Source organism: Nelumbo nucifera, chromosome 8, assembly GCF_055504915.1.
Source record: "Nelumbo nucifera cultivar China Antique chromosome 8, China Antique-T2T, whole genome shotgun sequence".
Taxonomy (NCBI): domain Eukaryota; kingdom Viridiplantae; phylum Streptophyta; class Magnoliopsida; order Proteales; family Nelumbonaceae; genus Nelumbo; species Nelumbo nucifera.
In genome coordinates this window covers 10,706,961-10,760,642 of record NC_142656.1, presented here as the reverse complement: position 1 = coordinate 10,760,642, position 53,682 = coordinate 10,706,961, and the positions used below count along the sequence as shown (strand labels likewise).

General features: G+C 37.2%; 3 protein-coding genes across 6 annotated transcripts; 2 read left to right on the top strand and 1 right to left on the bottom strand.

The window, feature by feature from the left end:
• The first annotated feature begins 1,552 nt into the window (after window positions 1-1,552).
• LOC104592215 (kinesin-like protein KIN-13B) lies at window positions 1,553-8,716 on the top strand. 2 transcript variants are annotated; one of them, XM_010251443.3, is made up of 12 exons: window positions 1,553-2,306; window positions 2,419-2,655; window positions 3,366-3,560; window positions 3,831-3,938; window positions 5,373-5,450; window positions 5,550-5,631; window positions 6,044-6,203; window positions 6,290-6,592; window positions 7,073-7,291; window positions 7,380-7,860; window positions 7,946-8,011; window positions 8,095-8,716. In XM_010251443.3, exons 1-12 carry the CDS (start codon window positions 2,142-2,144, stop codon window positions 8,269-8,271), a joined length of 2,271 nt encoding a protein of 756 aa, XP_010249745.1. In that variant the 5' UTR covers window positions 1,553-2,141; the 3' UTR covers window positions 8,272-8,716. The 2 variants fall into 2 exon arrangements, with proteins under 2 accessions (XP_010249745.1, XP_088749849.1); XM_088893723.1 differs by having other exon boundaries at window positions 5,550-5,635; window positions 6,048-6,203.
• A 2,311-nt stretch (window positions 8,717-11,027) lies between these two features.
• LOC104592214 (MUS308 and mammalian DNA polymerase-like protein) lies at window positions 11,028-40,351 on the top strand. 3 transcript variants are annotated; one of them, XM_019196843.2, is made up of 27 exons: window positions 11,028-11,310; window positions 11,681-12,135; window positions 12,284-12,488; window positions 12,558-13,547; window positions 14,293-14,357; window positions 15,754-15,859; window positions 15,936-16,136; window positions 17,835-18,035; window positions 19,989-20,150; window positions 20,277-20,516; window positions 20,983-21,195; window positions 21,419-21,769; window positions 21,899-22,051; window positions 27,018-27,209; window positions 27,565-27,783; window positions 27,929-28,046; window positions 29,013-30,214; window positions 30,598-30,795; window positions 30,915-31,174; window positions 36,321-36,510; window positions 36,597-36,707; window positions 36,803-37,155; window positions 37,624-37,732; window positions 37,829-37,945; window positions 38,299-38,395; window positions 38,686-38,819; window positions 38,949-40,351. In XM_019196843.2, the coding sequence occupies exons 1-26, from the start codon at window positions 11,275-11,277 to the stop codon at window positions 38,784-38,786; spliced, it is 6,645 nt and encodes a 2,214-aa protein (XP_019052388.1). In that variant the 5' UTR covers window positions 11,028-11,274; the 3' UTR covers window positions 38,787-38,819; window positions 38,949-40,351. The 3 variants fall into 3 exon arrangements, with proteins under 3 accessions (XP_019052388.1, XP_010249744.1, XP_019052389.1); XM_010251442.3 differs by having other exon boundaries at window positions 37,805-37,945; XM_019196844.2 differs by lacking the exons at window positions 37,624-37,732; window positions 37,829-37,945; window positions 38,299-38,395; window positions 38,686-38,819; window positions 38,949-40,351 and having other exon boundaries at window positions 36,658-36,707; window positions 36,803-36,941.
• A 1,748-nt stretch (window positions 40,352-42,099) lies between these two features.
• RD22 (BURP domain-containing protein) lies at window positions 42,100-44,430 on the bottom strand. The gene is made up of 3 exons (XM_010251441.3): window positions 44,138-44,430; window positions 43,889-43,994; window positions 42,100-43,446 (listed from the first exon to the last, which is right to left on the bottom strand). Exons 1-3 carry the CDS (start codon window positions 44,174-44,176, stop codon window positions 42,377-42,379), a joined length of 1,215 nt encoding a protein of 404 aa, XP_010249743.1. The 5' UTR covers window positions 44,177-44,430; the 3' UTR covers window positions 42,100-42,376.
• Window positions 44,431-53,682: the final 9,252 nt, after the last annotated feature.

Below are 53,682 nucleotides of genomic sequence, written 5' to 3'. Positions count from 1 at the left end.
TTTCGTCATATTCGGACCAAAACCAAAGCAATTTATGGGATAAAAGTTTTCCTTTTACTACTGTAATTATCTTATCTGAAAAATGGAAAAAGAGAAAAGTCTTTGGCTACTGTCAATGATTTTTCTCTCTCTCTCTCTCTCAAGTATCAAGACAAAGTTTTCAGTTCTTCTCCTCTCTTTTACCTGTATGAATAAAATATTACTGTATTAAGTTAAACAAATAAAAATAAATTGTATAAAACTTGGAATTTTCTGTTATTGCAAAGACTTGCAATGACTTTGTGAAAAAGGCAGTTGTTGCAAGTGTTTGTGACAAAGAGATTGGGCTCTGTTGCAAGGGTTTTGGTGTTTGTGACAGAGGAAGAATATGATGAACAGTGTGTTTTATTTTCAATGATGATTTTGATATTTTCAAAAGTCATAAATGACACAAGTCATGCGATATACATAAGGGTCAATTAATGATAAGTACTAGATTGTCGCAAGATTGAGGGACTAAATTGTTACTAGAGCCAAAATATAGGTACTGATTAGAAACTTTCCCTATATATATATATTTTTTTTTTGGGAGATGCTTGCTCAGTTGCTCAGCTCTTCCATTATCCACCATTATGTACTTGTTTCGCTAATCGAGATCAGTCTTAACGTATTAATGCTAATTGCCAAACAGGACCCTCAATGGGCGAGCTGCTGTAGCCGTGCCGTGGGACGCGGCCTTCGGTCCCAGTTCCCACTACCCTTGTCCAACCTTCAGCCCTCTGCTTTTTGGGAAACCACATCCATTTATCTATTAGCTATTATCTATTCCTTCCTTTACTTTCATTTTCTCAAACCCTACGATTCAAACCCATCTTCCCGCTTCTTTGCTCTACAAAGTACAAACCATCAACCATCCGTTGCCCATCTTATTAATCTTAACCGTCCATTAATTTGACCACTCCCTGTGGTCCAACGTCTTTGCACGTCCTCATCAGAGACGTTTTCAACAGCCACACGATCTACGCAAGTTTCTTGCATCGGAGACGGATATCTTACAAGTGGGACCAGATTCCAATCCAGGTCGCATACCCGGAACACGTGGACGGTAGATCCTATTTGCGTATAGTTCATAGGACCCCGGATAAAATCCAGTAGTCCTGTAGACCATACATGGCTTTGTGATTCTGGTTTGTCTTACATATGAAATCACACCACGTCCGCAACATATCAAATTCAGAAACGCCCTCTCGCTCACGAAATTTGAATGATTTGTCTGACGTGAGTGGGAGCTGCGTTCAATCAGTACATGTATAGTCTATAGGCGACCATAGACTCGTAGCTTTTTATATACTGGACTGGAATCTCGTCCGTTGCGGCGCAGATCTACGGCACAGAAGGTTCCGATCCAAGCGTTTCTACAGATTTTGCATTTATTCCATCAGATATGAAAAGCGACAGAGAATGGGGTGAACGAGCCGGGCCCACCACGTGATTACAAACAAGGTAGGCACCATGGGAGATGGGACCCGGGTACTCGTCGTTTTTATATCTCCGGCGAGATCGACTTGTGCCCACACCGATCTAACAGTCTTTTGCAACGTTGCATTGGGAATATTTCCCCATGAAGTAAAGTAACCTTGAGCAGGCTATAGTGTTACACACGCGCCAGATTTTGTTCACACGTGTTTTTATCAACTCGTACACCTCTCCTCTCTCTCTCTCTCTCTCTCTCTCTCAAGTCATCTAAATACGACTTCAACTCAAAACTCAAGGGTTGCCCCGGTCTTCGTTTCAAAGTTTAAAATCCATTTCTTTTTCTCGCTTCTGCTGATTCGATCCAAAATTTATTTTACTGTTTTTTTCAAAACAACTCAACAACCTCCATTGCAGCTTCTATCAAAAGTTCATACCACAAAAAAAAATCCATTCTCTGAAAATCGGAGCTCCCTCCGCTCCCTCTCTCTCTTTCTCTCGCGTGTGTGTCATTTTTTTATCCTTATCTATCAGAGATTTGTTTTTAATAGTTTAAAATTTGAAATATTTGTTACTGTGCGGTTATCCGAGGCGTGGGCTTTTTGAAAAATTACGGGCTGGGATTGACTTACGATAGACGGAAGTTCTATTCGGAACCCTAATCGGATCGAAAAGGTGAGACCAGAGAGATGAATGCAGTTGGTAGGCAGATGCAGAGATCTGGTACTTCGACCGTTCATCACCAGCGTCAGTACTCGGACAATTTCTTAGATTCTTCGTCTAATGGAAGATGGCTTCAATCTGCTGGTCTTCAGCATCTTCAATCGTCTAACGCGACTTTACCTGGTTTACAGGTTTTTGATCTTTTTGTTCTCTTATTTCGACATGCATTGTGTCGAAAAATTGAAGTTTTGGGTGCCGATTGTTGGTTTTTTTATCCTTCCTTTGTTGTTGGACTGTGAACAGGACTATGGTTATTATGGCGGCGGCGGTGGAGGTGGAGGAGTTCAGGGGTCGAAGATGTATCGGAATTTGCAGAGGAGTGTTACTGGAGTGAACGAGCTCTTCTCGGAGCCTTCGACTCCTCCTGTTAACTCGCGGTCATCCAGCTTGAGGAAGAACGGCGAAGATCATGTGTCGCCAAGCGAGCTCAGCCCTGGGATCTTGGATCTGCATTCCTTCGATACTGAGCTACTTCCAGATGTGAGTCTCTTTTTTGCCTTATGAACTAAGTTTTCCGCGCGATTACGAGCAGTTTGGTGTTTGTACAATGTTATCTTGAATGCTGATTGGATAACGGGTTTTACTTCATATACCATCTGTAATTGGATGTCTTGTTTTACTTAATGCACTATTTCTGTATCCTGCTCTCTCTCTCTCTCTCTATCTCTCTCTCCCTCTCCCTCTCTCTCTCCGGTAAATTGAAACTGTAATTCAGTTTTTTCCCTTGATAATTTGTTCTTTCTGAAGTTCCACCTATCAGATTTCCTCTCTTGGTTTTCTTGTTTTTCATATCAAGGGAGTCTCAGCTTTAGTTATTTTGATACTCGTATTTTTTTTTGATAGGTAAAGTTACTTTGATACTTGTAGGTCTTGAATTTGTTGGATTTGATTGCCAAATGGCAGTGCAAATTATCAACTCTAATTTCCTTTTTTTCTGACTTATATTTGATTGATTCAATCACGTCATGTCATTGAAAGTTGATGGAGAGCACCTGTACTCAAACCTTAAGTTGTCGGGTAGGATCAAATTCTACCCAAAGAATGCATATCAGGTTTGGTTGAATGATCGATGTGCATTCAGGTTTATAATTCCTTCTTTAAATATGACATTCTTTTGTGGCCATTTGAGTTTTGCAAGTTCCACTGTAAAATTGGTGATATGCTGATTTTTTATTTAATACCACGGGCAGATGCCAGTTCCTGGCCTATATGATGGTTCTTCCCTTTACCATTCTGTTCGTGGAAGAAGCTTTGATGATTCCGAGCCTTATCTTTCCACCAACAAACAAACAACCAGAGCTCGTGGTTTGCCAGAGAACAATCTACTTAAAAGCTTTACAGCTGATAAGGAGAAGGCCTCTTCTGTTGCCAAGATCAAAGTTGTGGTATGTTCTTTGCTGCTCTGATGTTCTTATTTTAGTCTGTTCAAGGGCTTGGTGAGAAAAATGTTATAGAAAATTGAATTCCCTAAGCAAATAGGAGAGTCAGCTAGATGAACGTAGGAATCTTATGAACTTTCAACTAAATTCACATCATCAGGTGGCTACTTCTGCATCAGAATAATGGATCTATCATATTTATCTGTTTTGCATGAGTGAATTGGCTTTAGCTACAACTTTAGTGACATGTCAATGAAAGATACTATACAAATGCAGGTGCGCAAGAGGCCACTTAATAAAAAGGAAATGGCAAAGAAAGAGGAAGACATAATAACCATAGATTCGAGTTCCAACTCTCTTACAGTTCATGAGACTAAACTCAAGGTGAGTTCCTAGTTGGTGGGTTTGCTTATCAGTAATTGAGATTTCCATCTATGCTCAGCCTGGATGTTATCCTGTTGAAGACCCAGAAAATGCAACCTGGAAAAAAATTGAATTGATTGAAATTGGAATTGCAACCTTACCCAACTGTTTGTTGCATTGTCTGTTATTTGAGAGTCTGAAATGTTACCCCTGCCATGAGTGGGCGTACTAAATAATATTCTGAAATATGCATATTTGAAACATGTTTGTCTTATGTAGTTCACATTTTTTTAGTTGATATGTGCATGAATTCTCATGATGGGAAGGGATCTAATAAAAGTATTCTAGTTGTTTGTTTTGTTTTTACGCATTTTCTTGTTACACATTTTATATTTTATATTGTCTGGACAGTTCTTTCTTTACTCAATGCATGTATATCTTGTTTATTACTCTCTGTACCCATTAGTGTTTTTTTTTTTTTTTAATTATCTGCATTCTTGTCTAGTCCTGACATACTTCATAATCTTTGCACAATGGTGAATTGTTGAAAATAGTTAGCATCACTTCTCATTCTTTTAATTCCTACAACTTTCATCCTTTTTTAGCTGAAAAATATCTTTGTAGTTGATTTGGTGATAGTATACTTTAATGGAAAAAAATAGGTAGTTTGTAGGGAAGTAAAGATTTTAATTACTTAGGGCATTGGATGCTGATATGCTATTTACAGAGTCATGGGTTTCTTTTATTTCTTATCAAAAGTTACTCCTTGTACCATGTACTTCTCTTTTCTACATGCACCCACTTCACTTCTCTAAATTTCCATATGTTCTAGTTCTACTCTAGATTTGAAGTTTTTCATGCATATAAGATTTTCTTTTTATAGTGTTGAAACAATTGTATTATATTGTTTACTTTATGGAAATGCGTTTGATGTACTCCAACTTAATTCATTTTGATGTTGGCAACTCTAATATTGCATGTTCATTTACGTATTGTTTACCACCTGCATGATTTTACAGTAATGGTGACTGTCAGAGTACAAGTGCCAGAAATAATAAGTTGGTCTGATTGGCTTCTGTTTACATGTTTGCATTTAAAATGACTTAATTGCTTGCTGCAATGAACTTTTTAAATCTTCATCTTCAGAATGTTACTCTTGTTTGCTTGGTGTGCCTGCTTTTCCATGTGAATGAATGTGGCTTCAAAAGATTACTATTGGGTCTCACTGTCACCCTCTGAACATGTATTTGCATATGGGAAAGTGATCTCCCCCAATGCTTCAATACTGGCCTTCTTATGACCATTGGAAAAATTATGATTGGGCTTAATTTCTTTTGTTTTGCTTATTGTTTTTTGATAATTTTCATAGCTTATTTGTATCTCTCCTTCATAGTATCAAGATTCTTATTCAGATAAAAAAATCTCTTCCATATCCTAATTTATTATTTTCTGCAGGTTGATCTTACCGAGTATGTTGAGAAGCATGAATTTGTCTTTGATGCAGTGTTGAACGAACAGGTTTCAAATGATGAAGTGAGTGCAAGACAAAAACTGCAGGACATTGCCCATTATCTTGCTTGATACCTAAAAATTTGATCTTATGGTATTTTCTTTTCTGTTCTTTATCTGTAGGTATATCGCGAGACAGTGGAACCCATTGTTCCAATTATTTTCCAGCGAACAAAAGCAACTTGTTTTGCTTATGGGCAAACAGGCAAGTGCTTGAGTATCTCAAGTCTGGTTCATGTTTAATACTTTAGGAAACTTTCTTTTCAATAATTTTCAAACTGATGAGGCTCTCCTATTTTTTCCGTTTGGAATAGTGTATAGTTACAATCTATTGCTCCCATTCTGTGCAATATGTACATGTATGGCTTCTGTTCCCACTTTCTTGCTTATCTGCTTATGTTTACTCATGTTCATGTTCTCCTTTTCCCCTCAATTTGAAGATATTTATTTTGACTATTTGTTGAATTTTTTAGTTGTGGATTATGTAGAACTTGCCTATGAATTTCTTTGTTGAATTAAAATGAGATACAGATATTTTTCCAAAATTGAAGTTGTTATAAGCACAGCTGACATTTGTCATAGATAAGCTTGATTTCATTGTCTCTTTCCTCATTCAGGGAGTGGGAAAACTTATACTATGCAACCATTGCCACTTAAGGCATCCCAGGACATATTGAGATTAATGCACCATACATACCGGAACCAAGGTTTTCAGTTGTTTGTGAGTTTCTTTGAGATATATGGTGGGAAACTTTTTGATCTCCTTAATGACCGGAGGTTAGTTTTAAGTTTTCAGTAATTAGTTTGGAAAGTTTTCACACTCCGGAGGTTTATTTTCTTCACCTGATTCGTTGCTTTTGCAGAAAGCTTTGTATGAGAGAGGATGGTAAGCAGCAAGTGTGCATTGTGGGTTTGCAAGAATACCGAGTATCTAATGTGGAGACAATCAGGGAGTTTATCGAGAAAGGAAATGCTACTAGAAGTACAGGTACAACTGGTGCTAATGAGGAGTCTTCCCGCTCGCATGCCATACTGCAACTTGCTATCAAGAGGTCAGTCGATGGAAGTGAATCGAAGCCTGCCCGGGTGGTTGGCAAACTCTCCTTCATAGATCTTGCTGGAAGTGAGCGAGGTGCAGATACCACTGATAATGACAAGCAGACAAGGTATTTGATTTCTTTTTTGATGTCTTCTTTTTTCGGGGAGGGGGGGGGGTAGCCAGGTAGGCAAGATTTGATCCCAAGTGTCTTGCTGACAAGGCATACCAAATGCATGGTGGTGCATGTAATGCACATGTTGGGTGTAGGACTTTGTGTTTGGTAGGTCACAGATCTAGGTGGATGATAGAAGAAATCATACCCAATCTATTTTCTTAACCAAATATTCTAGGTTGAATCTCTTGAAAAAATTGTTGGTGGCTATTCTAAAATAATTGTGAGGTCTAGTGGGTTTATCCAAGTTAGTGGAATTTGCCAAATAACACAGTTGGAGGGTTGGAGCGCATCCCTTTGTGGGTCTTTCCCTCCTCCATGTACTACTTAATTTGCCCTGACGGTGGTAGAATGCTATTTTGTCCTTGAATTCCCTTGATAATTTTTTGGTAGGCTTGTCCCTAATTTGCTGGACCTGTATACTTCTTGGTGCAGAATGGAAGGTGCTGAGATAAATAAAAGTTTACTTGCATTGAAGGAATGCATTCGAGCACTTGACAATGACCAAGGGCATATTCCTTTCAGAGGGAGTAAACTGACGGAAGTTCTTCGAGATTCTTTTGTTGGCGACTCACGAACTGTTATGATATCTTGCATTTCACCAAACTCAGGATCATGTGAACATACCCTGAATACATTAAGATATGCTGACAGGTGACAATTGATAATCTAAGATATAGGAGTTTGCATGGTGTTACACCTTTTTTACTTCCTGCATGTCTAATAAATGTTTACTTACCAGGGTTAAGAGCCTTTCAAAAGGGAACAACTCCAAAAAGGATCCTTTGTCGTCAGCATTAAACCCAAGAGAGTCAACTGCATTGCCCTTATCTTCAGTTCTACCGACGGTTACAACTTTTGATAGTAATGTCTCTGATGTTCCCAATGAAACCAACAGATTTGGATGGTCAAAACAGTTTGAAAAGGAAACTTCTCCTCCTTTCAACATGGATAGAGTACCTAGTGGGAGGGAGGATTTTGATTTCCCAAACGATCAGAGAGGTGGTCGGGGTGGCACCCGTGCTGAAGATTTTGATTTGCCTGATGAATTCTATGAGCAGGAGAAGCCAGTGCGAAAGAAGAATGGAAAGATGGAGAAGTACCAGATCTCAACTGCCGAGGATAAGGTCAGGAATAGCGATAGTCTGATGAAATGGAAGGATATTCCAGGTGTTGATTCTAACAATTCACATTCCGATGATGATCTGAATGCTCTATTAGAGGTAAAAGCATCGATAATGTGATATATTATCTATTTATTTGGGTCTCATTTCTCTGACATGTTGAACATACGATTCATGATTTTAGGAAGAGGAAGATCTTGTTGGCGCTCACCGGAGACAGGTGGAAGAGACATTAGATATTGTTCGAGAGGTTAGCCAATATGCTTTATCATCCGATCCTATCTCTCTGAGATGATGATAATTGATGGTCTAATATTTATTTGTTTGTTATAGGAAATGAAGCTCTTGGTGGAAGCAGAACAACCGGGAAATCAGCTGGATGATTACATCTCCAGATTGAACACTATTCTTACTCAGAAGGCTGCAGGAATTTTGCAGTTGCAGACCCGCTTGGCTAATTTCCAGAGGCGTCTGAATGAATACAATGTGTTGGTGTCTTCTGGGATCTGATTTCATACGGGGTGATGATTGGAGTCACTTCTTATTAGGTTTGGCGTTTTGCATCATATTAGTGCAGAATATACACATTATATGGGGACTTGCCAGAATGCCCCGTTGGTGGGTTTGGTGATGCAGGTGCGCCACATCTGCAGTCGCGAGTAGCCATCTGTTGCTGTTGAAATATGGGGCTTCACTGCTCAGATGAGTTGCTTGTTGGTGATTTTCCTTGGACGATATGTGGTATCAGGTTTTATAGGTTGCAGTTTTATGGAGTGAGAGGATCTGGTTCTCTCTTTAATTCTTTTTCTTTTTTGTGAGTTGTTGGGAACTAGTATATGGATTTATGCTGATTGAAATCTTCTTTGTAAAGATCCTTGTCTGTATAATTGTTTGATAAAGCAAATATTATTAGCACTCTGATATTAAGCAAATTTCTTTCTGGTTTGAGTCGGTAGTTCATATTTCATACTTGTTGCTTGAAAGGTTCAGTCGGAAGAAACTAGACATCATCACGAGATACATACAAGTACTATTTATGAAGGCAAAGCTTGCCATGCAATGACTTAATGAAAGCTCAGAGCGCACTCCTAAAATTATCTCTGATTCTCTATTTAATTCATTGGTTTTCCATCGCCATGTATACATTCTCCTTGCCTCAATGCCAAATCCGTTCCACGTATTGGAGCTTTTCTTCGAGTAACATTGCTAGCTGAAACTTCAACTAATGCACGTTTCCCTACCTTTCCCCATCTTTTCTTTCGAACCAAACACATATATAAAAGATTTTAAGGTGATGAAAAAGCCAAACATTTGAACAGTTGGATCTAGAACGCCTGCGATAGCCCCACTTTTTTCTTGCATCATACAAATGAAACCATGAACTAACTGCATGATGGTCATAGTGAGTTATCAAGAGATGGTTGGTGAAGGTAGCAGTGACATCTTCTGTTTAATTTTCTTCTCTTATGAGTAGGTTTTTAAGCTGTGTTTGGTTTGAAATAAAAGGTAGGGAAAGGGCGCAGATTTAACTTGTGACTAAGTGTCTGTTTGGCATCGATGCCATTGCTCCAGAAAACGGTGATACATCAGTGTCATATCGGAAAAAACGGTGCTTCAGGAAACGCCAATATGTTTGGAACCGTTTTTCCATAAAAAACAGTGCTCTGAGCCACGTCTTGGATATCGAGAAGGCGTGGTTTGGTGCAACGCTGGATTTGACGTTTTCTCAGGTTGCAGCTTGTTGCTGCCAACGAGGGCATGATGTAGATTTCATATAATGAGTACCAGTGCTGAAAACATATATGGAGCACTGGTACCAAACAGAAAGTATTGCTTTTGCTCTAGGAAACTTCTTACTTGGCAGCAACATTTCCAAACAGAAAAAAAAAAAAAACACTGTTTTCTTAGAAAACGGTGCTTCCAACCCACACATCAGCAACACCGTGCAGATACAATCATCAACATCAATGTCTTGTTCCCCCCAATTATATGTGTATGTTCAAAATAAAAAATGCATAAATCCTTTCCCTTCATTACCCTACCTTTTCTTTCAAACCAAACACAGTCATTGAAACTTGTTACTTTGCAAATGCATCCGTATTTATGAATTTTTGTCACAACTGCACTATGGTAGAGACCATCATCATTGTCATCACCATTATCATTATCATCACCATCATCATTAATGTGCTTGTTCCAATTATATACGGGTAAGTTCCAAAAAAAAAAAAACATGAATCTTGTTTTACCATTATGTTCTCTTTGTTGCCATAGTTATGAGGTTGAGTCATATCTTTCTACTTTGATGCATGTCCTTTTTGGTCTACCCCTGTTCCTTCTAGCCATTTTAACTTGCAACTGATTACATAAGTTCTTTTTGGTGCTGTTAATAGTCTTCTACACATGTGATCAAATTGTCTTAGTTTACTTTGTCTTATTTTATCACTTATTATAGTTATTTCTACATCTGTTAAATATAATTTTCACTCCAATTTCAATCATTCAAGAATCTTCAATTTCTTCCCAGCTACTAGCTTCTTGTTTTGCACATGCTTTGGGGATGATCCCCCAATTCACCCATTTAGGGGTGTCAAGAATCAGTTTTGGGGTGGACTCTGTCCAAATAAAAATCAATTTGGATGGATTGGATGGACCAATAAGACATATTGAATTGGGCAGTCCAGACTTAACAGTCTAAAGTATTTATTGGATTGGAGTGGACCTGATCCATCCATAATGATTTATATTAAAATGGGTCGGATTGAACTAATATCTGGTCCATTGTTAGAAGACAAGGATACGGCACAGTCCAGACATTGAATTGGGTTGGAACCAATCTAAATTAAAACCAATTTGAACAGATTGGACAGTCCAGACATTGAATTGGACCAATCCAAATTAATCCAAAGTATTCATCCGATTGGAATAGACCTGGTCCATCTGTAATGGATTCATATCGGACCGGAGGGGATTGGACCAAATCCAGTCCAATTGACACCCCTAACCAAGTTTATAATGCAACCAAATTACTCTGGTCGAGGCATAAATGCTATTATGTTAAGCTTTTGCTATTTCAACAGTGCTTTGGTTGGAGTTGGATCCCTTTCATGGTGGCTCTAGGCCTCTGCGTTTCTCAGCACGCATAATAGTTGTGGCTTGTTTGTGGGTCTTCTATGGGCCCATAAGACGATCCATGTCACTTGGGCGGTTCGCCAGTTCCGATTTCCCACCAAAGAATGTAGCTGCGATGCCAAGCGCCCAAGACCTTTTCCCACACCAAAATTTGAACTTTGAACTTTGAAGCACTGTTTCTCTCTCACATCGTATCTTTCCCCCTTTCGCCAATCGCCATTGTTCCTGCATTCTCCTCTGCAATTGTAGAAAAGCTTGCTTGGCGGGTTTTTTTTCGGATCCAAAACGGTCGCACTGGGACCTCCATGCCTGAGACAATCTCTACGAGACTCTTGAGCTAGAGACTAGAGTTCGGGACTCGCCCGAGACGTCTCGTCGATAATGGCGTCTGGTTCGCCTCGGACGCGCATTGATCAGGTTTCATTCTAATCTTTCTTCTCCCACAACACAAACCCTAGATCTCCGGAACGTCCCCCTTTTTCTGTTTTGGCATTCTTCTTTTGATTTTTTGTTTTTCTGGAGAGCCTTCTCGTAAATCATTCATTTAAGGGATATCTAGTTTGTTATCTTTACGAGCGCTTGTATTATTGCGACTTCTAATTTTCTTGATTATCGAAGAATTTTTTTTAGTTCGTCGAAAAATTCAGTATTTGATTGCAAACTTTTGATCTTTCGAGCATACACAATGCTTAGTTTAAAATTTTGTAAAGACATGATTTTTTAGGCTTTGGCTGGTCTATTTCTTCTTCATTCTTTTCTCATTTCTCTGAATGGCTACTACGTGCAGTTTTTCTCTTCGAGGAAAAAGAAGCCTTTGTCACCCAGTGTAAAGTCGGGGAGAACTGCTAAGGATGCAAGAATTGCGTCGAATAGCTCCCCTGGTGCCAAAGGTACTTTGGACAACTTCCTCGTGAATTCTCAGGACGATAGTTCTCTTGTCCGGACTGCATCAGCAGATTGCAGTGCATCGTCATGGCAAGATACGGTTAAAAAGAAGTTGACGTTGGAGACTAATTTATCTTCAGAAGTTACACGGAAAGAATCCCTTTTATCACCCAAGGAGTGTGGACAAACGGGTGAGCTCCTTGGAGAGGTTTCTAAAGTGACACCGTTGGTTTGTTCTAAAGCGCTTGGCATTTCAGCTCATGCCTCTGTGGAGGATACAATAGGAGCCTCCTCACCTGGCCCGGATAATCATGAACTCAAACAGTTTGCAGCCGACTTTTTGTCTTTGTATTGCCGGTACAGGCTTATAAAAAAGAACATTCAAATGATTTCTTTTATTAATGTTTATCAAAATCATTAGTATTATTGATTAAACATTACCTCCTGATTTTTCTCTACATATGCATCTTTGTTTAATCTTGGGATGTTTTCCTTGTCTTTGCAGTGAACCTTCGTCAAGTGTAAATTCAGCATCAGATCCGAAATTGAATGTCCACAAGAGATTAAGTAGCCCATCTCTTATAGAGATAGAGGGTAAGTCATTGACCAAGAAGCAATGTCTTTCCACCCAGGACCGGTCCCAATTAGATGCTAAAAATGCTTGTTCCAAACCTGGAGATGCTATGCTTGGACATTCTGGAGAATATGATGTAAGTGAGAACATTCTCAATTTTAGCTCTATAATATGTTTTTGTTGATTGTGGTGAAATTTTCTGCAGATAAGTGGTAATATTCCCATTGAGGTCCGTGGAAGCCTGAGAAAATGCAACAAAACACCCAAACCAAACCCAAACATGGTATCATGCCATACACCTGATGCATCAACCAGTAATGCATGTACTCGTGAAACACCTAATTCAGCACGAGGAAGCTCCATCTTTTCTCCTGGAGAAGCATTCTGGAATGAAGCAATCCAAGTAGCTGATGGTTTATTTGCTCCAGTTGGTAAAAATTCAGTGCAGGTTGCTGAAGAAACTAATGACATCAGTAGCCATAATGGGCAAAAGAACACATGCAATTTGAGAGATGGATTGTGTGATGTAAGGTTCAAGGCCAAATTCGATGAGGGTAACAGCAAATCCAGGCATTTGGATCTTGAATGTTCTTTGGAATCAGAAAAAAAGCATGCCAAAGAAATTGTTGAATATCCTGTTGTAGTTCCTGATAAAGAAGTCTCCCCATTGCCTGTTAAGCATCTTGACTTCCTGCATGAGGACAGGAACCTGAATGACAATTCTCCCCATCAATGTTCCACGGATAGTGGGACTAGTATTACACATAAAGATAATGAACAATGTCATAGTGGTTCAATAATTGACAAGGCCCCAGAGAGCACAAAGATTCTGTCTCATTCTAAAGCTCAAAGAAATGGAAGGCTTACCTCTGAGGGTGAAACCAGATCTTTTCCTGTTTCCTTGAATATGGATCTTGGTGTGCCATCTTCAACTGTCAATAGAGAGTTATCTCATATTCAAGATGTGACTACTATCCTGCCAGAAGCCAAAAACGAGAGGGTTCTTTTGGGTCAAGAGAATAACAGCATTACATCTTGTGAAAGGCAAAAAGCCAATCGCTGCAAATATGATGCCACTAGTACACCATCCAGTTCTATTCCACTGAAAGATTGTTTAGACCTGAAAAATTGGCTTCCTTCTGAGCTATGCCATGTTTACAGAAAAAGAGGCATTTCAAAACTATACCCTTGGCAGGTAAGTAGTGAAATTTTAGTTGAAGTCTGTCTACCTTATCCTGTTAGGCTTTCTCTCTGTTGCATTTGCTAAAACCTTGGAGTTAAGACAAGCATGACATAGCTTTTCTTCTGTTTGGATAGCTTTCAATATTATTTTTTTTACAAAGGAAAATATTCTTCCATTGTTGATTTGTGTGCTTACCTTCTAGAGATTTGAAATTTCAAATCAATTTTTTCTTGCCTCTCTAAAAATAAACACCTTGATATCATGCTCAATGTCATGTGGGGGTTATGCAGATGAAGTACGCTGTAGGGCTAGAACATGGGACAGGAAATGGTTCTTCCTCTCTTTACACTTCCATTCCTCCTTCCTTTCACCCTCTCCTGCATTCCCTCTTATTTCTTATGCACTCTTCATGTAATGGTAAGTTTGCATCATCTTTCATTAGACTTCATTTTCCCTTCTTTTGTCTTTTCTTTTTTAATTCATCAGGCCTGCAGACTTTCATTTGAATTTTATTCTATTGGAAAGCAAATAGGTTGGATATCTGCTTTTCTAGGTTCCATACGTCCATTTAGTATTTATTGATGTTAAGCTGAATAACCTTGCCTTCCCTGTTATTTACATCATTTAGGTTCTTGCCTGCTTAAGTCTAAGCATCAAGTTGTAGCATCATAACTTGTTTAATTTATTTTCTAGTTATGGTTCAATATGCTTTCTGTTCAAAATATTTACAATCTATTTAACATTGTCTTTTTTTTAGGTTGACTGCCTTCAGGTGGATGGTGTGTTGCAGAGAAGAAACCTTGTTTATTGTGCCTCCACAAGGTATTACTTATAAAATTAAGTGTAGTTCATCTTGAATTTTGCCACTTTGGTCTTTTTTTTTTTGATAATTGAAAGAAATTTATTAATCAGCAATGTTAAATAGTACAATGTCCCCAAGGAGAGGCACGAGATGCAACCTTTCCAAGCTAGTTAAATACAACTTTCCAATATACTAGAACAAGTTACAATGTAGCACAAAAAAAGATCCTCCCTGGAAACCCCCTGTTTGGCCAAAGAATCAGCCATAGTATTAGCTGACCTGCTTATGCATTTTGCCACTTTGGCGTTCTTGTTACCAATTATATTCTTTTGGATATCACAGTGATGAGGCGCGCCTAGGCACATAGGTGAGGGGCATTTTGGGGTATGCGCCTCACCCACGTCCTAGGTGCACCCCTTTCAAAAGGCGCACACTCCTTTTGTAGTGTAGTTTGTTTATGGCTTGATTTGTGTTTCTTTGTTTTCAGGGTAGTATCTCCTTGGTTACTTTTGTTAACATGGCCAACATTTCTATCGAAAATTTCTTTTCTGATTGTTCCCCTTGTTGGATGATATGCATTATTTGCTATGTTTGACATTGTTTCTTCTTCTTTTTGCTGTCAGTTTTACCTATATTTGGAAATATTATAGTTTTATTGGGGAAATGTTTTAAAAGCTGAATTGGAGACTGTACAGTTTAACTGTTTAAACTATCAACAGGCTTCTTAAGTCTTTACTAGGTTGGCAGACCCCCAAACTAACTAGGGCCTCAACACCCCTTTAAGTCAAAAACCTTTCAATTATGGTGGTTGAGCTGTGGAACTATTTGGCTTGAATAGCTTGATGTCACCATTTGGGTCCATGCAAAAAGCAGCCACCACCACTGCTGTAACTATAAGCTCAAACAATTCTTCTGATCAAAATGGCTGGGTTTTACTCTGGAAAATGCTGAAAGATTTTAGACATGTCACATATGTTTTTTTAAGTATGTTATGTTAGTCTGATAGATTACAGCCGTTCAAGTTTTTTTCATCAACTGATAGAAAGTGCTAAGGTTTTGGAAGTATAAGCTGTCTTATCCACCCAATTTCCTATGGTAGCAAAATGTGGTCCGGAAAAGAGCTTGTGGAGCTTGTCATAAATATACTTTCTCCTTTTGTTTTTATTCTTTTATTTTTCTGATTGCTTTTGACTGCTTTCTAACTTTCCATTCTAAAAACTTTGAAACAGTATGTCAGTCAATCTGGTTTGTTGAACTATAAACCCAGGCTTGAGCTTCTGTTATAGTTTGATGAACATTTTGGGTTTTAAATGACTTATTAGCTGCTTGAGTAATAGGCAAAGTCATATATTCTTTCATTCTAAAGCATTTTATTTTCATAACATCTGTCTGAAAATGTGAATTACTTCATCACAGTGCAGGTAAAAGTTTTGTTGCTGAAATCTTGATGTTGCGGCGTGTCATCTCAACTGGAAGGATGGCATTACTTGTACTGCCATATGTATCGATTTGTGCCGAGAAGGTACACATGTCTCTTTAAATTCTTGGTGTTACCATAGCCACTACTTACTACTGAAGTTGTCTGTTATTTGATGTAGGCAGAGCATTTGGAGGTACTTCTGGAGACTCTAGGAAAGCATGTACGTGGTTTTTATGGAAACCAAGGTGGTGGGACACTTCCTAAGGATACGTCTATAGCTGTCTGCACAATAGAGAAAGCGAATTCTCTAGTTAACAGATTGTTGGAAGAGGGGCGTCTTTCTGAAGTAGGAATTATTGTGATAGATGAACTGCATATGGTATACTGTCTTACTATCCAGAACTTATGGATATTTCTATATATGTATGTATGTATGTATCTTAGTTGTCAAGGTGACAAGGCGCCCTTGGAATCTCGCCTCGCCTAATCACCAAGCAGTTTCCTATAGCGTCAGCGTGTTATAACAAACTTTTATATTCTTAATTTTTTGAGGTTATAATTATAAAATAGACATTTTTAAACTAAAATATTCATTTTGTGTGTTTATATATTAATTTCCTTTTGTTATTTTCTTATTTGTTAGGGTTTAATCAACACAAACATTGCTAAATGCTGTATTGAACCCTCAAAGACTTCAAAACCTGAACCAATAAGTAAGAAAGAACACAAAATGTTGTCCAATCAACAAATTTTCTTCTTTTTCTTTATTAATTTTGTGTTTTTATATACTAATTTCTTCTTCTTCTTCTTCTTCTTCTTCTTCCACCTTTTCTTTTCTTCTTTTCCTATAACAGAAATAGGGGTTCAGCCCCTATATTTTTCGAACTTTCTTCTTTTTCTTCTCATGAATATGTTGGAATATGTTGATTTTCTATACTTTAACATGAAGTTTATACTTTTCTTATGAAAATTATGGATATTATTAAGGAAATATGATTATGAAACCTAGGGAACTACCCTAGGATACATGTTTTTACTTAAAAAAAATCCATCGCCTAGGCGACTAGGCGCCCCCCTGTCGCCTAGCCTCGCCTTGGCGTGTTGAAAACTTTGGTATGTATGTAACATGTGGTCTTCTACTTTCTTTTGAGTATTTCTTTTCTTTTTGCATGAAATAGAGTAAAATTTTATACTTTCATAGGTTTCCATGATGGAAGTCTCTTGCTTTCTTGATTAAAAGTATTGGTTAATCTTTCTGGAACTGCTTTATTTTTGGATATGTTTGATGCACTATAAAACAAGATAGAAGTTGGCTATTTTTGAGTAAAGCTTCACTGCAATTCTTGTGTTTCAAACTACTTGAATCTGTTCTCCTACTCTTTCTCTGAAGCTGACATGAAAACATTTTTTTTTTCATTTTCTATTAAGAAGACTGCTAGATAAATATAGTTAATTTCATTTATTTTCTAGCAAATAGTTGTTTGGTGTATATTAAACCACCACAACTTAGTGTTGGTCAGAAGGGATATCTTTCAATTCTAAGGCACATGTGTCCTTTCGAACTTGATTTTTGGTTTTGTCAGTGCAACTCGAAATTCTTGTTGTTCTTGAAGTCTTCAGGTCAAATGATACAAGGTCCTAAGCAGCAGTATTTTGTTGAGTTTTGCTTATGTTACCAAACCAGATATGTTAAGGATTGAATATGGTTATGTTGTAGATATGGAATCTTCACTGGAAATTGAAGTATTTGACATGGATATGTAGCCCAATTTGAAATATCTGTGTAAATAGGTTCTGTATGAGTAAATATTAAATACTTAAAGTAAATGTTGGATATGTGAGATTGGGGGAGATAGCAATAGTTTCCTGTGATTATTATGTAGTTCTTTTTTTTTCTCCTATCTTTTTCTTCCTTTCATATATCTTTCGTTTTCATAATTTACTAATGCCAGCTGATATCCCTGCATTCCAGTTTATGTTATAGAGCTTCAAAGAATTAGAAGATTCTTTAAGAGTGTTTTCAATAAATGTCTTTCATGCTAAGATACATTTACAAATTCATCAATTTACTTGACAGGTTGGGGATCCACATAGGGGCTATCTTTTGGAACTTATGTTGACTAAGCTCCGTTATGCAGCTGGTGAAGGTAATGCAGATTCATGTAGTGGAGAAAGTTCAGGTACAAGTAGTGGGAAAGCTGACCCTGCTCATGGATTGCAAATTGTTGGAATGAGTGCAACAATGCCAAATGTAGCAGCTGTAGCTGACTGGCTTCAGGTAACATAAAGTTAAAATTTTCCTAGTTTTTCTACTGAATGCACCATGTAGTTGTGGAGTTGGGGATTTTGATGTGATAAAGCATATTGGCTACCCTTATACCATATTTTGGCATGCCTTTTTTTGAGTTTCTCTCTTTTGGTCCCTTGCTCCCATTTTAGGTGCTAGATGATTGTATTTTGTTCTTTTCTTTTTGGAAAGATTTTGCAGATTTCCAGCCCAAAAATGAACTGGTTGGGCACAACTTATTAAATGCCATGTATTTTTGTGGGAATATGCTTGCAAGGATGTAGGGTTTCTTGACTCTGATAAATTGCTGGGACAGATTTATTACTGTTTGAGGAGGAGAGAATCCAGCCAATGACCATGTAGGAATCTTCCTCTATCTTGACTATCTCTAAGCTGAAGGGAAACTCACACTAAGGCTGATTCAGCCTATGGAAGATGGTTGGAAGAATGTAGGTTTTAGTGACAAATCTTCGAGTATTTGATAGAAATCTGGTGGAACATTCTCCAATTAAAGACATTTGGGTAATCCTTTATCTCTAAGAATTGAAGCTTTTGCTTGGTTATTGTCAATGGTAAGTATTTTGAGAATTAAATGTTTGAAATCTCAAGGGTATCATTTGAAAAGCCTGTTTTTCATGTGTAAGAATGCTGAAGAGGATATCATGCTTGCGTTCATCCACTTTAAGGTGGAAGGCTTCATTTTGCCCTAATTTTTTTGTCTATTTAGACAATCAAGTATCAGCCAAGTGCATCACGATGAGATTTTTTCTTATTGGCCTTCTATATCTGGTGGCAAGAGGCAGAGATTTTTTTTTCTTGGTTTTTGTTTTTGTTTTTAACAGACCAGGATTCTATTATAAAAGATAAGGAAAAACAGTACATGAGTACAACAGAGTGCAAAAGGATCTCCAATGCATGATGATGTGGCTTGATCCAAGGAGATCAGAGGCTCAGTGCACCTGCAATAAAAAGACAAGAAAAGAAAAGAAAACGTGGAATGGAAGAGCATCAATATTTTTCTGCCTGGCTAACTCTCTGTTTTGCTAAGACATCTGCTTATGTATCTACTAATCTTCTATACATCTGATGAGGTGTTCATTCTAGAGACCAAAATGTAGCCTCCCTAATGTGGTGAGAACAGAAAAGGACCATTATTTCCATCTTGTATCCACCTAATAACTACTTTGGAATTTTAGAACTTAATTTTCCGTTTCCTTGCTGTAGACTTTGTTGTCTTGTGATCCTAGTTCTTTTTGAGGGTTTGAAACTTGGGCTGGGTCAATTTGGAGTCAACCGATTTAGTGTCATAGGTCATAATAATATCATTTTGGCTCAGCCATTGGTTCAACGTCTTTGATACATTCTCAAAACAAAAAAGTGCAAGTGTTTTTGAATGTTGCAATATTGCATAATGTCTTAAGAAGATTCAGTTTTAAGGGTTTTGAAATTTTGTGCTATGTTTTGAAGCTTTTATTTTCAAAAAGATTGTAAATATCACATGTGATTAGCTTATAAAAGGGCAGCCCAGTGCACAAGGCTCCCACCAATGCGGGGTCTGGGGAGGGATAGATGTATGCAGCCTTACCCCTGCACATACAGAGAGGTTGTTTCCCAGGTTGCAGTGGAGCAACCCACTGATGCGCCAACTTAACTTGACCTGATCCAACCTGTAGACTGAACCAGTTGGGTTGTGCTTGGGCTGAGGAATTGGTGGCTAGCTTTGGTCTCTGATTGATGGTTGGTCTTTGTTGTGCTTGAGTAGGCTTGTTTTAGCCTTCTTGTGACCCAATTTGCTGAGTTTACAGATCTAATTCTTGAATTGTAATTCTTAGTCTAGTTCGTTAGATTTGGGGTGCCATTTCATGCAACCTGGATTACCATATCATGCTATATTGATGAAAGTTGTCGGATTTGGCCATACTAATTCAGTAACTGTATGCTCAGGCAGCATTATACCAAACAGATTTCCGTCCTGTTCCCCTGGAAGAATATATTAAAGTTGGAAACACCATTTTTAACAAACAAATGGATGCTGTGCGGACAATTCCAAAAACTGCTAACTTAGGTGGTAAAGATCCAGACCACATCGTAGAATTGTGCAATGAGGTATCAACTACTTGTGTTTTACATTTTCTGTTATTTTGCATTTTATGCTGCAGCTTAATTAAAAAATCATCTGCAAGAGGACAGATTATGCTGGAACATTGACTATAAAGATTTGCTTTGATGAAGGTTGTTCAAGAGGGCCACTCAGTGCTTTTATTTTGTTCAAGTCGCAAAGGGTGTGAATCAACAGCGAAGCATGTTGCCAAGTTCCTGAAGGGATTTTCTGCCGGCATCCGTGATGGTCTTACTGAATTCACTGATATTACTTCTGCTATTGATGCCCTACGAAGGTGCCCTGTGGGTTTAGATCCTATATTGGAAGAAACTCTACCTTCTGGTGTTGCTTATCACCATGCTGGTCTAACGGTAGGATGCTTTATTTACCTCCTCCCTTTACTGCCAATACTACTTTTCTACCGCTTCTGCTGGCATTACTACTGCTAGTACTGCTACTGTTGGTACTGCTGCTGCTACTGTTTCTATCACCACTGATCAATATTCAAAATTTCAATGCGGTACGCCCTGTATTGGGCATATCGTATCGTATATTTTGCTCAATGATATGCTTATTTTTAGGTATTTTCAAAAAGTTTCTTTTAAAGTTAAATAACATAAAAACGATCCCCTTGTAAAAATATGAAAAGAAAAAAAATAAAAAAAAGGTTTTTGGTCACTCGAAACACCCAATATACATGTTTGTGCATATCGGGTGTATTGATATTTAAAAACTTGCTACTGATTGTTATGCATTTACCTTATATCATTGGAAAACATTTTATGATTATAGGTTCTGTTTTGATAAATGATAGGTAGTTGGCTAATTTTGAAACAGGTTGAAGAGAGAGAGATTGTTGAAACCTGCTATCGTAAAGGTCTTCTACGTGTCTTGACTGCTACTTCTACCTTAGCTGCTGGTGTTAACTTGCCTGCTAGGAGGGTTATTTTCCGACAACCCAGAATTGGTCGTGATTTTATTGATGGGACAAGGTACAGACAGATGGCTGGTCGTGCTGGTCGGACTGGAATAGATTCCAAAGGGGAAAGTGTATGTCTGCTGCTCATTGCATTGCTTCTTGACTTGTTTCTCTTGATCCTTTTAGCTATCACTAATTTCTGGGGATGGTATGCTAGCATAAGAATGTGCTGCTCATTCCATACTTTTGAACTCTTGTATAGCTGCCCAATTTAGATACAGTTCCATAGAAGCTTATGGTTTTGTGTCTCTTTCTTGTCCTCCCTACCCTCCAAACCACACAAAAAAAAAACAGGTATTAATTTGCAAACCGGAAGAAGTAAAAAGAATTATTGCTGTTCTTAATGACTGCTGTCCACCCCTGCAATCTTGTCTCTCCGAAGATAAGAATGGAATGACTCATGCAATTTTGGAGGTTGTTGCTGGTGGGATTGTTCAAACCGCTTGTGATATTCATCGATATGTTCGGTGCACTCTTCTCAATTCAACAAAACCATTTCAAGATGTTGTTAAATCAGCTCAGGATTCTCTTCGGTGGCTATGCCATAGGAAGTTTCTTGAATGGAATGAGGAGACTAAATTGTACAGCACCACTCCTCTTGGACGTGCAGCTTTTGGCAGTTCTCTCAGCCCAGAAGAATCACTTGTAAATTCATGCTATTCATCTCGCTATTGGATCATTCCTTGATCGGTTTCTTGTAAATGTTTTTTAACTTAATTAGGAACATGGTTCTTTTTCTTGCTAGTTTGAGTTATTTTAAACATTTTTTTATAGATTGTGCTGGATGATCTTTCAAGGGCAAGGGAAGGGTTTGTGCTTGCATCTGATTTACATTTGGTCTACTTGGTTACTCCCATTAATGTTGAGGTCGAGCCTGATTGGGAACTTTATTATGAGAAGTTCATGGAATTGTCTGCTCTTGACCAGGTAAAGATATATATATTTTTTCATGCACAAGCTTATTTATTTAATAAGATTATTGCAAGTTAATATTTTACGACTAGATGTAACTATTCTGATTGGACAACTTTTCCTTTCATAATGGTCAGGAACTTTAGTTTTCTAAGCGTTCCTCCATCTTTTGATCTTTGAACCATGGTACACATATGGTAGATGGTTCCTTAATGGTTATAGCTTGTGTTGAGGGCCATAATGGGTCTCACACCAATCAGCATGTAAATTAACTGGGAAAATCAGCTTGAAGTTTTCTTGGAACTTTGTTACATAAATTTGGACAGTAAGAGAACTCTTTGAAAGCTTTGAAACTAGGGCACATATCTTGTGGCGAATGGAAAATTATAATCTTCTCAATTTTGGTATAGGTCCCCTCTCACCTGGAGTCTGGGTCATATAGAATATGCTGAGTGGTATGTTTTAACAAATTATGCTACAAAAAAAAATATGTACATGCTAGAACTTTATTTAAATTTGGAAAGACATAAGCCTTGAGAAATGACATTTAGCATAAAAAACTAGATATAAAAGTATGATATAAGCCTTTTACATGGGATACCCATACTTGTATCCATTTCAAGGATTTTAGGAATTAGAGAGTTGTATCCCATTTTCTTTATCCATGTCTGTATCCTTATCCTTATCTGGGCATCATCACTCATGAAAACTCACTTGTGTAGGGAAAGTAAGGGGTCCTACAACTTGCTGTCCACCAAAGGATTAGCAGGAAGATCTTTAAAAGACTGGTTCCACATTGTTTTTTCCATTTCCTTGCACAAACACAAACCTATTTCTCACTTGCCTTGTTTTTCTTATTTGGGACTTTCATAGGATTTGGTTTTAAGGAGAGGCTTGAGGGACTCTGAATATGCTCAAATAGCTGACCTGGGTAACCTTTATTTGTTTTTTTTTTGGGGGGGGGGGTTGGTAGAGGGGACCTTTTTTTTACAGATATGGGAGAGAGGATCTTGATACCTCTAAACCTGATTCTAGAATCTCTACCCTCTCTTCTTTGGGCTCCTTTTCCTGTGCTTCCTTCTTGAGTTCCTTGGCTTCTCAACCACTCCATGCAGGCATTTCCAGTTAGATTCATCTAGTTTTGACTAGTCTCACCCATAATTAGGCCTTTCTATTGGGAGATATACCATTTGAAAATTGTGGATGGAGATTCCAAGATTGGTGGGCTGGCTAAAGAATGATAGCCAAGGAAAATTGTGATATAGGATTATAGGCACACACTGAGAGAAGTCAAACTAGAAAGGGAGATGGTTGTTTTTGTTATTTGGGTATCTAGATCAGCAAATTGTATGGTTGATTCACTTGCAAAATGGTTGGGGGGGGGGTAATAGGTGAGATGTAGAAGGGAAGTGCTGGGGATGGGAGATGTAGAAGGGAAGTGCTGGGAATGGGAGATGTAGAAGGGTTGATGTGGAAGAAATGAGTTTGGAAGAAGGAATTTCAGTAGATGAGTTTCAAGAAGTTAGGGAAGAGGATTTCATTAGGGTAAGGACGGGGCGAAGATGGGTGCTTGTGAAGTAGAGAAAGAGATGGTTTTAGAGGAGGATGTAGGAAGAGAGGGATTTGGAAAGAGGGGGGAATGACAAGGTGGAACCGTGGGAGATGCGGGAGACTCTTCTAAGATTGCTGATGGAAGCTAAATTGTTTAAGTGTTGGGAAGGTTTGAAGGGGGTGAAAAGGGGGAAGTGGGGGAAGCTGGTGATAAAAGGAAATGAGGATATAGAACCAAACCAATTTTAGAAAAAGGATGAGAAAGAAATGGAAGGTGAGGAAGATGGTGTGTATTACAGTTCAAGTGAAGATGTTATTTTAGATGAAACTCATGAAGTAGAAAGTGGAATTGATTTGGATAGTGATATTGAAGTGGAGGTGATTTAACCTCTAGGTTTATTCTTTTTTTTTTGGGGGGGGGAGGTAATGGCGAGTTAAGAAATTTAGGGAGTTGGAAGAAAAGTTTGGTTGATCTTTGAAGGGAGAATCCAGTGTTGGATTTTTGCGGCATCATCTATTTTGGCATGAGATGTTGTAGTGATAGGAGAGGACGAAGCTATTCATACTTCTAAGAAGAATACAGTGTTGGAATTAGAGAGGATCAGCGCTAGTGAGAGGAATCCCAAATTGGGAAGACATCTCAAAAATCAGAAGAACTTCTACAATGTTCAAGTGTTGGAATTTTTTGCAAGGCTTTTTTTTTTTTTACCTTTTTAGATTTGGCCTAACAAGAAGGTAAAGAAAGTCTATAATTTGTTGCTACTTGCTACCAGACTGAAATGAAAAAATTTGCATGGTTAACCAGGATGAATTTGAGGATACAATGGGTGAGGACTGAGGAGATCAACATATGGTATGGCGGATGCTTTGACTAAGCAAGGGGTGGAGAGGTCTATTTTGTACAGGGCACACTTGTAATGTGATTTCATTTTATGCAAGAGAGGTAGCAACTCATGCCTCTCTAAGGAATGCTTGTAAAGATATTACATAAAGGTAAAGAAAGTCAGTATTCAGTAAGGGAGGGAAAGGAATGCTTTCTCACATTGTTGGTGATGTTGATTGTTGAATAGTCAGGGGCTAGGGTGGGTGGTGTCAGTTGGAGTTCAGGATTTTCTTTTTTGGTTTTGTAGGCTTGGTGGGGGAAGGTGTGTCCAAAGGTTCTAGGAGGTTGTATTCTTTTTTTTTTTTTTCTGGGTTATAACTTATCACCTCTCTTGTACTTTCTTTCTTTTCTTAATAATTTGTTGTTTTTTATTTTTTTATCAAAAAAAGCAAGGGGGTTAATAGGGAACAATTGTCTTGGGGTGTTGTTCTGTTTGTGCCATGAATTCTTTGTTTGCAACCTGCTCTGAATCAATTTGAGAAAACCCAAAGGCAAAATTTTATAGCGGTTTGTGGTGGAAGCGTAGGGCTTGGGCCACTAAGGTCCGACTCGAATACGATATGTCATGTAATTTGGGGGTTTTCTCTTTTATGCATCTTTGGCTTGAGAGAGAAGTTTGGGTGTATTGGGGTTTAGGGTTTCTACGAGAGGTTGTGCATAACTTTGTATTCTCAATTGCTGATTCCCGTAGTGGATTTCTGCTCCTCCCTCCTCTGTGGACGTAGGCTATAAGCCGAACCATGTAAATCTGTGTGTCCTTTATTCTCTTGCTTCTCTTGATCTCTGTTTTACTTCATTTTCTTGTGCCACTTGAGTCTGTGTTTCTGGGTTTTGCGCAACAGGTGTAACCAATTACCAATGAACCTGTATGTAATAACAAAGGCTGCGTTTGGAAGTGATGTAAAAGTTTATGCCGGTTCGGTTTTGTTGGCATTTGGATGGAGTGTAAATCAAGATCAATGTAAAACTCGACTCCCAGTTCAGATTTATCGGCATTTGGATGGAGTGGAGTTTTACATTGATTATTGATGTATATTGTACATCAATAAAATCGATGTAAAATTCTGTGTTTTTTGAAGCTCAACGGTCGGAACATTCTTACGGTTCGGTGTGAAACTCTATTGATGGAGTTTTACATCAATGAGGTTTTACATCGCTTCCAAACGCAGCCAATGGGGGGGTATGTAGTTCAGGCAAAGGCTAACAAGGAAGCCAAGTTCATTGTGCATAACATTCTTTTATCATAATCAATGAAGCCCAACGGTAACAATAAAAAAACTATTTATAGACTCAACATAGAATTCACCAAACTGAACTTTTTTAATGATCTTTTGCTTATAAAAAATTCAACTTTTTAATTTCATTTATGTTGACTCTATTTGTAGACTCAACATGAAAGCTAAGATACCCCTTTATAGACTCCAAACTCAATTGGTAAATGACCTAAAATAACTTTTAATTGCTTTAGAACTAAGGCAAACCCATTGGAATTCTTATTTAAGGACGTTGGCTTTTAAACAATTCCAACAATTCATTGCCAATCCTACTAATACTAAACAACCAAAAGCAACTGTATGAGGGATCAAGAAAATAGGAAGACTAAAATCTCACTACAGACTGAAACCACCATATCAGTAAAACAACCATAAGTCTCTAAAACCAAAATCATGTAAATGCGGTAAATTTTTTGGCCTCTGAAAAATTGGTTAAAAGAAAAGTGACATAATTAGAACTTTTAACTCTTTAAAATTCTAATAACATTATAAAAAAAGCCATTTGAAACTATTATTACCCTCTAAGATGATTTTCCTTATTACTAAGACACTAACAAATTAGAAAAGAAGTTTTAAAATACTGAGATTGACAAAATTCAACTTAACCCAACTAAGCCTTGCCCTAACCATGTTGGTTAGCTCCATGAATCCTGTTTTTCCATACCACTCTGTTCAGTGCCGAAATTGGCAAAATTCAAATAAACCTAAACCTATTGAATAAAAAAACCCTAACTCTATGACATTGGGACTGGTGTTGGAAGAAACATGATTTCTTCTTCTATGGTTTTTTCCCTTTCCATGTCTCCACCACTCTTCCCTCCCAGTTGGATGGATGATGTAATCCATCACACACTTGTTCTGATGGGTAATCCTTTTGATTTTTCACATGATCCATGCAAAGTACCCCCATAATCTTCTCTTGCCTTTGTTTACATGAATTGTTAAAGTTATCAATATTTCAGTCAGATAACATAAGATGAAAAATTGGGACATGGAATTGCTATTACATCAAACACAACATGTCAGATTGAGTCTTTTGAAATTGATCCACCAATTAGTTAACCACGTGTACCATTCTTGGTTCTTTTAAACTGGAAATCCCTTTACTACTGTACCAATCCCCTTGCTATTGAGTTATACTAATTGCATGTGGCTTGGATTATTACAATTATCGATGAGCAAGTACTTCAACTACTTTCACTTTTTTCCTTTGCTATGTATCTGCTGTTATTGCAGATGACTGACATTTTTCTTACAAATTCATGACTTGCAGTCTGTTGGTAATCGTGTTGGGGTAGTAGAGCCTTTTTTGATGCGCATGGCCCATGGTGCACCTTTGCACATCTCAAATAAGTCAAGAGAGAATAGGAAAGGGCCACACTGTAGTAATATGCTTTCAGATGAACAAGTACTTAGAGTGTGCAAACGCTTTTATGTGGCACTCATCTTGTCAAGACTTGTGCAGGTGATTTTCTTGTCTTACAGAAAAATATTCTAGGTGGTTCTCTTTTTTAGCTACGTGATATTGAATTATGCATTCCGAGATCCTTGATCATGCTTGTGGTACTTGGAAATATATAATTAAATACATTCTCAAGGATGTCTTTGATACATTTTGGGAAATTGATTTTTCTTCTATATCTCTTGGTAGGTCTTCTGTCTTTATTAATGTGTATGTTATAGATTTGAACTTCTAACTATTATTGTCATTTATTGGCAACAATATGGCATACAAGGTTTTTTGCTCAGTTCTCTTGTATTTGGTTCTGTGTGGAAGCATGGGATGGTTTTCAGAGTATTTGTAACAATCTGGCATGCAGGAGGCACCTGTTGCTGATGTTTGTGAAGCCTTTAAAGTGGCTAGAGGAATGGTTCAAGCCTTACAAGAGAATGCTGGAAGGTTTGCTTCAATGGTTTCTTTGTTCTGCGAGAGACTTGGTTGGCATGATTTGGAGGGCTTGGTTTCTAAGTTTCAGAATAGAGTTTCATTTGGAGTGAGAGCAGAGATAGCAGAGCTTACTACTATCCCATATGTTAAGGTGGGAATTCTAATTTTTCTGTGAGTGATTATTTTATCCTTCTTGCAATAGTTAATCATGACTTTTAGTTGATATTTGATGTACAATTCCCTTAATAATTAGTTCAAGATTAGCTATATATCAAGGCATTTCATTTTTACTTTAGGGTTCTCGAGCTAGAGCACTGTATAAGGCTGGCTTGCGTACACCTTTAGCCATTGCTGAGGCATCCCTTCCGGAAATAGTCAAAGCTCTTTTTGAATCTTCATCATGGGCTGCACAAGGTAAAATATTCTGTGATAGGTCACAAGTGGTAATTCCAATAGTTTTTAGCTATTTTTGCGTCGGTAACTAAAGCCTTTTATAAATTAAAATGTTTTGATTTCTTTCACTTATGGTACTGGTGATAAATGAATGCATAGCTTCTTCCAAAATGCTTTCTTTTTCTTTTCTTGGATACACATCTGCCATGAGATATTTGGAGTTCCAATGGTAGGTTTCTAGTGGGTTTATTTTTTCTTTCGATCAGGATCTCTATGGCATAATCATCTTTCCTTGTGAAGAGCAATATTTGGCATGCTTCTTTTTTTGGAATGTTTTCAGCCTAGGGATTCCTAATGTAAAGTGAAATTGAAGTTATATGTGGTAGTTTCAGGACCATGGATAGTACCTAGATGATTTAGTTTTGAACTTTTGATTTTATCTTTCCTTATTAAAGTTTTTTTGTTTATGCATGTGCAGACACACATAGATGTGTGTGCATACACAAATACACATATCAAATCATACACTTTGAGAACTTTGTCTAAAAGAACTTGGTATTTTTCCTGAGTTTATTCGTAGATGCAGGGGCTGAAATATGTTTATTGGTAAATGGTAACTTTGTTTAATAGTATTCTTTGTTGATTATGAGGCTTGATAATTGGGCTGAAAACTTGGTTTACTATACACATCCTTTTCTAGCATGGGATACTTGCAGAGATTCATGCCCTGTATATGTTACCATGTGTAACACATACAATTCAAGTAAGTGTTTTCTATAATGATTCTGAAAACATAGTATATATTTTTTCGCTTTGGCTGTTGATAGTTGATTGTGAAACCACTGCATATATTTATATTGGGATTCCTATGTTATTTATCTTCATAAGTTTTTGTTAGCATTTGTTAAAAGAGCAATACTACTGTTCAAAATTTCTTTTACTGCAGTTGTATCCTTTATAGTAACAATTTCAGTATTGTATGCTTAGAAGGTTCAGCACAGCGACGGATACAAATGGGTGCAGCCAAGAAGATTAAAAATGGTGCCCGCAAAATTGTTCTTGACAAAGCCGAAGAGGCCAGAGCTGCAGCTTTTTCAGCTTTCAAATCACTTGGACTTGATGTTCCTCAGTTTTCTCGACCATTTTTAGTGGCCACATCTAGGGGTAATGTCCAAGAAGGTGGAAGGACATCTTCTGGTGATGACACTGGTAACAGCATTGTTGGTGTACAAGATATTACAACTGCACCAGATGCAATAGGTAATCAGTCTTCTGATGATATTGCCCCAAAAATTGCGGGGCAGATATTGGGAAGGACATCACATACTAGCGTACATGCTTCAGTTGAAGAAGTAAACTCAGTTAATGCAATGCAATCTGCTTCTAATGATGGTAACATTGGAATAAAGATTGAAGGATCTTCTCAATCCCTTGGTATTAATGTTACAGCAAATAACAACCATACACAAAACCCTGGGGTACCTGCACCTGCCTCTGCAAAGTTGGAGAATGCTGGCTATAATGACAGTACACATAGTTGGCATATTAACCATGAACAGCAGGAAGAGAACAGAAAAAGAGGAAGTATTGGTAACACTGCTGATGCCAACATTTATGACAAAGGTCCAATTAGTGCAAGCTGTATTCCTGGTGGATTTGATTGTTTCTTAGATCTTTGGTATACAATTCAAGAGTTCTTTTTTGATATTCACTTCTCTAAGCGATCTGACCTGAACTCCATTGTCCCTTTTGAAATTCATGGAATGGCCATCTGTTGGACAAATTCTCCTGTGTACTATGTCAACTTATCAAAGGATCTACCATTGATTGACATGCCCACTTTGACTAGAAAAAACGAAGTCAATTCTGTGAATGAAACTAGCAATGTGATTAATCGATGGGAAACAGCTAAACACAGATGGAGTAGAATAGCTAGGATCATGGGAAGGGGAAATGTTAGAAAAATTAGTTGGAATGTAAAGGTCCAAATTCAGGTGCTTAAAAATCCTGGGATTTCTATTCAGAGGTTTGGTCTAAGCTCCATACAGAAGGATGTGGATATTGAAGTAATAGACAACTCATACTTATTGATGCCCCCAATTTATCTTCAAGATGGAATTGACATGTCTATTGTATCATGGATGCTTTGGCCTGATGAGGAGAGGAGCTCCAATCCAAATCTTGAAAAGGTAATTTTGAGTATTGTTTTGACAAATAGACACTAGAATGGGTCATTTTGAGGCGTTTGCTACTGTGGTAAAAATGGGTGTGGTATTTCCAGAACATGAGTTAATAGCATGCTCAATTTTCTATGAGATTTTCTGATCGGGAACCATGAATTGCTGGTTCCAGAACCTGCAAGCAACGCCCCAACAGAATGTCAACAACCAACACAGTATGTTATGGAACTAAATGAGACAGAACTATGATGGCACCAAACACCTTGTTTGTTGCTTAGATAAGTAGATACCTTTTCAGTATTTTCAATCTATTCAAAACTATCTGGGAAGTGTAGGACCTGTTTACTTGTAAAGAATTTGCCTTGCTTTCTGAAACTATAATCACTGTGCAGGAGGTTAAGAAAAGGTTATCCAGTGAAGTTGCTGCAGCTGCTAATCGTAGTGGACGGTGGAAGAATCAAATGCGTAAAGCAGCACATAATGGTTGCTGCCGTCGTGTTGCACAAATACGAGCCCTGGGTTCTGTTTTATGGAAGTTACTAGTTTCTGAAGAACTTAGTGAAACACTTACGAACATTGAAAACCCACTGGTAAGCTTCCCTATTGGTTCTTACCAGGAACATTCTACTTCTATCTTATAGGAACCTATATTTTGTAATTAATTAGAGATTGGATATTTTGAAGTGTGTTCTATACAATGTTCTTGTAGGTTAATGTCCTAGCAGATATGGAACTCTGGGGAATAGGTGTTGACATGGAAGGATGCCTTAGGGCAAGGAAAGTATTAGGGAAAAAATTAAAGGAACTCGAGAAGGAAGCTTACAAGCTTGCTGGCATGACTTTTTCACTTTATACAGCTGCAGATATTGCAAACGTGCTTTATGGACACTTAAAGTTGCCCATTCCTGAGGGGAGCTCTAAAGGCAAGCAGCATCCCAGCACTGATAAACATTCCTTGGATCTACTAAGGTATAGTAATTGAGGTTTTTTTCTCTTTTTTTTTTCTTTTTGCACTGTTGTTATTATTATTACCATTATTCATAAAATGTAATTTTATTAATAAAAAGAGAGAGAGTTTGCCTCAACAAAAATAGATAAAATCCACGAACTCTTTGATAATGATAGTCTATTGCACAAGAATATTTTCAGTCTTTCCCAATGATAGCTTCCGATGGTTTTGCTCTTCTTTCAAAAATCTTGTTATTTCTCTCCTCCCAGAGTGACCAACAGATATTAAAGGGGAGAAACTCCATAATGTTTGGCCTTGTTTACTATGGTCCTTAACTGATTAAGATGATAATGGCATGGGAAGATCTTGAGGAATGACCCATTGTCTCTTGAACAAATGGATAAAGTGATCCCATGTTTTCGTAGAGAAATCACAATGGATTAGTAGATTCTGCACAGGTTCAGCCCCCTTCCTACATAAGCAACATAGGTCATCTAAGACCACTTTGGAGATAAGGTGGTTTGTGGTCAGAGTCTTGTCTATGGTGGCTCTCTAGATACAAAGGAGATTTTAGAAGGCACATTGACTTTCCCAATCATCCATGGGATTGGTCTAGCCTTCCAAACTCTTGCACCTCAGATGCCTGTTTGAAAATGAGACCTTCTGAGGGAATCCAACAAGGTGAAAGGGATTCAGCTTCCCAGTTTTAATGTTCATGTGCAGCCTAGGCAACCAGACGATCTGTCCTATCACCTCATAATACTCCTTGGTTGTGGTTTCTTTGTTTTGGGTGAAGGTAAAAAGGGTAGGAAAATCCATACACAGAGGTCCTTAACTGCACAATTATCTTTCAAAAAATATATATTCACCTATTCTCAGTTTAAATCTGATATGCTGTAATAACAGGTCTCTGTTATGCATGAACATTGAAATTTAGCCCTTTTTGTTATCCTTCTAAATATTGAAAGTCTAACTGAAATTGGTTGACCAGTAGATAATACTTTTTTGATAAAAATTAACAGAGATTTTATTAAGAGTTAACTGAGAAAAGTTAACAAAGACAAGGCCTTAGAAGGCATGAACAGAATTACACATGCAGTGATACATCAGATGATCAGAAAACTAATTAACTCTATGGTCTCCAGATTTGGCTAGGCTGTCAGCTACAATGTTTAGTTCCCTAGGGATCCAAACTAGCTTCACATTCAGGGAATTTAAAATGTCTCTGGCTTCAGTCAGTAGATGTGCAAGCCTCCAAGGACCTCCAGTCTTCTGTCGTAACCACTTTATTGTGTTAGCTGAGTCACCCTCGATAGATAAAGAGGAAAGGCCTAACATTTTGACATAATGGAGACCTGTGAGGGTGGCTAATATCTCGGCCTTGGTGGCATCAGCTCTCCTGATTGGACCACTGTAAGCCCAAAGGATACTTCCCCCACTCCCACGAATTACTCTTCCAATTCCAGCTTTAACTGTGGATCCTTGAGCACTTTCATCAAAACTTAGAGTTATCAGGTTTTCTTCCCTAGGACAGGATGTTTGAGTAGAACCAATTCTGGGAGAAGTGTAGAGGATTTCAGCTGAGTTTCTCTGAAAGTCATTTAAGGAAATTCCTTTGAAAACTTCAGAGTTTGAAGCCCCTCTGGTTCAGAGGAAATACCTTTGGATCACTGGGATGAGGAAGAAGTGAAGAAAGCAGTATTTAATCTGGATGGAGATAAAACCCACGGACCTTATGGATTTCCATTGTTCTTCTATCAAACTTTCTGGGAAACTTAAAAAACAGACCTATTAGAGGTGTTTTCAGACTTGTAAGTCTGCAATTGTGAACAAAGGCAACAACTCCACCTTTATTACCTTAGTTCCTAAGAAAGAGGGCATCTTTGAAGTTGGGGACTTCAGGCCAATCAGTTTGGTGGGGAGCCTTTACAAAATCATACTAATATACTTTTGTGAAAGGGAGACAGATTATTGACAGTGTTTTAGTGGCAAATGAATGTGTAGAAGACTTAAAGCAAAGAGGAAAATCAGGGGTAGTTTTAAAGCTGGACCTGGAAAAGGCGTTTGACAAAGTGGACTGGGAGTGCTTAGTGGAAATTCTGTGCCTGAGAGGTTTCGGGAGTAAGTGAGTCAGTTGGATAAAGGGCTGCATCAATTCTGATAAATGGAGAACCATCTGGTTACTTTAAAGCCAACAGGGGCTTAAGGCAATGCTTCCCACTCTCTCCCTTACTTTTCACTTTGGTAGTCGACATCTTCAGCCACATGATAGAGAAAGCGAAAGGTTTGAACCTCCTAAAAGGCTTCAAAGTTGGAAGGGAAAGACTTAAAGTGTCTCACCTAATCTTTGTAGATGACATCATATTATTCTTAGAAGCTGACTGGGAAAACATCTCCTAACCGTAAACAGGTATTAAGATGGTTTGAACTGGTGATTGGGCTTCAAGTCAACTTTTCCAAAAGCAGCCTTGTAGAGATTAAATGTGAAAGTACCCCTTCTAGACAGATTTAAGGAGTTGTTGGGGTGCAAAGTGGAAAGCCTTCCCATCTCCTACTTGGGGATGCCACTTGGTGGGAATCCGAGGAACCAAATCTTTTGGGACTTGATTGTGGAGAATTGGAGAAAAATTAGCAACCTGGAAGAAGAATTATATTCAAAAGGCAGTAGACTCACATTAATCAAAATCTCTCTTTCCAATCTGTCAACTTACTTCCTTTTGGTTTTTCAAATCCTAGGGAAAATAGAAAACAAATTGGAGAAACTTCAACGTGATTTCTTATGGGATGGAGGAGGTGACAGAAGGAATCACAACCACTTAGTTTGCTGGAAACAAGTTTCTAGGCCAAAGAGGGATGGAGGACTGGGTTTAGGACACATCAAGGAAAGGAATGGTACCCTTCTCGGGAAATGGTTATGGAGATACTCCCTTGAGCCTGAAGCATTATGGATGGCAGTCATTAACAGAAAGTATGGGAGGGATGCCAACAGTTGGGATAGCAAGGTCCACTTGACCCGGGTAAAAGCAACAAACCCTTGAAAAGTTATTTCCTCTACCTACTCTCTTTTCATTGCTTTTGTTAGATATCAGGTAGGAAATGGGAACAAAACTAAGTTTTGGACTGACCTTTGGTGGGGAGAGTATTCCCTTGCACTCTCTTTCCCTAGAATTTTCTGCCTATCACAAAACCAAGATGCCTCATTTTCCACTTGCCTAAGCTACTTTCCCTCAGGAATCAATTGGAACTTGAACTTAAGAAGGTCACTGAGAGAGGTTGAACTTGCAGAAACATCTGTTCTTGTAAACTCTCTAAGTGAGGCATACATCTCTCCCACAACCCCCGACCTTCGGATTTGGAAACCTAACCCAAATGGCAAGTTCACTACCAACTCCTGCTTTAAGGCTCTGGTTTCAGATGGCCAGGTTACTACCACCTTCCCAGCCAAAATAACAAGGAGACAGAAAAAATTTTCCAATTAGTTACTGCATGTGTTACATGCATGTAAAGTAAATTTTCCAATTAGTTACTGTAGACCACTTTTAGCTCAACCGGTTATCTAGTTTGCAATGTATCGGCCCGTATTGGCTGATATGTATCGTTCCTTTAAAGGCCCGATACACGGAACGTATAGAAACCGGTTGTTGTGTTCCTTTTCGTCTGTATTGGGCCAATACAGGCCCATATCAGACTGTTTCAGCTATGTATCGGCCGATATGAACCCGATACGAGTCAATATTCTAATGTATCAGTCGATAGATTATGGATTAATTACTTTAATTAATTATTCTCCCTCTCTCGTTCTTCTTTCTTTTAATTACTCTCCCTCTCTCATTATTCATTCTTTAATCTTTAAGTCAAGTTTGAATTTGAATTTCAAATTTGGCACACCATTCTAATGCCTTATACACATAATTTTGGGTGTAGAAACTAAAGTAGGCAATAAGAAAGTTTGAACCTTGGTCACTAGTTTGTATTTTATAATGACCATGAGTCCACCATTACACCAAATCTATCTTGTTGTTCAAATTTTATGCATTTTGATCTTTAAATAAGCTTTTTCTTTTTTATGGATGTCTATTGGGGTGATTATGGGTCGGGTCATGCCTAAGTCTTTTATATATAAAATATTACATATATAATATTTATATAAAATATATAATATAACATAAAATAACATAAATATATATTATAAGTGTCATTACAATATATATAAAATACGTATATTTGGGCTTGGTACAAAGGCAGCTCGTAGGATCAAGAATGCATAATGTTTAACGCCATATTAGCTATTTGAAGTAATGCAATTGGAGAAAAAATAAAGAGATTAAGAGTTTACATGCTTGAATATGTTTTATATGTTTTGCTTGATTTATTTTTAAATTTTCATTTAAAATTTGTGTTACATGTTATGTTTATGTATTCTAATTTGAGATAAATAGGTTTTTTAAAGCATTTATTTTTAAATTTAAGTTTAAATTTTTAATTAATAATTTGTTTAATATTCTAATTATTTGCATTTTTTTTTTGAAAAATTGGCAATTTTTGATTTTTTTTTTTGCATTTTTGAACCTTGTTTCAGAAAGGCGTGCACCTCGCATTGTGCCTTGCACCTCGCACAAAACAGCGCTTTCGCTTTTTTTTTGCGCCTCACTTTTAAAACACTGCCCTGGATGTTTGTCAATTAATGCTAACATTGATTATTAAAATTTATATATTAACAAATATTAAGACAAATTATTTTGGTTTTCTGAAAATCAAGGTAAGGTATATATGTGCATGTTTTAGTTTTTCCGTAATTTTTGAGCAGTTACTAATTGTGTCCTGATCTCTTGGACTTCATGCAAACCATTAAAGTAGGGTTTTCATGTGTAAGTAACTTATTTATGGTCATATATGCCCTGTGCGTATTGTTATTAATATAATTTTTAGGATTTATGTGTTTCATAGCGTATCCATGCGTATCTTGTGCTTTCGATACTTTGAACCTTGATTAAAATATCAATGTCGTGTTGTCCTTGCAGCACATTCTTTTCCAGTTGTTTTCAAGATATTAATTGTTTATACATTTTTTGACCTACAAGTTTTTATTTTTTAATTATATTTTTACATGGCTACTTTGTATGTATCTTCAACTGTTTAATAATGGACCTCTGGTGTTATTTTCAGGCATCATCATCCTATTATTTCAGTAATTAAAGAGCACAGGACGTTGGCAAAGCTCCTAAATGGTACATTGGGGTCCATATGTTCACAGGCTAGGCTATCTGTGAAGTCACGAAAGTATACATTACATGGCCATTGGCTTCAGACATCAACAGCAACTGGACGTCTTTCAATGGAGGAACCTAATCTTCAGGTTTGACCTTTTTTTTATTTCATTTGTTTTCCTAATAGCTTTAATTATAAAAATTCCGATTATTACTTATTTGTTATCATTTGTAGTGCGTTGAACATTCAGTTGAGTTAAAAATCCATCGCATTGACAAAGTCACAAGTGCTACAGGTTCTGATCATCATGTAATTAATGCCCGTGATTATTTTATTCCTACACAGGTATTGGTGTCTTACCATTGCCATTTAGAGAAGGAATTAATTAGTTCCAAAGTTGTAATTCAGTACACCTCACATTCTGAATTTGATCATGGCAGGACAATTGGTTGCTGCTAACAGCAGATTATTCTCAGATAGAGCTACGACTGATGGCTCATTTCTCTAAAGACTCTTCACTAATTGAACTTCTTAGTAGGCCAAATGGTGATGTGTTCACTATGATTTCTGCAAAATGGACTGGACAGTTGGAATCAACTATTACTTCCCAAGAGAGAGATCAAACCAAACGGTTGGTCTATGGTATCCTCTATGGAATGGGTGCTAAAACCCTTGCAGAACAACTGAACTGTAGTGCAGATGAAGCAGCAGAAAAAATTGAAAGCTTCAAGTCTTCTTTTCCCGGTGTTGCTTCCTGGCTTAGTGAAGCTGTTGCATCTTGCCGTCAAAAAGGGTGAGCTCATCTTTATTGTTTTCTTTTGGTGCAAATGACCACCTGTTCCCAAAAGGTTTGGATGGTAACAGACTAACAGTAATCAACTTTTGGGAAGTTGACCTTAAGACAAAGATGCCATTCCAATTCCATTTAATCCAAACTATTGCTTCTCAAAGTCAATGCATACTACAGTTATTTGTGTAGCGTTTAAAGCCTTGTTTTGACAAGTGAAGCACCTGGATATGGTTTTTGAAAGTTTGGTTTAAATCATCTAATTTTTCCATTACTTGTTTCTACTTCGTTTTGAATTATCTACTTGTTATCTTTGACATGTTTTGAACTAATCAATAGACAGCTTTTGAAGCAAATAAGGTGACTTTAGATTTGACAGGCTCTCCCACTAAATATTATGCAGTAAAGTTATTGTTGTTTATTTGCAATGGGCTATTTGGAGGTTTTATGTTCTATGATGTCTTATTTGTGCAGCTATGTGGAGACCCTTAAGGGAAGGAAACGCTTCTTATCAAAAATTAAGTTAGGGAATAGCAAAGAAAAAGCTAAAGCTCAGAGGCAGGCTGTGAATTCAATTTGTCAGGTTTACCATAACAGAGAGACTATTCTTACTATGTTATGTTGAATCCACCTGGTACTAATAGCTGTTTTTTAGGGTTCTGCTGCTGACATAATCAAGATTGCAATGATAAATATTCATACTGTGATTGCCGAGGGATGTGAAAAGCCTAATTCAAGTTTTGAATTTGCAAAACAATTTCCCATGCTTAAAGGTCACTGCCGAATTCTTTTGCAGGTTAGTACTTTCAAACTCCAAGGTTGCAATAATAACAAGAAGCTCTCTCTCTCTCTCTCTGTGATGTACATAGACATATGCTTACATACATAGCAAAGGGTGGACCAGAACATATGCACACATACATATGTGCACAAAAATATAAAAGGGCAGACCAGTGCACAAGGCTCCTGCCAATGTGGGGTCTGGGAGGGACAGATGTATGCAGCCTTAACCCTGCATATACACTGAGGCTGCACAAAAATATCATAATATGCAATATATTCTCACTGTGAGATTGAACATTTTGTTTTGTTTTGGGGTTATGAAACAAAATGTTTGCAAGTGGTTATGGTTTTGTAATATGCTTACAGGTACATGATGAGTTAGTGTTGGAAGTTGATCCTTTGGTAATAGGGGAAGCTGGATTATTGCTACAGTTAAGCATGGAAAATGCTGTATCACTTCTAGGTATGCATGAACTCAACATAACATAAACTGGCTTTGTAATTCGTCATCATAATCATCTAGGCCTTAACCCAACAATATTGGGTCAGATACATGAATCCTATTTCACCATTCCATTCTTTATAGTGTCATATCCATTGTTAAATTGTGAGTGCTTAAATTATTTCTTACTACTTCAATCCATGTCCTTTCTGGCCTGCCCCTAGTTCTTCTGGCCCTTTCAAACCCATTGTTAAATTATGGCATTTAATTCTTTAGAAATATATTCACTAGTATCTTTTTCCTTGTGTCAGTTCCTTTGCAGGTCAAACTGAAGGTTGGAAGAACCTGGGGTTCTTTGGAGCTTTTCCAGGTGGAGCAATACAAAGAAAAAGTCCTTTTACAGCATTCTTGAATTATACAAAGAAATGCCTTTCATCATCAGTTGGTACAGACAAAACTTTATTCTGTTAAAGAGCTTTTACATTAATTTGTATAAATATGTGGAAGACTTGGTTACTGGATGGAAAATTTTACTATGTTTTGTCAATTGAGTTATAAAATTGATGCTCTGTAGGTATTCAAATCCTAGAGGAACTCTCAAATGGAGGGGGAAGTGTCAAATTTATGCTGGTAGATCAACAAATTCATTGTCAGCTGCATGGGAAGTGCTGCCTATACCAACAACCTCTACCTCCATTTAGAAGTCATCTAGAAGGATGATTCATGAAAGAAATTGGGTGCAAAGTTCATTTCCTCTTTATGCGGAAGAGTTGAATTTACTTCCATACAGGCCTTGAGATTATAATGCTTGGTTTGAATTGCAATTGCTGAGTTGTCCAGGAGCTCATTGTTGGGATCTTCAGAAATGCACTCAGCAAGAGATTTGCTAGATTCTGTAACTTCAAAAAGAAGTCTTTAACAAAAGGATTTTTGTACCTGCACATGGAAAGCAAGCAATTTGAGTGGATGCTCTCAATGTCACTTTGTGAATTTTAGAGACATCGATGCTTCTGAAAAGACACATCTTGTGTGGATGACAAGTTTTGTTGGTCTTGCTTGTCACATTGTGCCAGTCACAACGGTTACTATGGAGGCAGTTACAAAGCAATTTTGACAATGTTCAGGTTCAGTGCAGAAGGAACATGTGAAAGGAGTGCTGAAGGTTGCAAAAAATTCAAATTGGGTTATACCTGATAGGTGATTGAATCTATGAACAGCTGAGACCTGGTAGCCAAGGGTACCCTGGGGTCTTGTGCACAAAGTACTGCCAATGGGTTATGTTGGTAGAAGGATCGTCTTGTTTTCATGTTCAACATTGTCAGGGAACAAAAAGATGCTGTTATGACAACCGCAGGAAACATTGAATATCATGAACATGTGGCTTATGAGGTTTTTGGCTTTATTTTTTTAGCAACACTGTAGTATCAAATCAGCGAAGAGAATTATCAACAGATGAGAATTTTTTTTTTTTCGAGAGTGATCGGTCACTAATCAGCAATGAGAATAATCAACAGTTGAGAATTTTTATGAAGAGTTTGGTGGCTCAGTAATCAGCAGTCAGCATGAGAATAATCAACAGTGATTATTCATAGTTATTGTCGTGGTTTCAGGATGTTTCTGTTGCGATGGAGCTTGAAAGCCGCATTCTTTTAAGAGACGAGTGAAGTTGGTGCTAGGCAGACATAATTTTGTGCTGCCTTCTGAAAATCTATAGACAAGCTGCCTGGACAGGACGTTCTCTTTATATGCGATTTATCGGATTCTTTATTTACAGTTCTCGTGTGGTTGAAACTCTTAGATAATTAGATTCTTTTCCCCCTTTGTTTTTTTAAATTCTTTTTTAGTTTTGTCGTCTAGTTTCTGTCACTGATGAGGAGGAAGCTGGCATGGCAACACCTGTTATAATTGTAAATGCATGACAAGTAAATCTGACCATGTATATATCGGTTGTTATCTATGAATGTTTTTTAAATTTTATTGGTTGCTTAAGGGATTAGGGGTTTCTGGCTTCATAACTGTGTCGAATCCATATGTTGACAGCAAAATCATCAATAGAAAGCTTTCAGAATAGAACCTCTTGGAATTGTTCAGCTTGGACGGAGGGTCGCCATTAAAGGTTTTCTGCACTTCCCCCGACTTTGGATGGATTTCTAGTCTTGTGTGGACTAGTAGTGGCGATCTATCTAGGGCCGTGGGCGCCCTATTAAGAAATGATCGATCAAATATCATTCTGAATACAATTCATGAGCTTGGACAGATGTCTGTAGGATTGAGGAGGCTACTAATTAATGGAGGAAGATGGAAATCTGAATCTTACCAACTGGGACCACTTGATCTGATAGATTCAGATACAAAGAAATTCAACCTTGTTGTGCCATTAACTCGATTAGCTCAACTGAAGGAAATAACTTTAATGAACTGATGGGTGACTGAATGAAACCCTTAACCGATCTCCGAAAGCGAAGATGCCGCTTTTGGCAGTTGGTTCAGTCACTGTCACTCCATAGACCTCGGTTTAATCCATTACTGAATATCAATCTCTAGATTTCCTTGTGTTCTCTAAGGCGTGCCACTTAATATATCCTGGTTCTGCTCTGCCTTCCGAACTCTGAAGTTGCAGAGAACTGATCCTATAGATTTGGTTAAACAGTTGTGTGTCAGATGAGACGGTTGAAATTTGTTACATTGTTACATTCACTTTTCTGTTTCTGACCCTCGTATCCCTTTTCGCTCCATTCCAAACACAACAACGACAAACCCGTTTGTCATCAATGGAAGCCAACACACACAACAAATAAGCTCAATATAACAGAGGAGGCTACTAATATGACCTCTATCCTCCATGAAGGTAGTGCAAATTCCCCTCCAGTTCACCTTATAATGTAACTTGCTCTGCATTTACTCGATCTAATTTCTTTCCAGTACTACAACAAGAGAGAATTCCAGGGAAAAATGTGATATGATCATTTTAGGATTTGAAGAACTGAACTTCTTTACTAATGGAAGATTCCATCTATCAAACCATATTACTTCAAAACAGGGCCAGAACCTGTCTGATCAGATGGTTCTGCTCCAAGACTCAGAAAGAAACAGTTCAATATTGGCTTAATACGGACGATGGAATTAATAGAATTAATCAACTTCTACAAATTGGAGGGACAGACAACAATGAATGGGATGACGAAATATAAAGGAATTAAATTCACACGGTTGTAGTTGCACAAGCTTTGGTATACTGATGGGAAACTGATCAAAACACTTAATCGTGCAATGCAATGTCAAGTACTGAACTGTATTAATATTAGGAGGTGATAAATTGATTGTTCAGTCAACCTCCCATTAACTTTAGTACAGTTGGAACAGAGATAATTGGGGTAATGAATCACATAGGTGGAGGTGTTGGTAATATAACCCCAAAAACTAATAAAAGTCCATGAGGTGGACTGACATTTTTTTTATATATATATATATATATTAGTTTAGTTTCCCTGTAAATGACGACCCAACTTTTGAATGGTTGCAAAAAAGCAATTTAAGTCACACTTGTAATTAAGCAATTCCATTTTTTTATTTACAATCATTTTATTCAGTATTTTTTGTGGGTTAATGGGATTTTTCATCCAGCCAATTTAAGTTACACATCTAATTAAGCAATTCCATTTTTTTTATTTATAATAATTTTATTCAGTATTTTTTGAGGGTTAATGAGATTTTTCATCTAGCCATTGATCTCATAAAAGGGCTGTATTTATTTTATCAGAATTAAGAATATATAGTACAGAAGAAACAAGAAAACATCTATTATTTATCACTATTACATCTCCATTCAGCAAGCTTTTTATGTAATATGTATATCAAGCCAACTATAGGAATCAGACGGGGACTAACCAAAGCAAACATAAAATACTGTGACAGCCCAAGCTAAACATCAACCAGCCTCAATCAAACTAACAGTAGAAACCATGGGAGAACTGCAAGCTCTGTCGTCCTCTCTGTGAATTTCTACTTGCCAACCCAGACAACGTGATCCTCAGGAAGGAAGTGACAGACAGGAACCGTTCCGGGCTTAACCTTGAGTACCTGGAAGGCCAGGTGCTTGGGATTCCATTTCGCTGTGTCAGTGTGGCATACAGCAACAGCCTTGGCCTTGGTTCCATCAGCACCAACCAGAGGAACAGCGTAAGCCCTTGTGGTCTGTGTGGCATGGCAATAGAAGACAGCGTATGGGTAGTTCTCGCTATGGCACACCACCGACTTGTCGTCGGACAATTTCTCGACGCCCGGTGAGATGGTATACTGCTGCCTCTTGGTGTTCTCCTTATCAACCTCTGTGGACATGGCCACAACATGCTTTCCAAGCTTTGAAGTGCTGAAATCGACCATCGACTCCAGCGATGTTGCACACAGCTTGTCCTCTCCCTCCATGGCCGGCATTTCACAGTCTTCGAGGGTGTTCTTCATGAGCTCGGCTTCTTCTGATTGAGGCTCCACCGAGAACTGCCGGAGGATCTGCGGCAACGCCTTGGAGGAGAAGGGTATGGTGTCTGCAACTTGGCGTGGTAAGAAGGTTGCACCGCTGGTTGTTTTGGTGAAGCGCAAGTTCATCTTGGTGCCGGCGTTCAAATCTTTCTCCATAAAGAAGAGAGCCACGTTCGGGTCGTCTCGGAGCTGGTCCTCAGAGGCGGCGTACTTGTAAAGGAAAGGACTAGCGCCGGGATGCACTCCGACGTACACAGGCTTTCCCTTGTGTCCTGTGTTGACTGTTACTCCTCCCTTTCCGACGTTGACGTGAGTTCCGCTTCCGCCCCCAGGCTTTCCGGTGTGCACTCCGACGCCTCCTTTGCGTCCAACATTGACGCTGGTGCCATGGGGCTTCCCTTTTCCGGTATTCACGGTGACTCCGCCCTTGCCTACGTTGACTGCTGTACCAGACCCACCGGGCTTCCCCGTGTTAACATGCACACCACCCTTTCCTACGTCCACCGAAGTACCACCAGGCTTCCCCTTTCCGGCAACGACGTGGACGCCACCCTTCCCTATCACAACAGAGGCACTTTTCTCTGCTGTCAAATCTGCAAGTTCAACAGCAGCAGAAGAAACAAGGTGTTATGAATAGAATCACATATTGGTGGTGGGATTGTTAATAGTACTGTTAATTGAAATCACTTAAACTCGGTTGGATTGACTCGGTTTTCTCCGAGTCATTCGTCACTTGTGGGGTTGGTTTTCACCTCTCCCTCCCTGGAACATTCATCACTTTTAATGGGCCAAAACATTCAGAGTTGGAAAAATGATTTGATTTGCTATATAAATCAGATTTTGAGCAAACACTAAAGTTAAATAGAGTTCAGATTTTGGGGGAGATTTACAAATGTGAGTTAATTCATTTACTCTGTTGTAGTCTTCTTTCTTTTTTAGTAAAGCTTTGATGAGCTCTAACTTACTGGACCATCTAAAACCAGAAAACTTCTGACTTAAAAAGAAGAAGAAGAAGAAGTGAGATATGAGACGGACCAGGCCATAAGAGATCACGGATTGCTTTGGGCATGGGAGTATCTGGAAGCACTGATTGCCAATAAACTTCTGAAGGTAAAGTGGCATGGCTGACAACCAATGCAAGCTGCAAAACAAGAAGAAGAAATTAAATGTAACTGATAACTCCTCTCTTTTCTTTTATTCTTTTTGTTTCTAAAAATCGAAAGACAACCCACAAACATACTGACGAACGAGAAAGATTTTGTTAATGAATAATCAAAAGCTCACCGAAAGAAAAGCAAAGATTGGTAGGAAACGGAGCTCCATTGCTGCAGGGGCCGATAACAATAACCCAGAAAGATTTTGTGATGATTACTTCACTGAATGCAACACAGAGAGCTAAGCTTATACACTGAAGCAAGGTGATAGTGGATGCTATTTATAAGGTTATTTTTCATTTTATTTGTTTGATGATGAGAATTCATAAATCTTTGACTACATAAGCAACGCACCACCTATCAGTGAGACTGGATTAATTGCCTCAAGACCCTCAACTACCTTTGGCTGGCGCAATTGAATGTGATCGGATGGATGGTACAGGTGGTGTTAAATTTAGAACACAGCACAGACGACCCATTTATTTACTTCAATTCAAAACACGTTCGAGATGTAGAGAATACAAATCTTACAGACTGACAGTTATCTTATTGTATCAAAGATACCCAAACAGATAACATGCAGAATTCGTTGTCAATGCTGACGGCAAAACTTGTTTCCTTCTTTCCCATGGTAATTTCTCTTGTTCTTGGGTGCTTCAGGATGCCACACGTGGTCTGAACCCTACAAGTGTCAATCTAGAGAGAGAGAGAGAATGCTAGGTTACTAAGATTTAACAAAGGCAAAACAGATAATTACAACTAGCTACTTGTTCATGTATTCATTTAGACGGTGGGAAACTGTGATCACCTCTAGTCCTCCGATGCATGACACGTGGCAAATTATAGGGTTTAAATTGATTTGGGGACATGTGGCTCCGGAGGCAAGGAATTGTTAAGTTAATAGCTTAGACTTTTGAAGCACAACCAACAACTACCAATTTATTGAGGTCTAGTAGGAGTTGGGAATAGATAGTTAGGAGTTATGTTGGTAGCAGATCCTGTGGGGTCTGCCTTTATACCAGTAATCTACATTATGCCCATGTCCTTCCGTACACACTTTGTTTAGAATTGAGATTCAGTAGATGATTCTAATCAAGATAATTTATATTTTGTATGCAAAATACATATTACTTACATTCATCATTATGTATAAGGTCCACTCGGTTAAAATCCCTTGGAATCGGAGTTGGAATGATTTATTCTTATAATATGTTTGGTTTAGATAGGAATAATGAGAATGGGAATTGAAATTAGATGGAATTATATTTTATTCCTAAGGTAAGATGAGGGAATGGTCATTCCCTCAACTATCAGGAATGGGAATGAAATTCCGATTCTACTCAACCAAATAGATGGAATCAGTATGGCCCATTTCGATTCCGATTCTAGACCCCTATTCCTACAAATCAAACAGGCCCTTATTATACTCTGCTTAATATCATCATCATCATTTAAGCCTTGTCTTAATTATATGGGGAATGCTAATTGAATATATTGTGTTCACCATTCACTTCTGTCCAATACCATATCTATCATTAAATTATGGGTGCTTAAATGAATATCTTACGCATAGATCATCCATGATACATTTATTATTAAGGATGCAATTATGAAAGAAAGAGAAAACCTGTAACCAATCAACTGGTATCATAAAAGTGATAACTAATCGGGTGGTTACTTGCCAAGTTCTTAATTTTGATATATTAGACACGTTGATTGTAAATCCTTTGTTTTAATTAAGACATCAAATAAAATAAACTTAAGACATTTATTTATTACTAGCAAGCCCCTGTGTGATGCATGGAATTGGACTTAAAACATATTGTTCTATGGAGTTACACAACCCAGGGGTAGAGATGGCAATTTTTTCCATTCCCACCAAGTACCCAGCCTCCCCGATCAGGCGGGGATGGAATGGAGATTGCCGTAGTGGGGACAAGGTGGGGATGGGATTAATAGAAATACTTGATTGGGGATATGGAGTGAAGTCCACACCTCGCCCCAATTCCAATTATATATATTGAATATATGTGTGTACATACTATATTAAATATATAATATTATTTATATTATATATATCAAAATATGTTTAAAATATTATATGCATTTTAACTTTTTCTTTATTTTAAATAAATACCTTTCTATAAACAAACTTTTAATTAAAAATTCAGGGATTCAGGTCTCTGATGGGGAAGCCCTCTTAATCGGGGACCGGGGATGCAAGCTAAAATTTTTGATAGGGATTAATTTAAAATTCAAGGTCGGGATGGGGAGTATGATCCCCGCCTCGAACTTGCCCATTTCCATTCCTACCCTAGGGGTCATCCCCTAAACCCATAAACATAGTTCCACTAATAGTGGTAATTATAAATGTAGTATCCAATACTTATGAAAATTATTAAAATTTTCCAATTATTTATTTTAAAAATTGAAAGTTTTATAAATTAACTTTCATTAAATTAAAAAAATCATTAATTATTGCTAAAATTATAGTAAATTACAAAAATTACTGAAATTTATTAATTATTATTTGATAATATCATTAAATATTAATAAATTGACCAAAATTACTGAAAAATATCAATAACTACTTATTACTAAAAATTACTGATAATTTTAAATTATTAAATTTGTATTTATTAATATTTTAATTAATTATTATTTTTTAGTAATTATTGATTTTAATAATTAGTTTTCAAAAAATTCTGAAATTAAATTACCAAAATCAGTAAATTTCAGCAAGCAATTCTTAAGTAATTAAAATTTTCAGTTTACCAAAATTACGATAAATTATAGTTTAGGTTTTGATATTTACTAAATAATATTCAATTATATAAATAATTATTGAAAATAAAAAAAATATTTCACAAATTAATTTAACCACGTTTTTTGTTTTTAGATGGTTTATAACATAGATTTAGAGGTGTTTTAGGAGGAATTTTAGATGGGAGAGATTGTTTTGGAGAAATTTTAGGAGGGGGTTGAGCCGATTGGTAACATGAGAGAGAGAGAGAGAGAGAGATTCTAGTGAAGAAGATAAGACTGCCACGTGGCAATATAGATTAAAGGCCTGTTTGTTTCCTCTTAAATCTTTTCTTTTAAGAGTAACCTTTTAACTTTAAGAGAAAAATGATTGTTTTCTCTTATCTCTTATCTCTTAAAATACAATCATACAATGTTTTATTTTCCAATAATACCCCCAAAAAAGACAAACAAAAATTCTCATATATGGAGTCAAAATGGATATTTGATAATTTTCAGAATTCAGGACAACATTCTTTGCATTCAGAGGAAAGAGAAGTTCACCAATGCCAATATACCTCTTAATGTAAATATTGCACTTCCATGTCAGGCTTTAGAGCAAATGAACAAACCCTAACAGGTGTTTTAGGAAGACTTTTAGGTGGGAGAGATAGTTTAGGAACAATTTTAGGAAGGGGTTGGCTAAGTGATTGGGAACATGAGAGAGAGAGAGAGGGCTGCCCCTAGTTCAGAAATCTGAAATGGCTAAGTGATTGTGAACAATTTTACGTGGGACCTAATCGCTTTATAATATAGTATAGAAGTATAGATACATTCCTAAAATTATTAAAATATAATTCTTGTATCATATTTCACTTAAAATATATGAAATTTTAGTTATGTACCGTGGCCATGTATTAGTTGGGATTCATCTGTAATACTTTGTAGGGATAAGTACACTGTTCTCCCCCTCAGAAATCTGAAATGGAGCCCCCTCCTAATCTACTAATCTACTAATAGTCCCCCCCCCCCCCCTAAACTGCATCCTACCCGTGAATTTGGCATCAATCCATGGGCAGGATTCAGTCCAGCCTTAGAAATTGTAGCTCCACCATCATAGGGGTGGACTGAACTATAAAATGGCTTACTTTGTATTGGTTGGCCCGGTATAAATTGAAACAATGAAATCAGTCTGGAGGTCCGGCGGGTTTGGGTCTGGAAAGCCGATTCAAATAATGGGTATAAGAAGAAAGAATGAAAGAAAAGCAACGCCACGACCCAATTTGACCCATATAGAAAATTTGGTCCTTGATAACTTTCCTGTTGTTTGACCCAAACTTTAGGCTGATGAGTCAACTTACACTTGATTTTAGTCAAAAGGTCGACCCAATTTGAGTTTGTATGGTTAATCTTGGGCTTGGGGCATGTCATGGGCTTGCGTCTCGAAAGTCCATCATTACAATACCCGGTTCTTCTTGGGTTTGGAACAAAGGCCTCGTGGAGTCTGAGGTCGGCTAGAGCCCATGTACCGGACTTTATTAACATTTATCAACTCTATCTATTGATACTGTGTACATTCAATAACCCGAATAAGCACCCTGTACATTGTGAAATAAATACATGTCTCATTATATGTTGGGCCCGGTTCGTTTTTTCAGTCGGTGATCAATTTTTCTGTATATATTCAATTTTTTGATATATATATCATTTATCCGAATAAATGATACATATATCTCAAATGTATAATTGATTTTTTCAAAAAAAGCTTGTCAAAACATTGTTACAAAAACCCTTTTTAATTAATAAAGTTTAATAGGCAAAAACGGTCAATTGGTTAACTTATAAAAATTTACAATACAAAATATAAATAAACAAGAATGGGGCCTTAGTATCAAATTTTGGCTGCCTAAGGCCATGCCATGAGCACATTCGTAGGAGAAAGGATTAGATGAACTTGATTGCAGTTTAAAAGACAGAGCCGGGGCCCAATCATTTTGTTCCATGTCAGCCGTAAATGCAAGTGAGATGTTAGAGTGATGTGGGCCATATGTGTGTGCACTTTATGGCTGGTGTGGTGCAAAATGATTGGTCCAGCCTACAAAACAGCTATTAAGTTCAGCTGATCACTTTCCAAATGCAATTAATAGTTTAACACTAAAGCCATAAGCACATCTCAGGCGGCTTTGGGATTCATTCCAACACTGAACAAAGCTAAGAGCTTATTTGGGAGTGCTTTAGTTTTGATTGAGCAGCTTTATTTGCCATGTGGCAATTGTTTTTGTTTTAAAAAACAAAACCAACCATTTTGTCGAACACTACCTCAATGAACGCCACCTAAACTATGTATTTGTTTAAACGTCGAAAAGAGTTTTTGAATATTGATCACTGCTCACCAACAAACTCGTAGCTCAAGACTGCAGCCTTTGTAGCAATGCAGAGTATATAATTAGCGATGTTGTAAATTAGGTGTTGCCCATTATTTTTGCTCATGTTGTTGTTGTCTTTGTTCTAATGTTTTGCTTCCTTGGCCCATAAATGGCTAGATTGATACTTTTGATGCTGATACTATTACAAGCTATAGTTTAAAGATTTGATAAAATGTTGAATATAATACAATTTCAAAGCAGTCTTTATATTATGACTGCAGTCATTATATTGTTAATTGGATAAAAGCAGATTTAACATTGACAGAATAAAAAAATCATCTAGAATTAGAAATCCATTAAGTTTAATATATATATATATATATATATATATGTCAGCTATAAACTTCAAGACTATGATATGTTGATTTTATTGTTCTATGTAACTTTCCTTTCTTATATGAAGCCACATCCACATTGTAAGGAATTCCAAAATTGCAGATGTTGGGTTTTAATCTCTATTATATGGGCATATATATTCAATGAAACAATTGCATTGATGGGCTATTTTATAAGTGAGCTTAATTAAGTGATTCAGTTATGTAAAATCTATAGACTTTAATAAGTAGGTATGGGGTTTAATGGGTGGATACCACATTTGACCCATATAGGCTTAATAGGATCCTATTAGGTCAAAATATAAAAACTCCTAGGTTATGGTTCTCAATAGGTTAAATCATTCAGCCGCCCTCTATTTTCTCCCCATCAGAGATAGAGAGTTGAGAGAAGCTCAAGCAAGGAAGGATTTAACTGAGGAAAACCACACCTGTCGACACAGTCATTTATTCATTTATTCCGCAAAGGTTCGACTGCTGCGATGGATATAGGTATTTATATCAGAATTTCCTTGATAACTGCAGCATGATGTATCTTGGGTGCAACAGTCTCTTGTTCTTTGTATTGGTCTGTATTTACAGCAGAACCCCAGAATTCACAGAGCTCACAGTGAATTTTGTTCTCTGTGCAACTCGTTTAGGCCAAGATGATTTAGTAGTTGTAGTCTCAAAGTTGTTGCAAGAGGTGCAGGCCCTGATTCTTTTTCAAGGGTATGCTCTTGCTTAACAGTTTTAAATGTTCATTATTTCTGTTGAAATTGTAATATAATACTAAGCATTTTCTTTGAAAATTTATGCAGAGCTGCCAAGGGTATGGTGGGTTCTGCTACTGTTTTGTCTTTCATGTTTAATTTTCTCTTGTTTTGAGTTTGGAAATATGTCAATTAATAGAGAGACATGTTTTGGAAAACTGAAACAAGCTACTTTGTGCATGCGTTTGTGACGTATTGCATTTTCTCACCCAAAGTTAAGGATCTAATGTACTTATCCACACACTTGAACTCTTTCTACGTTATACCTGGATTTATTTAACTTCATTTCAGGGCGTTATTGTTCGATTTCTGCTTTGCTTTGGTCATGGATGCACATTTACAAAATCCTCTTATGTCTTAATTTTCTCTAATCAGATCCATCATTACCAATATTCAGAGTAAGATTATTCTTAATTAAATCTCTCTCTCTCTGCCACCCCCAAACACATACACACATACACACAGGTACACAATAGTTGATGTTAATTTGTATAACATCTCCTCTCTCCCATTAAATCCTTTCTTTCCTCTTAAATCTTTCTTGTAACTTTCCTAATGAAACTGGGTTGGGTAAAGGACAACCCAAGACTAACCCTAGACATGAACCTAATGCCCCCATACTGATGTCAAAACCCAAATTCAATCCAAACCTAATCGATTCCCTATTAAACCTCCTGCATTGCATGGGTTTATTTACCAGTGAAGATTGAAAAATAACCCTAGATATCGCACAATATATGCGTAAAATATTGTAAATTTCACCCTAAAACAATCTCCTATCTTACTCATAATGATTTGAATAAACAACTACAAATGTTGATAATTTGGTAGAATACTGTAAATATCAAATATCATTATCACGCTACAAATATATACATATATATATATATATATATATATTATCAATGAGAGATCAATCCCACCTTTCAGAATAAAAATATTTACACCTCTTCGATTCAATTCAGGACCCTAGAATTTCCTCTTCTTTATTACTTTAACACACTCTCAACCCCTAAAAGCCAAAATATTCCACCTTTATTATGAAAGGACATCACAATCTTTGTCGTTTGCAACCTTTCTACTCTATACCAACAACAATTCTTTGTTTTAATCTTTCAATTATTCCTTGCGGAGTTTTTTTTTGGTTAATACTTTATTGTTAAACGTCACGATGATGAATCCTTGCATATGTACGTAGGGTGTATTGGCTTATATCGATGTTTTTTTTTTATTATTATTTTTTTAAATCTAATTTAAAGGAATCAGTTTAAAACCCGTTTATCCACGGAATCACTGTCTGACCCGAAACATCCCCTGTGAGGATATTTCGAAAAGGCCCCAATATAATACGCAATTTTGAACCTTGCATAAAATGAAAGAACCAATCTTTTACTGCAAATATTCTATGAGCCAAGGTTATGACCAAAGGGTTTAGTGTTGGGCCAATGAGTCACATCGTGGCAAGTGGAATTCGTCATCATTTTGCTATTTTGGGAGAGAAAGGAAGCAAGAAGGTCCTGGGGCTAGTTTAAGCTTACGTAAACAATTTCATCTACTACTACTAGAACTTGTAAATTGAAGAGATTAATCAATTACTGAATCTTGGCTCAAATTGCTTTTTTGATCTTTTGAGACGTTTTTTATTTGGCTTTGGTGTATGCTAGGGCTCTGGGGTACAAGACGATGACAGTTGAGGAAAAAAAAAAAAGGGTTCTGTCAAAATGAATGGAGGTCTGAATCTGTGTGTTTACATTAGAAACTAGAAAGGGTGAAGTTGATCTAGTCCTCATTCTCATCTTTATCCACGCCTTATTTCAATTTGGGATCAGTTACATGAACCCTATTTCGTCATTCCATTTTATTTAATGCCATATTCATTATTAAATAAAAATACTGACACCTAATAAAAAGTAGCATACTTGGCTACATCTCTCTAAATGAGAGAATCGATAATATTTTATTACAATAGAATTCATGTAACCGCCACCGGTGTTCCTTTGTTTCTCTCAACTATTCTATTTCATTCCGTTCTTTTATTTTCTCTAAGTTTGGTATCAGACCTTTCTAATCCCTTGCATGGCAATCTAGTGGTAGCACCGATCGATCTCAATCTGCTCCATCAATGAATAGGTTTAATACTATTCTCTCCATTGTTGTTGTTCCATTAATGCCAACACAACACAAATAAATAAAATGAAACAAAACAGTTGAGGGAGATGAAGTAAAGGCTTTGTTAAGCAAAAGTTAAACAATAGAAACAAATAAGAGTAAACAATTGTTTTCTTTTTTAATTTTTAAATAATTTATAGGTATTTATATTTTATATACTACTTTTAATATTTTTTTTGTAATACAAAAATAATAAGTGCTTGCAGTTAGGGTTATTCATCAAATTGATCAATCATTCAAAAATTTTTGAATCTCTCTATTAGAGAGATGCAACCGAAAGCACCATTCTACATTCCGTGCAATTACTAAATTATGAGTGCTTAAGTCATTTTTTTACTACTTTTAAGTCTACTTTTTCTCATTCTATCATCTATTACACCCGTTTCTGACTTCTCTCGATGACTTCATTTCTAATCCCGTCCTTTTTAATTTTTTCATTCATCCATATCAGTATATACACTTTTGTCATATCATCTTTTGAACTGATTTTGTTCTTGACAACCCAATACTCTGCTCAAATAAAGAGAGGATAAAACCACCCATTTCGACTTACTGCTTCACCAATGAAACCCATTCACGTAATATGAAAGTAGCATTATGTGACCCACATAGATTTAAGTTGCCTGCAATACTTTTATAGATGAAGTGATGGCGCACCAACGCTTGCCATTGAGCTGGCATGGCATAGTGGTGTGGAGTAAAAGGCTACAGCCTCATGAAATGACCAAGGCCGGCCAAACTTTATATTGTATGTTATTAATATGGGTCGGAAGCAGCTGAGTGGGCCACATGATGATGTATGGCCCAACTCCTCTTACCTTCTTCGATGTTCATCAATCTTACCTTTGCTTACAAGAGAAGAAAAGGAAACCATGCATCCTCTTTCATTTAATTCACATATAATAGATGCATGGCCACCTAATACCTATCCCCTATATAGAACAAATGATCCTATTACATTGGAATATTCGGATGAGGGTGGTTTGGTAATTATATCATCTATCTTCTCAAACAATTCAAAAAATAATGCAAAAGAAATAACAGAATTCTATTATATTAATGGAGTGGATCAGCTAGAGAACACTCCCTATAATTTCTTGGATTTATTTAAACCTAGTCTACAGTTTTTATTTTATTAAAACACCCATTATAATTTGCAACCTATTTATTTAATTAATTTTTTATTAAAAAGTATTTGTTTTATCATGTGAAAATAGTAACATGATCACTAAAACTGAATGACCAAGGTTTAAA

What these genes read in the sequence shown, in the direction of transcription:
- LOC104592215 (XM_010251443.3), top strand. Translation starts at nt 2,142, where the DNA reads ATGAATGCAGTTGGTAGGCAGATGCAGAGATCTGGTACTTCGACCGTT. An exon ending in TTCATGAGACTAAACTCAAG is followed by an intron (nt 3,939 to 5,372) that starts GTGAGTTCCTAG and finishes TATTTTCTGCAG; the next exon opens with GTTGATCTTACCGAGTATGT. An exon ending in ACATTAAGATATGCTGACAG is followed by an intron (nt 7,292 to 7,379) that starts GTGACAATTGAT and finishes TTTACTTACCAG; the next exon opens with GGTTAAGAGCCTTTCAAAAG.
- LOC104592214 (XM_010251442.3), top strand. Translation starts at nt 11,275, where the DNA reads ATGGCGTCTGGTTCGCCTCGGACGCGCATTGATCAG. An exon ending in ATCACCATGCTGGTCTAACG is followed by an intron (nt 20,517 to 20,982) that starts GTAGGATGCTTT and finishes ATTTTGAAACAG; the next exon opens with GTTGAAGAGAGAGAGATTGT. An exon ending in TGGAGGAACCTAATCTTCAG is followed by an intron (nt 36,511 to 36,596) that starts GTTTGACCTTTT and finishes TATCATTTGTAG; the next exon opens with TGCGTTGAACATTCAGTTGA.
- RD22 (XM_010251441.3), bottom strand. Translation starts at nt 44,176, where the DNA reads ATGGAGCTCCGTTTCCTACCAATCTTTGCTTTTCTTTCG. An exon ending in CAATCTTTGCTTTTCTTTCG is followed by an intron (nt 43,995 to 44,137) that starts GTGAGCTTTTGA and finishes CTTGTTTTGCAG; the next exon opens with CTTGCATTGGTTGTCAGCCA. An exon ending in CCGTGATCTCTTATGGCCTG is followed by an intron (nt 43,447 to 43,888) that starts GTCCGTCTCATA and finishes TTGAACTTGCAG; the next exon opens with ATTTGACAGCAGAGAAAAGT.